Here is a 72,089-nt window from a genome sequence, read left to right on the forward strand (position 1 = left end):
AGGACGCCTCTGAGTCCACCAAGCTTTTATGGGCACTGACATTATTTGGAGAAAAAAGAGTTAAATTGGATGGTCTTTTTGATGGCCGCATGACACCTCGTTAACCGTCGGCTACAGACAAGGGGTTATCCTTACATCATCCACCACATAGATCACAATGTCTGAAAGGGGAACTTATTTTTTTACTTGTGTGAATGTATATATAACCCACATAGCTTCTAGTATTTTGTGAAGCACTTAACTTTCTTATTTCTAATTATATAAAAATCAGTAAAATACATTTTCACGTAACGACAAATGTATTGAAAACAAATTATTCATAATGATAGGAGTCAGTGTAAAACATATTGTTTATCAGATAAATTTGGATAATATAAGTGTGAGACAGCATGGTACTACACCTCAGGTCAAAAACATAAGCAAAGATGAAAAAACAAAACAACGTCAGAGTCAATACGCTAAGAGATAAGCTGTGTTCTAGTATTCTGACAGAGTATAGCTTTGAGTTCTACCAAAACATCGTAGATCTTATCCAGAGGTAACACCAGAAGCTTTTCAAGTTTAACTTTATCTACATAACAATGTTAAATTGATGCAGTGGCGGACTTTGCATGGCTCGTGGTCTTGGGCAAATGTTAAATGCGGGGCTCTGAGACTATATAGACCGTCCCACATCAAGCTAACGTGCTCGTCCGCCTCTAACGCTGTGGGCCTTATTTTGTTAGTTCTTTCCGTATGGACTGCTCTACTGGTCTTCCTTTACTTACATAATGTATTGTAATTGTTCTGCATGAAAGATTTCGAATTTTTAAGGTTAATAAACGTAACTAATAATTCAGAAACATTGTGAATTAGAAATCAACAAACTAGTTAAATAATAATTTTGTGCTAAGCATAATTAAGTCGGAAAGTAACTATTCATTACGGATTAGAACAAGAGCACTTGCAATAACTAAATAGTTGCTTACACCTTTACATAGGATACAGTCAAAGAATTTCCTGGCTTGTCGCTTTGCACTAATAATACTAGCATGTATTTTTTCTTCCGATGCGTGGTCTGAATGCCGAAGCCGAATTGAGGTTCTTTGAGAACAAGGTGTGTGATATGAGCTATAGTTGTGTCTTCAAGTTTGTAGATCCAACTTTTCTAGGAAAGGGTTGTCTCCCAGGTTTTCAAAATAAATAATGAATATAATACTCCTAAGTTTTTGTTGTGATTTTGATTTAACTTGAGATTTCCCACGACAACCCAATGCATATATACAGTAGCCTATTGAAAAAAAAAACGACATCGCCAAAGTTTCCGCATGCTGAATGGCCTAAATTTCAGTATAGTACACTAACTAGTTCAGTCCATACAGAAACTTGGCTACATCCTGAAATTTATAATGCAGAAATTTTCAATAGTAATTATGAAATTTTTAGAAAAGATAGGGCTGATAATCATGGAGGAGTTCTTTTAGCAATAAAAAACACTCTTATAGCAGAAGAAATTACCTTACCTAACTTAAAAAATGTAGAATCAACATTTTGTAAAATTAATACCACCTCAACATCCCTAATAATAGGCAGCATTTACAGACCACCAAATTCTAGTTTAGAATACATGCAGGAACTATGTAATCAGATTACTACACTTAAAGAGACAAAAAAAATGTAGTTTTTTGGATTATGGGTGATTTCAACCTACCTGATATAAATTGGAAAACACTAACCATAGATAAACACCAAAACCTTAAGGACATAAATGAGCTTTTCATAGAAACTTTACACAACCTAAGTTTAGATCAAATCATAAAAAAGCCAACTAGATTAAACAACACATTAGATCTCTTCTTAACCAACAGACCTGGATTAGTAGTTGATTATGAAATTATCTCTGGTCTATCAGACCATGAGATCATAAAAATACACAGTCAGATAAAAGCAGTAGCCAATACAAAACCTAAAAGAAAAATCTCACTCTGGAATAAATGTAACCTGACACAACTACACCAAGCTGCACTAAACTTTCAACAAACATTCTTATTAGAAAAAGACATTAACCAACCAGTCGATGACCTCTGGAATTTCATTAAAAACCATCTTAAAAGCATTATAGAAAATCATATACCAACTAAATACGCATCAAACAAAATAAATAAATGCTGGTTTAATAATAGACTAAAGAAGCTTTGTAAACAGAAGGTAAACCTATATAAAAAATTTAAAGAAACTAATGCAGAAAGAGTTTACAAAAAGTATATAAAAATTAAACACTTAACCCAAAAAGTAAGCAGACAGCTGCAGAGTGAATACATAAACAATGTAATATCTAAAGATAACAACAAAAACCTATGGTCATACATTAAGTCTAAGAAAATGGAAACAACAGGCATAGCGCCATTAAAAGATGAACATAACATAATACATAAGGATAATGAAACTAAAGCAAACATCCTAAACAAATACTTTGCATCAACATTCTCAGCCCCAGGAGACAAAGACATATTACTGAATTTGAACCAAGTAAACAACATAGAAGATATAGTAGTACAAGAAAATGGAATTCAAAAACTATTAGCCAACACCAAACCAAAAAAAGCTTCTGGACCTGATGGTATTCCAGCTAGATTACTCAAAGAACTAAGCAATGAGCTATCCCCAGTGTTCAAAATACTCTTTCAGGCCTCACTTAACCAGGGCAGAGTACCAAAGGACTGGAAAGAAGCTAATGTCACACCCCTATTTAAAAAAGGAGAAAAATCTGACCCAGGAAACTACAGACCAGTATCACTTACCAGCATCACATGTAAAATCCAAGAACACATAATATGTAGCAACATCATAAACCACTTAGACAAACATAATGTCCTCACACCATACCAACATGGCTTTAGGAAATATAGATCATGTGAAACACAACTAATAGGACTAATGGATGATTTTTCAAAAGGTATAGATAATAGTAAACAAATAGATGCTATCTTACTAGATTTTTCTAAGGCTTTTGACAAAGTTCACCACCATAGTTTGCTTAAAAAATTGAAATATTTCGGCATTAATGGTCCACTGCATCAGTGGATTAAAGATTTTCTGATAGGGAGAGAACAAACTGTAATAATAAATGGCTCTAAATCAACACCAATAACAGTAAACTCAGGTGTACCTCAAGAACAAGTCTTGGGTCCACTACTATTTTTAATTTACAAAAATGATTTACCAAATTGCATTAGTTCAGGAACAAAAGTCAGATTATTTGCAGACGATTGCATAATATATAGAACAATAAAAACAACACAAGACACAGATATTTTACAAAGAGAATTAGATGAATTACAGAAATGGGAATCAAATTGGAGCATGTCTTTCCACCCAGAAAAATGTCAGTTGTTCAGAGTAAAAAAAAACTAAAACAAATTAATTCCACTTATCTTATTCATGGCAAACCAGTAACACAGACTAAAAACGCAAAATACCTAGGTGTTATAATAATTGAAAAACTATCATGGAATCCACATATTGATGAAACTACAAAAAAATCAAACAAAGCATTAGGATTTATTAAAAGAAATTTCTATAAATCAAATAAGAACATAAAACTAAAATGTTATTTAACCTTGGTTAGACCAATAATAGAATATGCATCCTCCGTTTGGGACCCCTCAACTCAAGAAAACATTAAGAAACAGACACAAAATAGAGCAGTGAGATTCATAACAAACGAATATTCACATTTGACTAGAGTAACACCTTTAGTAAAATCACTAAATTTAGAAAGCCTTCAGGACAGAAGGCTCAAAAGTAAAGTAGCAATCATACATAAAAGACTGAACCATAATCTTCAAATACAAAAACAAAATTTAATAAAATACTCTGAAAGACACAAAGATAAAGGCACATTCCTCGTCCCATATGCTAGGACAAATTTGTACAAATACTCCTTCTTCCCTAGTGCTATTAGAGCATGGAATGGGTTGCCTGAGCTAGCCAGGAAAACCAGTGACTTGGCAGAATTTAAGTCATTGGTTAATATGCATGACTAAATGCATGACGCGTAGGACGTAATCATCTTCTTTTTTGAAGTAACGTCTGTATTATATAAGATAAGATAAGATACCAATCGTTACAGGATGCTTCATCACTGACCTGTGGCGTCGCAGCCTGTGTATATCAAAAGCTGTTTTGCCCCAACACAGATCGTGACGTCAGAAACAGTTGGCATGTAAAGGTTATTAAGAGAATGGGAAAATGCTATTAAGGAAATTAAAGTTGAAGTGGATGTCTTGCGATACTGTTCGAACCCAACAACAGTCTACGTATTTGAAATTAAACACCCGCTAGAGCCGATACTGGCCTCAAGGATTAAGATTTCTCTTTACTTGCAGGTGTGTTTGAATCAAAACTAGATAAACAACCAATACTGAATATACTATATCATAATTAATACGTCAAGCAAATTAATTTGCATGCAAAAATTAAATACAACTTTAAAAATTTTTACACTTTACCTGAAGTGAACATGTTAAGGTTAGAGACTCAATCAGTTCTCTGATAACTTTTGAACTTGCCAAAAAATGTAGTTTTGTTCCTGAATAAGAATTATTTGAAATTTATCATTAAAATAAAAGATTGTACGTTATTTCAACATACAAATAAACCTTAATTTAACCATAAAATAAATAAATTAGTAATACAGTTCTTTCTTTAAAAAAACATTCGTAAATAAAAACAATATCCCTAAAGCTAAGCCTAGGTTAAAATATTAACTTAATGATCTACTAACTCTCTTGAAGCTAGTTTTGTAATGAAATAAAAATGTAGAGACACTATATGATGAAAAGTTCAGATATAAATTACAGACATTTAATTTAAAAAAATGGGGACCCCCCCCCCCCTTTCAGGAGTTACGCTGCAAGAAAAAACACTAATTAAGAAAAACGTCTCAGTATTAAATTCAAACTACTTACGTAACTACATACGTAGACTACCAAATAAACTAACATTTATTTTGTATCTATTGTCAATCAATTATCTGTTATATGGTCATCAAAGTCAATGCCAAATAAAATTGTCAGAGCCGAGACTTATGAAGCTGTGTATGGAATCGCCAATCAATCTTTAAAAAAACTAGCAAGAGGCCGAGGAGACTGACCTGCTTTTACTGCGGTCCTAAGTTCCATGATAAACGCAAAGGAAAGATAATGATGATAATGATATAATTCAAACTATCTGTAGGACTAGAGTAACATTAAATAAATATCTTGTTTTCCCAGCAAAGTTCTCTACTAAGTACGGCTGTTGACCGGAAAAAAGTGGTGAAATTTTTAAACTAGAACAGTCACAGCAATCTTATAACGAAAGTCAAAGGGACAGATAATTATGATGATGATAAGTTTTCCAATTCCCGAGTTAACAAAGCTAACTTTATAAGTATTTAAAATAAGTAAAAATGTGTATTTACTTACTATTAAGGGACGCTGTCAGCTCTTTATTCTCTAAGCCACATTGATCGTTTTTCTCGACAACCTTCAAACGTCGTATCTCTTCTATTAAAGCGGTCGTATTTGTTCTATATTCTACCTCTTTCTTAGCCACTATAGATGAGTTGGCTGCATTTGTTTTATCTCCCTCAACCTTACATCTGTAAACTTTGGCATCAAACTGAGTTGGATTGTGTAAAGTTAAACTAATAGACAGATTTCCAAAACTTATTTGTGCATGATGTAGTTGGACTAGCTGTGAGAGATTTAAAGTTTTAGCTTCTAAAGTTATAAGATCCAAAAACTCTTTCAGAGTTTCCTTATAACGAGAAAGTGTTAGAGATCTTATAACATTCAGATGTTGAACTTCGTTGTTGGTTATAGAACAGTTGATCACAAGTTGTGCAGTTATCTCCGCAGATATGACGTTTGGTTGGACATCAATGATAAGTTCTGAAAAAAGTTAAATTGTATTCATCAAAGTCGCAGCTGGGGCTTAGTAGCCACCAGGGAATACTGCATTCCGCATTAATCTTTAGACTCGAAGACAAGTTTTATTATTTATCAAAACTATACTTGGATTAAATACAAAAATACCAATACAAGAAAGAATGACAATAATTCGATCTCTATTGCCAAACATAAAGTGCTGCTCTAGTTCTAAAACAAAGACAAAAACATAATTAGAAAAAAGATCATGCACTTATTAATATGAAAACTTATAGATACCACAACCATACCAGGAAACTATTTTTTGAAAACTAATTTATGAAGAAAATGTTTTTATTTCAATGGAGAAAAACAACTGTTTTGTTGTAACCCTATTGGCTATGTGATAGTGTTCACTGTTTATGATCAGCTGACACATGTTACACAGGCCAGTAATACAGTTTAGCGTTTTTTGTCGATTGTCAAGGGACAGTACTGGTATAAACTTTGCACATAAATATTACCAGTGTTATGGTCATTTGATCAGAAGTCTTCGTGGACCAGAGAGAGTGTATAAGACAGGGTATATCGGTTCAGAACAGAAAGGAGACCAAGACTGTTAGTAAGTCATGAAGACCGCGAGCACGCTATTCTGCCTTAACGTGGCACTCGGGTGAAACCATCATTTGAGATGCTTCGGGAATAGCAATGCTTTACATAGGCGATGACAGAACGGTGGTTCACGGAGGTTTTTTTTCTTTACTATTCGACGCTCAAATTTTTTTTGGCTAAGCTCTTAGAAGATCAAACGGTCATGAAGACGGTCCTGGTGGAGTCCACAAGTAAAACGTACTGTGTTGCCAATTGTGTTTTATTGACATGTTTTTATTTACTCATTATTAAAGGACCATATTATTTTGTTCATTTGTTGTCAAGTTCTTCTGTTGCATATGTTGTGTGATGAGCAGATGTTTACAGAAATCCTGATAAAGATCGAGATAATTTTGAGCAGTATACATGTTTCAACATGTAAGCATTATTCTTTAAAATATTTACCTAAATCTTCTATTTAAAAAAATATAAAAAATATTGATACCTTTACATCTAGTTCAAACCTCTCAAATTAATTTCCTGAGATCTCTTGCTGATTGCACATTTTACCATTACAGTTAACCACAATAATTTAAGACTAAGACTAAGACTAAAACTGCTTTATTGATTCATACTTAAATTTGTTGTTATCACAATGACTCTTTTCTCATAGACAGACATCACAACAGAAACATACACATAAACAAAACACACAACATTTTTCTACGGCTGGCGTTGAAATAGTCTGACCGAGTAAGGTACGATTAATTTATATGTACCGCTGTGTTCTTGTCTTGATTGACAGTAGTCTATTAAGTCGCAACGACTTGAAGTAGTTATGGTGGAGCGGGTGGCTGTTGTCTTCCAAGTTGTTTCCCATTTTTTTTTCTTTATTTTTTTTTTAAATTCATATTTTTTAAACATTACTACCATTGATGACAAGATTGTCCTATAGATACACTTAAGAGTTAATTATCTTCTATTTTAAAACAATATCTGTAATGTATCATTTGGATCTTTAATGTAAATTGTAAGAAATAATTTAAAAAGTTACATAAATGTAACGAAACAAATCTTCTGACCTGAGGTGGAAAATAAAATAGAAGAAACAAATATAATAAAATGTTGAAGCAGAGTCATTTTGACTATGTGAATAGCAATGAAGACAAAAGTTGTTTATATAGACGAGATATTGACTCGTGGCACAAACTATAGGGCACTTTCTTATCATTTCAAGTTACAACATCTCTAAGTCTACATAACATCCTGGTATTTAAAAGGACAAGTGTTAGATCAGTGACGACTGTCACTTGATCAATTATCAAGAAATGGAATAGTCTGTAACGTAATGAGTTGACATAAAGAGATAGACAGAGAGATGATGAACTCGGCTGTGTGCGCTCAAAAGATTAAAAAAAAACTAATTACTGAGCTCTTTAGTGGTTGAAACACAAACAACTCGCTAAATAATGCAACGAAACAAAAACATGTTTTCTTTAGTTTTTTTTTTCTTCATTTATTTACTTTCCTCCATATTACAGTAGAAGACTCTAATCCAATATAGTTCCCATTGTCATACCTTTTTATTTATAAGAAAAATAATGAAAAGGAAACCTGCATCTATGGCCTAAGGTTTATGAGTGTCTCATGTGGCCATCGCCAAGACCACGCGCCTTTAATTCCCCCAACTAATGTCAGGAACTAGAGATGGGTGGACTCAGATGCCGAAATAAAAAAAATATTCTTCAGCAGGATCGAGTCCAAAACCCCGGTTCAGACGTTAAGCGCTTTACCACTCAGCCACCGCATCTACTTCACGTTAACTTAGTAATACAAGGAATGACTTATAAAAAAGGGCTCAATCCTCTACCCAATAGATCACACGGTCTAAAAGGGGAACTTCACATTATTTCCTAATAGAGAACAATTCTTTTTAGGAAAGATTTAAAACAGCGGTTCTCAACGTTTTTGTGCCGCGACCCCCTCATACCCCCACTTGGCAGCTACTTGCAAACGTAATTTTGTTTTCGTTCATGGGCTTAGTTAAATGAAAATTTACTAATATTATAAAATCTTTATCGTAATGTCTATATGTATGATTTACGAACCTTTAGTTTATTTTTATTAACTTTTCTATTGCGTGTTCACCATATTCATGTGCATTCTCGTGTGACTATTTAAAAAGTCTGGAGGAACATGGAAATTGATATTAAATAATATAAACGACATTGCTACAAATGTGTATATACGCCAACGTTATTGGGAAGGTTAGATTCATGTGGGAGTCTTTATAAGAGCACAATGCATATCATCTTCAGCATCAAGTCTACTTCTCTATTTAGACTTGATAACTAATAGGCTGGAAAACAACCAAATGACCTAAAACTACTGTTAGAAATTGATAGCAATAATCAATCAGAGTAATGTCCATTTTATTTTGTTATCATAAATAAAAAAATGATACCAACTATGGTACAAGTAAGCTTGTCACAAACGATACAAAAATATTTCCTATGATAAATACACTAAAAACCTAAAATTCAGATGGTCCTAGGCGACCCTTGGCAAATGGTGATTTGACCCCCAAAAGGGATCGTGACCTCTAGCTTAAGAACCCCTGATTTAAAACAAATAAACACAATATGAATATAAAAAAATGAAGTTTTTAAAAGAATAATGTAATGAACATATCTTGTCACAGATTTCATTGATCTGATTGAGTGTTCCACAACCAGCATATTTACATTTTAAGATGATTCAACATGAGATAAAGATTAAATTGTTGTTCACATTGGATATTTTTACACGTATTGTTAGAAAAAAAAATACAACTTAGTTTTTATAATACAGAGACTATATAAGGCAGGCTGAGAGGCCTGGAGTAAAATTTCTAAATTCGGTCTTTTTCGTTTGTTTGTTTGTAAACCTTATTGATAGATATAGAAGACGTTAATGTCATCATCCACATAGATCGCAAGGTCTGAAAGGGGAAATTTACTTTAAAAAAATACTTTATTAAATGCTAAAGTAAAAAGTAAAGTATCTTCTTCAGACCGTGCAATGTAGATGTAAACATGATGATGTAAAGGTTATGTGTTTTTCTAGCCCTAGCTCTATAAGGGTGTCATGTGGCCAGTACAGAGACATACCTCATTTACATTTACCCAACTACTGTCAGATTAGATTCAGCTGCGACTTGAGATCCCGAAATTAAAAAGACCAGTCTTTAACAGTACTTTATCACTTAGCCCACACGCCTCTATTGATATGCTTAGTAATGATTTTTTTTCAAATAATTAGTAGAAAAGCTACTAATGTGAATAGCTTTAAATGTATTAGTCTTTCTTGAATTAGTGATTGTGATTGTGGGTGTCTACTTTTTTTCAATAAGAGTTATTCCCTTTAATACATTAATTATCTCCCTGTTAACTGTATACAATTGCCACTTTCTCTTGAGTCGTTGAGCTTACCAATAGAAGCCATTCAAGAGTACCCTGTACCTAAGTCTTTAAAAGAAATCAGAAGGTTTTTGGGTATAACAGTATATTATCGAAAGCTTTGCAAAAATTATTTAGTTATAGCTGCCCCATTAACTGACCTCCTAAAAGGGAAAAAAGAAATTTCAATGGAACACTTCTGCTCAAAGAGCTTTTGAAGAACTGAAATGTGATCTTAGTAAAGCCCCAGTTTTAAAAGCAATTTACCAGTCTAAACCTCTCATTTTGCATGTTGATGCATGTTACTCTGGGGTGGGTGCGTTCTTGACCCAAACCGATGAAACTGGTATTAAACACCCAATATTATTCTTTTCCAAAAATTTAAGTCGCATCAGATGCATAACAGCGTGGTAGAAAAAGAAGCACTGGGTCTTCATTTCAGCTACTATATTTATAGTAATTGGTATCCTGTACTTAGCTGAATGTCTTTCACCTCCGATGCATAAGGTGGATCTTTAAAATAAGGTGGCAAGATAAGATAACCAATGCGGAAGTGCTACAAAGAACAGGATGCTAGGACATCCGCTCTGTTATCAGTAGCAGACGCCATGGCTGGCTTGGCCACGTTCGTAGAATGCCAGTATGTCGACTTCCACAAGACATCCTGTATGGCGATCTAATAGAAGGAAGGAGAGCCGCTGGTCGCCCACTTTTACGTTATACAGATGTATGCAAACGCGACATGAAGCTCTTCAAAATCTACACTAGCATCTGGGAAAAAGTAGCACTGGATAGATCCACATGGAGAGAGAGCATAAAGGAAGGGTCTCGGATTGCAGATGCCATACACAACAGAAGCAGAAAGAAGGATGATAATGCAACGGCACCTGGTGATCACATAAGCCCAACCTGCTATTGCAGCTTTGTAAGGATTCGCGGCTAAAATGCAAAGGGAGAAGATCGTCTCTCGAAAAGTAAAATGTTACAGAATATCCTGTAAAAAAACATATCATAACCCCCTAACTTTCATTACCCAGATGAGAATCAAAGGATCTTGAGATAGAGCTTGACTCTCCAACCTTTTTTTTCAAATGTTGTACATGTAAAAAGGAAAGATAATGTCGTTGCTGACGCTCTGTGAAGAGTAAAAGAATAGAAGTAAACTAATCAAATAATTTCCCCACTAGAGCATTTTTAGGTGGGATGTGTGACAAGAGGGACAGTAAGGGCAGCTACTTTTTTCTTATAGAGTTAGTTCCCTTTAATACATTATTTATGTTAACTGTATACAATTGCCACTTTCTCTTGAGTCTTTAGCTGACCATTGTACATTTTGAAGATCGAAATCATTATAATGTTTATATAATAGTCTTGTTGTTGTGCTCGGACTGTGTTACTGAAGAGGAGTGTGCCATTTTATGGCTATTTAGACTTTATAAGTAGCTAAGTAGACTTTATCTATTTGTTGTTAATAAGTTGGTTTATGTAAATATTATATGTCTACTTAGTTTCTTATCCATTCCTGTATATTTTTTTTGTCTAATAAAGACCAGATTTGGGTCGTATAGTATGTAAAAGACAAGCATTTGTCTTTATTTGAGACAAAAGTGTGTCTCATGGATGACGGTTATTTGATTGTTAAGACCTGTATTATATTATTGTAAGCCATCGATTTGTTTTTGAGATGAGAAACTATTGTGACTCTGTGATGGCTGTTCTTTGATTATGTTGAACTGAACCTGCCCTACTATTTTGATGTTTTTTTTTCATTATTTGACTTTCTTTTGTTGGCCTTTAGGTCCGTTTTCTTTGAATGATCTTTTTCTTTTGTTCCTAAACAAACTCTTTATTAGTTGTAACTGAAATCTCATTGTTATGACTTGTACGTATCAGTAAGTTATAGATCTGGAGATTCTAATTAATATCCTAGGTAGTGTAATTTGGGACCACTGAATACCACTGGACTAATTTCGAGTACAGCAGAAGTCACTGGTCTTATGGCCTAATCGTAATGCAAGGTCACAGTGATCGTCATTAGAGTTGTGAGTAGTTCTCTTTACAACTCTTGGCAGATTGAAGCTCTTCTACACTTAAGAAAGTGGAAGAAGAAGAAGAAGAGAGAGAGAGAGAGAGAGAGAGAGAAGAAAGAGAGGAAGATAGTGAAAGATATATATAGAGAGAGAGAAAGAAAGAGAAAGGAAGAGAGAGAGAAATAGAGAGAGAGAGAGAGAGAAGAAAAAGAGAAAGAGAGAAGGAAAGAGAGAGAGACAGAAAGAGAGAGAAAAAAAGAGAGAGAGAGAGGAAGAGAGAGAGAGAAATAGAAAGAGAGAGAGAGAAAGAGGATGCACTATGGTTTAATCATTTGTGGACCAGTCTGAACAAAGAGAGAGGAAAAGAGAGAGACAAAAAGAAAGCGAGAGAGAGGAACAGAGAGAGAGAAAAGAAGTGAGAGAAACAGGAAGAGAGAGAGAAAGAGGAAGTGAGAGAGGGGAAGAGAAAGAGAGAGGAAGAAAGAGAGAGATGAACAGAGAGAGAGGAAGAGAGAGAGAAAGAAAAAGTGAGAGAGAAATGGAGAGTGGAAGAGAGAGAAAGAGGAAGTGAGAGAGATAAAGAGAGAAAAAGGAAGAGAGAGAGAGAGGAAGAGAGAGAGAAAGAGGAAGAGAGAGAAAAGGGGAAGAGAGAGGAAATGAAAGAGAGAGGAGAGATAGGCAGAAAGAGAGAGAAGAAGAGAGAGAAAGAGATAGAGATAGAGAGGAACAGAGAGAGATAGAGAGAGAGGGAGAGAAAGAGAGAAAAAGAGAGAGAGAGGAAGAGAGAGAGGAACAGAGATAGAGAGGAAAAGAGAGAGAGGAAGATATAGATAAAGGAAGAGAGAAAGAGAGAAGAAGAGAGAGAGGGAAATAAAGAGAGAAAGAGAGAGGAAGAGAGAGGGAGGAAGAAAGAGAGAGGAAAAGAGAGAAACAAATATAAAGAGAGGAAGAGAGATATAGAGGTAAAGAGAGATAGAGGAAGATATAGAGATAGGGAGAGAGAAAGAGAGAGGAAGAGAGAGAGGGAAAGAGAGAGAGAAAGAGAGAGCGAGGAATAGAGAGAGGAAGAAAGAAGAAGTGAGAGTGAGGAAAAGAGAGAGACATAAAGAGAGAGAGAGAGGAAGAGAGAGAGGGAAATAAAGAGAGAGAAAGAGAGAGGAAGAGAGAGGGAGGAAGAAAGAGAGAGGAAAAGAGAGAGACATATATTAAGAGAGAGGAAGATAGATACAGAGGTAAAGAGAGAGAGGAAGATATAGAGATAGGGAGAGAAAAAGAGAGAGGAAGAGAGAGAGGGAAAGAGAGAGAGAGAAAGAGAGAGAAAAAGAGAGAGCGAGGAATAAAGAGAGAAAGAAAGAGGAAGTGAGAGAGAGGAAAAGAGAGAGGAAAAGAGAGAGGGAAAGAGAGAGGAAGAGAGAGAGGAAAAGAGAGAGAGAGGAAGAGAGAGAGAGAGCGGGGAATAGAAAGAGACAGAAAGAGGATGGGCTATGGTTCAATCTCATTTGTGGACCAGTCTGTGGAGAAGGAAGGTTTTCCGTGCTGCCTTTAGGTGCTCAGTAAACACAACGCTGCTCGAGTCGGGTGTCCAACCTCGAGCCCCCGTCAAGCCAAGCCAAGCTAAGTTCAAACATACTTAGTATCTCGACTACGTTTCCTACATCCATTTAAGTAAGTCTATCACCTCTGCACCTTAATTGTAATAAGCATCGCAGTTACTGATAATTGATAATATTATATAATTGTTATCTCTATAATATATGTATTGCAGGGGTGGGCAAATTACGGGCCGCGGGCCACATGCGGCCCGCCGGAGTGTTTTATGCGGCCCGCCGACACCTACAGAAATCAGGTGTGCCCACAGTACATACATATTAAAATGCAAATATATTTAAAATAATATCTATATAAATTATTGAAACTGTTTCATTATAAAAAGTGTTAAGTAAACTAAGATTAAGCTAATTGGCTATACATCAATACACTCAGTCAAAGACACAATCTCATGCTAGTATTTATTAAATGCTATGAATAAATGTGTTAAATATTGAATATGGTTGAAAAAAGATGGCAAGTGTAACAACTGATGGAGTTCGTGCTTTGAATATAAAAATAGTTGTTGTTTTATTATTATTTTGTATATATCCCAACCATAAACTTTAAACAGCAAAGTTTGCACAAAGCTGCATATAATTGCATATTTCTAATTGGGGAAATCTACATAGTAATAGTACTGGTTTCCAGATCTGGCAGTTCTCCAAATAGGTTTTGTTATATGGAAGGGTTTCGGGGTCCGTGTGTTGTTCGGGTCCGTTGTTTTAGTATGCACAATGGAAGGACATGGTCATCATAATCTGGTGATGCTTAACAATGACAGGCTTAGCTCGTCCCGACATTTAACTTTCGGAACATATATTGTCTCATTCAGTGAATAAACATTTTTCAAAAACCTAAACAGGCATAATCACTGCTCGAAGTTGACTGACTGTTATTTGACAGCAGTCACAAGGGCAACAACTAGTAAGCTAGTTCCACAGTTCCGGAACATTATGCACGAGTGTAAAAAGTAAAATACGGCACAATATGTACAACTGCATATTTGCGGGGATATTGTTTTTATAAAAAGACAACTTCAATTTTTTTTAAATCGTATATGCGGCCCGCCATTCCCAATTTTTAAAAAATGCGGCCCTCGATGCAAAAAGGTTGCCCACCCCTGATGTATTGTATTAAATTAGGGTCAGGGTTAATAATAATAATGCTTGACTTGTAGTGAGAAGGTTAGTGAGGAAGGCATTATTTCTCGTAGTATTTTTTATACCATCATATTATGGTTCATTATATATATTTTATTATATACATATATACCATTTTTTTATTTAACTGTTAAGAATTTACTGCCAGAAAAATGTATTAATATTCTAGCATACTATTACTAATACTATCACTTGACCTTTCTCAATCTCTTTCTGTATTGATGTCAAAGTAGTTGAGAGATTTGTTAATTGTGTCTCTAGATCCGTTTTTAACTTGCTCATACTTTGTTGACTGGTGTTCGAATCTTTATTTATGTTCATTTTGTTTTGTCTGTTAGTATTGACGTCTTCTGTAATGTTTTGTATATTTTGTTTGTTTGATTTCAATCAAATGCATTAATTTATGTATTTACAAACAAATGTCGGACACCCACTTGGGGGAAGGTGGGGGCCCGGGGTTATCTTAAAATTCTCCCCCCTCCCCCCTTAGGTACGCCACTGGCTTGCAGCTATTGCTAGTTTGTACTTCATAGTTTTTTATAAATTTAAAAACATGTGTTTTTGCCTACTCTAGCGGATCACTTCCGGGGGCCGATTTTGAGTTTGTATTTAGGCTTAAAGCTGTGTTTGTAAATTTGTTTTTTTTTCTTTTTATTATAGAGGATGAAAATTAATCGCTTTTTAGTAATTTGAATATAAAACCAAACTTTAGTACAATATACCAGTATTCCCCCCCCCCTTTGTTATCGCTAGTACACCAACGGCCTTCTTTCTACGTCTGGCTATGTGGGCGTCTTTTGTTTTTATTTTGTCATTATTGAATGAGGTAGTAGAAGAATAGAGAAGAAAGAAAATGTGTTGATATTTGTTGTTGTGTTTTTAGTATAAGAACTTTAAACTTCCATTTTAACTCCTAAATAATTTAAACTAAAGACATGTACGCCCACTTTTGGTCATTACTCAGCTTTATTTTGACCACCTAGCACGTTCTCCTTATGTCACCATCCTGTCTCCTACTTTGTAATCATTTCACTGGATGGGACTATAACAGTGGTCTTCAACGGGGTGCTATCACCCCCTTGGGGGCGTTTTTGAGATTTTGGGGGGCGCTGGGAGCCGAAGGGGCGGTAGGGGGGCGCTAGACACAAAAGGGGTTGTAAGGGGGCGCTGGGCATAAAGGGAGAAAGAAGAAACTCAAGATGCATTAAAACAAAGAAATAAAAAAAAACTTCAACATTAAACTCTGGCAAACTACATATAGACAAGCTGTTTGTAAAATGTTTTACATGTTTTGGATGTTCCTTCAGAGTTGAAGATAGTTTACTTTCTAATCCAAAACCTCCCGTAGGACGACGGGGGATAAGAGCTGGCAGGCTTTGAACCCGGGACCATCGATAAATGCAAACGACAGTCCAGCGCGCAAACCGCAAAACCAGACAACTATCCTAGTTCAAGTTAGCTTGTTTCTAATTTAAGAACAGAAACAACATTAGAAATTGAGTTTGAGAATCACATTTTCTATTTTTAAATTCTTACTCTTTTGATAGAGTATCTAGTGTCCTTAGATCTTGCGCGCATAAGTGTTTAGGAATTGATAAACAAACTAGTTAATACGCCTTTTAGGTTATAGTTTATTTTATTCAAATATGTTAATCTATTGATATTTAAATGTTAATTGAAAAAAAAAGCCTGCCTGGGTGGACCACTTCGGGGGTCGATTTTTCTATTTATGTTTCCACACAAACTGTCTTTGTAACCTTGTTCTTTTATCAATATATTAAATCTATTTTAAAGAGTTTTACTATCTCAAATAACTTCTTTGTTGAGAAATGAATTGCTGCTTAAGGACATCGATCTTTATAGCACTTACGGGGACACCTCTGTAACTCCTCCTCTAAGCTCGTCAAAAAAGATCTCATTTAGCATGTAGTCGTCTCCCATGCGTGATAAGTGTTATTGGCAGCATACTAATTAAGAAATAAATGACATTTTGTTCAATTTTCCTTCTCACACTTCTTTATAAGTGTTTTTCTTAGAGGGGGGCGCTGGCGGATTTTTTAAAGAAACAATACAAAAAGAAGGCGGTAGGCCAAAAAAGGTTGAAGACCACTGGACTGTAACGTGTCAGTGTTTACGACTGCGTTCATCTTTGTTTTGTCTCACTCCTTCTCTCATTATCTCAACTCATTACGTTACAGACTATTACATTTCTAGATAATTGTTCAAGTCACACTGGTCAAGGATTTCTCTCTGGTCACGCTTGTCCTATTAGATACCAGGACGTTATGTTGACTTAGAGATGTTGTTGTAACTTGAACTGATAAGAAAGTTTCCTACAGTCTGAGACATGAGCTTATCACTTGTCTTTTAACTATATAAACCAGTGTTCTCTCCCTTGTTGTCACTAGTACCAAAATGGCCTTCTTTCTACGTCTGGCTCTGTGGGTGTCTTTAGCTTTCTGGTCAGCTTCAGGTCAGTTTATTTTGTTCTTCACTTTGTATAAGAGGCATCAAGGCTTAGTAGTAAACGGCTTTGTTTTTGAACCAAGTGGGATCAGGTTAAAATCTCGGTGAAGTTTGTGATTTTTCATTTTATATTCTCTAAGATGCCGCATAACTCTAATAGGTAACTGTCTTTAGTTGCTTAGGGCTAGGTTGGTTGTTCATACGGCTGGCTTCAAGGCCACGATATGTGAAATCGTCGGCCACAGGAACAGACCATAGGAATAGATGATTTTTTTTATCAAATGATTTAGCAGCCTTTAATATCACACAACTTTTAAAAAATGTGTAACTTTTTATTTCTATAAATTACATTCTTGAAAATTAAACCTTTATAAATGTATATGTCAGATTCAAACATTAATTTTACTTTAAACCAGAAAATAAAAGCTTACAAATAAAAAAATATAATGCATCAAGATATTTTTTAAATACAAAAGAAATAATTTTCCCCCTTACAAAATCATAAAAAAATATCCTGTTTATATTTTGTCGTTGGTAGCTATATGGATTTTTTTTAGTTCTAAAGATATTGTTGTAACCCTATTGGCGACGCGATAAAGTTAACTGTGTGTGATCAGCTGACATATGTGGCACAGGTCAGTAATACAGTTTAACGTGCTATATCAAAGGGCAAGGGACAGTACTGGCATGAACTTTGCACGTGAATTGGGCCCCTGCAGTTCAAGACTGGACAGCGAGTAGACCGGGACTGTTAGTCTGCCATGAAGTCGGTCCTGTTGGAGTCCTCAAATGTTAAGTACGAGTCCAAGAAGAGATAGAGACTCTAGAGTTTAGCCGGTGTTAGCATTAGTAGTTGTTAATGTGTTGCCAACTTTCTAGTATTTGATGTTATCTATTTTTTGACCATTATTAAAGTACCAGAGCACTTGTTGTGGAGTTCTTGATGTGTTTATGTGTTGTGTGTTTAGCAGTGTTTACAGAAGGCCTGATAGGGGAGAACGTAACACTGGTGTCACGTAACAATATATAGGACATATCATTGCTATTTTAATTTACACATTTTATACCTCAAGCATTTCAAGCAAGTCGTACTATTAAACAAAAGGAAAATAGTTTACAAAAACGATTTATGCACTCACTTGTTGATATATATTAGATTTCTCTTTTTGTCAAATAAAATATAGCAATACGTTATATCTCAAAGCCAAAAAGAGAGTAAGTTTGTTGTTTTTTTAAACTTTAATAACAAAATGTGTTTCTACTCTTCATACGAAGGTATTGTTTTTTTAGTATCACGTTTATAAATCTCAGCTGCAAAGAAAGAAAACATCCTCAGTCTTTCACTATATGTCTGATTGTCCTCGGAGGAACTGTTATAAATTGTTAATCTGTTTCAAAATAATTCTGTGTGAAATGAGGTTTTCTTGTCGCATGAGTCTCAAGAAAATAAAAAGCAAACCAAACTTGAATCTCCATCAAGCAATCGGATGCAGAAAGATATTTTTATTTATTTGATAATGACGGGCCAGTGAAATACTTTACTTATTATTATGGCACGATTAGAGATTTGACACAAACATTTGTCTGATAGAAGGGAAACTTTTGTCTCAGAGACGATGACATGACTATTCAAACCAAGACTGGGATTGTTTACAACACAAAAAGTACCGAAAACAAAACAAAGACTTTTGCCAGCTTCAGAGTAAGGTCGGCTTTGGTTTCTGAAGTAGATATTTAGATACTATGACATTCGACAGTTCCCTTCACTTCATATTAAACTTTTTGTTCCACACCGTTTATCAGCGTCGACAACGTTTAAATTGTTGGCTTTTTGCTTGTGTTAATTGGTTTGTTTGAGGTTACCTCCTTTTAGTAAGCCTACACAAAACATCGCGCAGAGGTTCCTAAAATTATTTCGATTTAGATTTTAAGGGACTAGGTACCTTCATTGAAGTAGGTGTTAACTAATATTTTTGCAGCCTTTCTTCAATCTTGAGGCCTTCCATGACGCTGATAATTGAAGTTATATATAATACTCTCCATTATGTTTTTTCCACTTTATGGCTTTCATTGTTTTCTTTGGAACGCAAGATTAATACTGCTAAAGAAAATGTTTCATAGATATTTACATGTGACTCTTTATGACGACATTATAAGGAAATGCGTTTTTTAAGAACATAATGCTAATAGGGATTGTCTTCAATTCCTAAGATTAGTGAGGAAAGCAATATTTTCATTGACTGCGCAGCCCCAGCTGTGACCAACATATTTTGCCACACTCAGAACAAGCATAACCATTCTCCGCAGGTTGTCGATTTGGATTTTCTTTTCTTCGTCTGGTGTTGTGTTCTCTTAATTATATTGTCATTGGTTATAAGTAAAAAAAAAAAGCAGTCATTTCTCAGACCTGTCTCGATATTTTAAAACAAATGTTGTATTGGTCTTCTTACTTAATACATTGGTCGAGTGGCAGTAGAGATATCGTAAGATATAAAATAGCGTAGGAAAAAAAACAATTACTTAACTTTTAGAAATGTTCTAAGATGAACTTTGTCTCTAGTAGATGCCTATGCTTAAAACTATCTTACTGATTAACAAATATTCATCTTAGCTGACGCTATTAGTTTTGTGTTGTGAAACAATTAATAAATCGTGTTTTACAGTAATCTAGTTAGCTGCAATATGTCGTGTGATACTAATACCATTTAACTACAGGGAACAGTTGAATAGCTGCCAGGTCTGCACACGGTTTTAGATATTTTTTTTTATCAAATTGTGATTTTTGAAGAGAAAAAATCTATTAAGTATGCATGGAAGTGTAATATAATTTGAAATATTAATTAATAAATTGTGTTTCATATTGTTCTAGTTAGCTGTAAGATGTAATGAGATAGTAATAACATTTAACTACAGTGAATCATTAGGATGGCTGCCTGGTCGAGCGGTCTCAGCGCTGGATTGACGTTCGGTCTCATCGTTCGTTATTGGTTCAAACCCATCCCCCGTCGTCCTGCTGGTGGATTGAAATAGAAAGTTAAATTTTCTACAACTCTGATGGGACATCCAAAATATTTTACAAATAAACATTTCATAAACAAGTCTTTTTTTTTTTTAAGGGAAAAGTTTTACTTTATAAGTTTTTGAATGAAAGATTGGCCCTTTACAAAACAATTAGATTAATTAATCAATCAACATCAGTTAGGAGAGGTTCACATTTAGCTTTATCTTCACCTATCCATTAGTCTGTTTGTCCGTTGGGGCACCACCTTAGAACCTTGTGATGTGGCCATATAGCTTGATAATACGTTTATTGACAGTGGTTAGCCACGTCTTGGTGGGGTCGAATAGGTTTAATGTTTCTAATCCTTTTATTTGTGATGCTTTCGTTGATAGTGACACCAAGGATTTAACTATATATTTATTACTATCAGTTCATTGAATAATGTGAATATTAACAAAGTAATAACAATAACATTAATAAATCTCCGTATTATGTGTTTACAAGTCGTTAGTCAAACTAACAATACAACAGTATTGGCGAAACTTTCGACACGAGCACGTCTCTTCATTCTGTATCGATGGAAATAGGATTGTAGTAGTTGATAGTTTGTTGTACATGGTTTCTGATACTCTTTCTATAAATTTTTAAACCTGCCTTTTTACCTGCCCGAGTGGACCATTTTGTCGGTCGATTTTGAGTTTTGTTTCAACACAAACAATCTTTGTAACCATGTTTATGACAGATATTTGTTATTATCAAGTTTTGCAGAATTTAAATTGAAATAATTCAAAGTTGAAATTAATAGTGTAATTAGACGAAATACAATTGTGTAAAACTACGAAAGTAAAAAAAATCGAAACAAGAAAATGAAACCTTAGATATCGGTAAATGAAAAAAACACAGAAATAATGTATTACTTTAGATTTATAAGAGGGGCGCGGTAGCTGTGTTGTTGGCTTTCGGACCTTAGGTTGTGTGTTTAATTATTACTGAAGACTGGCGTTTTAAATTTTAGAATTTTCAGGGTGCCACTGAGTCCACGCTGCTCTAATGGGTACCTTACTTTCGTTAGTCGCTGGCCAAACGGCAGATGACCATCAAATCATCTGCACTATAGATCGCAACGTCTAATAGGGAACTTTATATTTATATGTATATCATGAGCGTAGCCAGGGGGGTGTTTAAATTTAAAAGTAAGTCAAGTTTGTAAAAGAAACTGCATTTGAATTATGCGATGTTTAATTATTCTTTTATTATTTAAACTATTTAAGCTAGTGAGTTTTCTGTTTGATAAATAAAATTTTACTATTTTTCAGAACTTGTGATTGATGTCCAGCCCAGCGTAATATCACCAGAAATAACAAGACAACTTGTGATCAACTGTTCAATAACCAACAACTAAGTTCAACTTATTGATGTTATCAAATCTCTAACTCTTTCTCGTTATAATGAAACTATCAGAGAGTTTGAAGATCTTTTTGTATTAAACACTTCGACACTGATTCTTAAGCAACAAACAAATCTAAAAGCTTCACAAATCAGTTACGGAAATACGCATATAACCTTAACTTTACATAATCCATCTCAGTTTGACGCTAAAGTCTATAGATGTAATGTCACTGGAGACAATGCAGAAGGGACGAATATTTCTTTGTTTGCTAAGAAGGCAGTAGAATATGAGACAAACTCGACCGCTTTAATTGAAGAGATACGACGTTACAAGAAAAATGAGAACTTTCAATGTTCTTTTAAGAAAGATGAGAACTCTGGAGTCAATCGAAGTAGGTTGGCATAAATATTATTTAATTTTATATGTATAGTTACTCTTAAAAATATTTGGTATCTTACAGTGGCGTAACTAAGGGGGGGGGGGGATGGGGGGGACAATATTAAAATCCCCCCGGGCCCCCACCTAGGGGGGGGGCCCCAAATGGGTGTCCGAAATTTATTGTAAATACATAAATTACATTTGATTGACAAATAGTGTCAACGGGTGTCTTTTTTTTCCAACATTTATGGATTAAATTTATCACAAAGACTAAACCTAAATCTAGGTCTATCAGTACGTTGACTTTGTTGACATTTTAAAAATTTTTTTACCCACACAGATCAAAGTTTTTTTTAAAGTTAGTTTTACATTTTAAACTTTGTTGCCACGAATAAAACTGCATGATATACAGCGAATTCCAGGTATCTTGTTACCTTTACTAATAATAGATCTAAATGTCGAGTATTTTATGGCTACACTAATTAACCTTGAAGCAAAATTTACAGAATCGAATATAACAGATCCAAAAGTTATTCTTAATAATGCTAGAATAGTCCATTATTCGAGTTTGGCGTCTATAATTTCAGAATTAAACTTCACACTCGAGTTATTACCCCTCTATTCATCTTTCCTCAATCCAATGGAAACTCTCTTTTTATTTCCATCTAATCCTTTTGCTTTCGTACAAAACCTAAACAACAAACAATGACGTAATATCATATAATATTAGCACATCATTCCTTTTGAAGTTATTATCACACCCTTCCTTTTAAAGTTCTTAAGAGTGATATCTACTAGCAGGGCCGGCCCTAGCATTTGCGGGGCCCTATGCGAAACGGATCGCGCGGGGCCTAGTCTGGGTAGGGATGAGCATAATGTCAAAATAATTTTTTTTTTAATTAGAAAATAGGCCTACTTTCGTCTTTGCAATAAATTTTTATCAAATGAAAGCTCGCAATGCCACTTTTTATTTATAGGTACCCCGAAATTTCAATTTCGTCTATTCTTCAGGAGATTTGAATACATTCAAAAAAAAGTTCAGGACTTTATCGTATATTTTGCCTTTCATGAGATTTCCTGGAGGCCCTGGAAAATCAGGAAGTCACGAGAACCCTGTTATTTTATATACATTATAATGGTTTAATTTAATAATGTACACTTAGAATTAGCGCGGGTCCTATGAAAACGCGGGGCCCATTGCCACCGCATAGGCTGCAGTGGCCTAAGGCCGGCCCTGTCTACTAGGAACTTTAACAATTCGTCCACTTCTGGTTGTTTTGACTGGCACAACAAGTTCTCTAGACGTTGGTCTATAACTGTCTGTTTCGTTTGTTCCAACAGTTTGCAGTTCATTGTCTTCATCGGTATCATAGTACCCAGAGATGTCTTCATCGAAACTCTTATTCAAAAAGCGTTGATTTCTTCTGTATGTTTTACCATCGTTTGTCTTTATGATGTAAGATCTGGGTGCTGAATTTTTTTTTTATGACAACTGCTTTCTGCCATGTTTGACCTAGACGAACTCTCCGACAGAATAATCTTTAGGTAGTCTTGCTTTTGCATTGTATTTCACTTTGCTTTTCATCTGTCGTTCGTTGAGTAATGTCTCTGCATTTTCAGCTACCGATGGTTTCAACAGTTCGGGATCAGTTGGAATGATTCCCTGAGTCTTCTACTCGTCAGCAGTTGTGATGGTGAATAGGGCAGTCCAGTTATCGGAGTATTTCTATACTCGAGCATAACGAGATATGGATCTTTCCCACTTTTGTATTCTCTGAATCCTTTTTCTTGCGCACAAAACATAAACAACCAACAATGACGTAATACCATATAATATTAGCACAGAATCTTCTTCATGCAGTGGAAAATTAAGAATTTTTTGCCTATCTTGAATTCTGGTCAAAGCTCTTGCGCCCAATTAATATAGTTCAGAAGAAACTACAAAAGTCTGGACTGCATATACGGGAAGCTGCTAAAGAAATTAGTACCCTTTCATGCTTTCCGCAAAATGATAAGAAACTGAAAAAAAAACCAATCCATCGAAAAAGCAAAAGAAGATAGTGAATACTATGGATTCCCTGTAATCAAAACAACCAGAAGAAAGAAAAGACTTGATGGGAAGTTGAGTTCTAATGTAGGACTGTCAATAGAACTGCAATTCAAACGTGTTGCGACAGAAGTGCTGGACAGTTTTCATATTGAGGTGAAGGGCAGATTTCAAAGGTTGGAAACAAAATGGATACCTTTGGGTTTCTTCTTGAACCAAGACACCTGTTAGATGAAGACCCGCTTATGACAAACTGTGCTACTTTCCTGTTTGTATGATGAAATAAATGGCAAATCGCTTTTTTTAATGATGTCATTGATGCACGAGCACTTTTCATCAACAAACCAGTAATACAATCACCATTAGACATATTGCGGAAACAGGCTTCATATGGTAATTACGTGTGCTCAAACTTTGCAATCTCCTCCGAATACTGCGAACTCAGGCCACTTCCATTAAGTCATGTGAGAGATCATTCTCAAAGATCAAGTTCATCAAAAGCTATCTCAGGAGCACAATGACACAAGAAAGGCTTATCATGGCTTTAATGTCAGTGAAGTCACAAATACTAGAAAGTATCGATGTAGTTGATGTTATAGATGTCTTTGCTGCACAGAATGCACGACGTGAAGCGATATCAATTTAGATTTGTCACTTGTGCATTATTTAACTAATAAATAAAGGTATTATTCATTAAAAGAGTCTTGATTACTTTTTGTTAAGTTTACTGATATACTGAACCAATTGGATTTGGGGCGTATATATTTTTGCGTACATTATCCCATGTCATATGTCGAATGTCAAAATGTAAGGGGCCCCCAAAGAGGTCAATCCCCCCGGGCCCCCAAATCCCTAGTTACGCCCCTGGTATCTTATATTGTTAGATAATCATGTTATTATTCTCAGTAGAGAGATATGTCTATTAGTGAAGCTAAATTGTTGTTATTGAACTTTGTATATGCATATGGAAATGTTGAGATTAAAACATTAAGAAGGACTTAGAAAGTAAACTATTAAATACTTTATTTCCAGGATCAAGACTTCATTTTTACGGAAGTTCTGAAATTATTACAGAACTAATTGAGCCTTTGACAATAGCATGTTTATATAAGGTAATTTGTCAATACCATTTTGTTCTATATTGAGTGTTAAAAAGTAAAGCCATTTCTGAAATTATGAATATTCTATATTAAAACCAGCCTCCGGGAATGTTCACTACAGTCAATTATTATTATTTTACAAGACAGATTCAAAAGAATTTTTTTTTTCATTAAAAAGAAAGTAAAATTTATATTCTAAAAAAAGTAAGAAGAAATATCTGACATTGCATTGCTCCACAGATTCAAGTGATTACGCGTACCTCTAAGCGCCGTTTATTTCAGAGTGTTCATCTTTGTTTTATCACTTATTCTTCCCCTTTTTTTCCTCTATTACATTTAGCTTTGTGCTGTTATAACATGCTAAATGCAATAATCATAAATTATCAATCACGACAGGGTGCGTCAAAAAATGTATACACACTTTAATCTATCTTAGACCTCACGCCGCTGGATTTCGTCTTATGGGGCACAGTTCAAAATGAGGTGTACAAATGTAAAGCACGTCAATTGGACACACTGTGGAATGAGATTCAGGCGGTGTGTGCAGAAATCTCAGTTGACACTTTGGTACGATGTACGGAATCAGTGTTGACTCATTCTCAGCAATGTATTGATGCTGAAGGCCACTAGTTTGAAAATTCTCACATTAATCACATTTATTTTTCCAATTAGACATTATGCTTTCATGTCATTTATCATTGAAGAATGGGAAATAAATTGTCTATGACAGTTCAAAGTGTGTATACATTTTTTGGACACATCCTGTCATTTTCAGTCAAATGCATAGTTTTTTTTTGTTTAGGTATTTAAAAGCAAAAGCACTTTTAGGAATGATTTGTATTTTTCCACAGACTTTAAATCAAGGTGAAAAGGAAACGTCTGCACTTCAATCGTTATATATACTTCATGGTAGTTTTACATTTTCAACAGTTTATGTAATTTCCTGAAGACTTAACTTATTTAATACAAATTAGTACAAGGTTATAAAGACAGTTTGTGTGAAAGAATAGAGAGAGAAGATTGACAAATCGTGTATGGTGCCCCAGCAGTCCAGCAGACCAAAGGATAGGTGAAAGTGAATGTAAAGTTCGATGTGAACCTAACCTAACTGATATCTTATGATGAATTTCTAATTGATCTAATTGTTTTGTAAAGGGTCAATGTCTTATTCAAATCCTCAAGGAAAGACATTTCCGTAAAAAAAAATAAAAAAATATTTAAGTGGGTATACAGTGAGTGACGAGCTCTGCAGTTCACGTGATAATATGAAAAACTACTTATTAATTGTTGTTTTCAATTATGTGCAACTTATACGCACACTAAATTGATTTTTTCTCTTTAAAAAAGATTTTTTTTTTAATATGACAGAACTTACATAACTTAGCAATATAAATGTAATAAGAAAAATGACAAAAATCTAAAACGATTTGCATAGTTATCTCCCCTTCTAAAGAGCCACGCGTGTTTGTTACTATTAAAATTGAATAGTTGTAAAAGTGGCCTATTTTTATAAAAAAAAAAACGCCTGCATAAGTTCGATTTTTCGCTTTCATAAAAGAAAAAAGTAACCGTTTCATTAGAACTTTGAATGGTCTCAAATATTATGATGTCAGATTTTCACTATCTTTTCTAGCTCACGAGATCTAAATGGGGCTCACGGACAGACGGACAGACAGACAGACATTCACAAAAAACTAATAGCGTCTTTTCCTCTTTCGGGGGCCGCTAGAAAATGTTTTTACTAACACCTTTTTTTAACTAGATAGGTAATAGAAATAAGGATTTACGTGTTTTATGTAAAATTGTAGATGCATAGATAAATAGATAGATAGCCAGACATATAGATAGATAGATAGATAGATAGATAGAGCGATAAATAGATAGATAGAAAGATAGATAGATAGATAGATAGATAGATAGATAGATAGATAGATAGATAAATAGATAAATAGATAGATAGATAGATAGATAGATAGAGAGAGAGAGAGAGAGAGATAGATAGAGAGAGAGAGATATGTCAGACAGACTCTATTTGTGTGTTTACCTTAATGATATAGATTCAAATTCATTTCCATTTTTCAGAGACTAATGGTGTCATTGCATATATAAATAAAGAACAACCTGCGATTACAACCATTCAAAAAAGTAATTTAAAAAATGTTAAAGGTGAAATCTTTGACAACGAATCAAAAGATTCCTATCTTCAAGTCACATGGAACAATTTGAAACATTCAGAATCCGGAAAATATTTTTGTGAAGCTCATATTAACCGTTCAGATGGAAGATTTGATAAGCTCAATGACATTGTAACAATAATAGTACGAGGTTCAACACTAGATGATTTGGTAAAAGTTACACACACATTACTAAGACAGGCAGAAGTAGACAAAGAAAGTCTAAGAGACAATACACAGAAATTAAAGACCATTAAAGAAGATTTGGATATTAACATACACAATATTATAAACGTTAAAAATGATTTGAATGATAAACAAGAAAATATTATAAGAATTAACGAAAATTTGGATACTAAGCAACAAGATATTACGTATCTTAAAGAGGATATGAATTCTACCAAACAAGATATTATAAGTCTTAAAGAGGATATGAATTCTACCAAACAAGATATTATAAGTCTTAAAGAGGATATGAATTCTACCAAACAATATATTGTTAGCATTAAGAAAGATTTGGATACTACGCAAGCAAATATGAAGAGCCTCAATGAGGACTTTTACACTAACATACAAAATATTACAAGCATCAAAAAAGATATGAACACTTACAAAGAAAATATTTTAAGAATTGAAACAGATTTGGATAGTAATAGGCAAAACATTGTAAGTATTAGGAAAGAAGCGGACACTAATAAACAAGACATTATAAGGATTAAAGAAGATCTGGACACTAAACAACAAAATATGTTAAGCATTAAAGATAATGTTGATACAAATAGACATAACATGAGCATCTTTCAAGAGAATCTGACCATGATGGTAGCTAATTTATCAACAGACCTAAAAGAAGTACAAAGCCAGATTCACAAAGGTAAGACAATTATTCTTTAAATAAAAACATTGATAGTCTTAGAAAGTCTTTATAAGTCATATATTTTAAAATAATTAGTACAACCATAACTATTCTTTTTTTTATATTGCTTTGCTGTATTTCTTTATTTATGTAAAATAGATACTAGAAAGATGGGAGAGTTAGAATAGGAAAGCGAGTGACGGAAGATTTCGGCCAAAATATTAAGTGAGTGTTTAATGTGCAGGGTGCAATAATAAACACAGATCTTGCTGACAAGCATCAAAAAGACATTGAAATATTTCGAAACGTCGATGAATGTATGTAGGACTATGTCCCAAGGTGTAGCGTGAAAAGTTTGAGGGGGAATACCGGTCATCGAATTCACCGGTATAATATATATCTGGTTGGAAGGGTTAGTATTGTAAAGCGTGACAATTCGATGCAAGAGATAATACAATTCTAAATGTGTAAAGTGGGGCGTGGGAGCAACGAAAGTAATATCGAATCAAAAAGACAGGTCAGAAATAAATGTCTATTGGAATATAGCAGTATTTCTGGTATTAAAAGCCAACAAAATGCTTATTCTAAGGTATCTACAGTCCATTGCATATTCTTATGGGTAATTCATTTTGTCGGAGAACATGTCCCGCAAACCTCATATATATATATATTGTTATGACACTGCCATGCACACTGCCACCCAGGCTAGTGCAGAGTGCGCACTTCTAGAAACTAGACTAGAAAAGGATTTTGATTTTAATAGACAAACGATTTCCGCCCAAGTAGAGAGCCAATATGGAGATGTTGTACTCAAGGCAGATACCCCATTGCGTTTGTCATGTCTCCGTGTAACGTCTATTTCTCGTTGAGTAGCCTCACCATGGGCGTAGCCAGTATTTTTTTTCGGGGGGGGGGGGGGGGGTTTGGGGGGGTGAATTTTTTTCTCCCCCCCCCCCGACTCCCCCCCCCGAAAAGAAAAAATATATGTATTTATATGTGTGTGTGTGTACATAATCTTTATTACATTCTGACCCTCCATTCTTTCGGAAGACGTTTATTGTGCCCTAGAATAGGTTCTTCCATGAGTTAGTGAAAAAATTGTAGATTCCCCGACATTACTAGCAAAGGGGTCTGGCGCTTCCCCAGCGCGGGGCGAAGCCCCGCCGCCAAGCACTATTTCTGATATTGAAAACCAACAAAATGCATATTCTGAGGTATCTACAGTGCATTTTCCAACTATTAAAAATTCCTATTTCAAAAACCTAATGTGCTATTCTTACTGACTTAGACCCTTCCTCGTCGTTCGGCGCATTTGCCATCAAGCTGTTTCCATAAAATTGTGGACTCCCGCCATTACTAGCAAGGGGGTCTGGGGGAGCGCCAGGAGCTCCCCAGCGCGGTGCGAAGCCCCGCCGCCAAGCAGTATTTCTGGTATTGAAAGCCAACAAAATGCTTATTCTAAGGTATCTACAGTCCATTGCATATTCTTATGGGTAATTCATTTTGTCGGAGAACATGTCCCGCAAACCTCATGCGTCGTTCTCTCACAATCTTACTAAGGAGTCGACTCCCAGTTCGGCATAGGATTTCCTTGATTTAGATCCGATTTCTATAACTGACTCCTAAAATCGGTCTTAGCCATCTTTGTTGAGCCACATTTAGTGTTTTTCAATTTCGGCAGATGACTATTCACTGCAGTTTATTAATGGAGCCCTGCCACTGGTAAAAATGTGTAACCTCTCTTGAATACGCTCTTGGAATTAAGGGACTGTAGTTTGCTTTATATTTTATATCGAAAAGAGAAGTTTTATCGTCAAAATCTTCTGTTGGGGGTTTTCCACCTCAAAATGCTCTGTAGGGGGATCTTAGACTCAAAACCATCTGGAGGGGTTTTAAACTTAAAAAAAAGCCATCTGTAGAAGAAAATCAAAACCCCCTATTGGCTTGGCTACGCTCAAATAATTTTAGTGTGTAATTTGCTTTTTTTTTATATTGAAGATGTATTTTTAGCACCAAACCCTCTGGATAGGGGTTTAAACTCAAAACCCCTTTCGGTAACGCTCATAGCATTTTGAGTGCGTAATTTGCTTTTTTTCTTACACTGAAGATGGCGGGGGGTTTAAACTCAAAACCCCTTTGACTACGCTCATAGATTTTAGAGTGAGTAATTTTCTTTTATTTATATTGAAGAGGTAATTTTTAGCTTCAAACTCCACTGGAGGGGAGTTTAAACTCAAATCCCCATAGACTACACTCATAACATTTTTAGTGTATAATTTGCTTTTTTTATTATTATTAAAGAGGTATTTTTTATTTTTAAACTCAAAACTGAGTCAAAACCCATTTAGCTACGCTCATAACATTTTGAGTGCGTAATTAGCTTTTTTTATATTAAAGAGGCGGTTTATCGTAAATTTTAGACGGGGTTTTAAAATCAAAATCTTCTTTAACTGTGCTCTTGGAATTAGGGGATTTTCGTTTGCATTTTTTATGTTTTGTTTTATAGAAGAGGCGGAGTTAACTGCAAAAACCCCAGGTAGGAGGTTTAAAACTCAAAACCCCTGGTAGGGGGTTTTAAACTCAAAACACCTAGTAGGGGTTTTTAAACTCGAACCGCTCTGGTAGGGGTTTTAAACTTGAACCCCCCTGGTAGGGGTTTTTAAACTCGAACCCCCCTGGTAGGGGTTTTTAAACTCAAAACCCTTTTGGTTGTGCTAGGGCAAGTGATGGTTTTGTATTAAAATCTCACCTAAAATAAACAAAATCAAAGCAAAAAATCAGTCACTAAATTCCGACTCCCCCCCCCCCCAAGGGGGGGGATTTCATTTCGGGGGGGGGGGGTTTGAACCCCAAGAACCCCCCCCCCCCTGGCTACGCCCATGAGCCTCACTTTATTACAATATATATTGTTATGGCACGATTAGATAGTACTTAGTCAAAACGAAATATCAGTCGACGTAAACAGACTACGTCCAACTTCCAGGACAACGTAGAGATCACCATCACAAACTCCATTTGAGTGAAGGCTTGAGAGGCTAAAATCTTCTCTTGCCCTGGACAGAAACCCTGCGGTCTTGCATTGTGCATACATGCATACTTAGAGATAGGTCGTATTGTTATTAATTAGACTTGTTCGACATTCAGTATCAGCGTCTAGTAACTTCTATTTATTGTTCGGCCTTTCGCCGGAGTTATTGGACTACTTTGAGTGTTACCTCCACATTTCCAAATCAGTTAGGTTGGAGACGGCGAAGTTAAGAGGTTCAAAGCATGCAAAGTATTTCTTGGATCTCCGTTGTATATGGAATACTGTGAAGGTGTAGCCGTGCCGAGGTTTTCTAACGATGTTTCACAAGGAATTTAGAGGGCGTCAGAACCGCTACTGACAAACAGGTTAGAATTGGGAAAAGTATGAATAGCAACAAGAGACTGAACAAACATGGGAAACACATAATTTATTTTAATTGCCATAAACACGGGCATGTGGGTAGAGATTTATAGAGTAGGGCAAAACAGTTTGAACAGAAGATTTCGAGTTTGGAGAGGAGGCGCAGGACAATATCCGATAGTGATGAAATAGGAGATGACTTCTGTCGTTGTAGTCACAAGTCAAACATAGGTAGAAGTATGAGTTCCATAGAGGTGTAAAAAGAAATGTAAACTTCATTTTGAAAGAACAAAAGCATGGGTCGTGCAGATAGCCAGTCAACCATAACGCTTTACGAAGGCATCATTGACATACGTTATAAATAAACGTTGGTTTAATGACTGTGTTCGTTATTAGTTGGTCTAGTACGCCTGTCAGAACAGGGAATATACTGTCTCGAGTTAGGTTGAGACAGTGGAAGCTACATGTACATGTAACTGTGGATGTAGTTAATTTTATAGTTTTTTTGTTTGGGGCTATTGTTAGTTGGCTTAGTTGTTTATTTATTAAATTATTTATCATATATGTAACTGTATGACTAGGAAGAGCTGCATAAGGTAATGATGTATTTAAACCACGGAAAGATAGTTCCAGTAAGTAATATTTCTCATATTTTTATGTGATCATGATCCTTCATCAGTGAAGAGTTTGGTCACTTTGGAACAAGTGGAAAGAGAAAAATCAAATACACTTACTGATGCCCCAAAATCGATAGTTTCTTAGTGGGAAAACGATTAGTGATAAATTTATTGTGCTAGGTGAAAGTCTGCCCTGACGAGTGATAGAAAACGGTGTAACCTCTGGGACATAAATCGACAAATTATAACTAGACATACCCTATTGCAGTGATGCCCAAAATACGGCCAGCGGACCAGAACCGGCACTCGACGTGTTTTTTTTCCTGCCCGCCGAAACGTCGGCACAAAATCCATTGTCCAAAAAAAAAAGTTTCAAAAATATCTTTCCCTACATAGAGTAAATTGATTAGTACCGATAGTAAGCCAACATATTTGTTTTATAAAGGAAGAGTAGCTCTCTTTAAGAAACATAACATTAAACAGCTTTAGGAAATCAAACACGTAAGAAAATAAGGTGGCTGTCACGATCATCAATGGTGTTGATGTCACACTCTAAGATGATGCTACTGTCACGATCAGACTTGAACTATATTGCACCATCAATGATCGTGATTGCCGAGGATCTTGAAATGATCTTTCGATAAGATGATCGTATAGAAGTAGACAGATCTATGTTGATGATAAGATCATACAGAAAGTTGCCAATTGATAAAAAGATCATCTAGGTCTAGGAGTTACAACTTGACAAATATGATCTAAGTACGATCTAAATTCAATGAAAAAACTTCTCTTCGTTTAAAAACAATTACTTTAATTAATAACTTGAAAACACTATACACAAATAGTTACAATGGTTAAAATGTACTTGAATAACTGATCTATTCAATAATATATCTGAGTCTTGATACGAATAAAATATATATTCTTAACTACATACAAGTTAGATCTTATCCCTACAAATCTTTACAACCGACTGAGGCTATTTTGTATCTCCGCCGGGTTTCAGCTCGTAATCAGGTGATCAACAACTTACACCTCCCAGACCAACCAATCATTGCAGTCTAATGTTTCCCTGCTATTTCGAGCTAAGTCGGCGAACAACTCAAAACTGTTACCATATATGGTAGTGTACGTGACAGTGGCATTCAGGGTTTGAGACGCCATTGTTAGATTACACCTAGAGTGGAGGATGGATGAAATATATTTACCTAAAATGAGAAGAAAATGACTCGGCGGTATGTCTATTTTCTGTTGCCGCTGACGAGTCTACCGACATATCTGATACCGCTCAAAATCTTGGTATTTATTTGCGATAAAAACAACAGTTTTAAAATCAGAAAAGAAGTAGCTATTTGGAGCATTGATGGGATCGCCAGTGGGAAAACTATGATAAAAAAGTTTCAACCATCACAGAGATTTTTTTCCCTTGGATAAATTAGTGGGGGTGACTACTGATGGTGCCAAAACTATGGTTGACAGCAATAGTTTTTAGAGGTCAATCGAACCGAGCCTCTGTGGTCTCGTTATATTATTCCCCAACAAAACCTACGGACCATGTGATCTTTGAAACATTATTACTTTTGACAATTAAATAAAATCACATCTTGAAAATTCCTAGCGATTAAGCGGCTCTGAAAGGGATCGGACGAGGACGGCTTTTTTTTACAATGGTTACATTTTTTTTTAGTTTATTCGAGAATAAGTTTAAATTCAAAGTTTTTTATTTGCTACATATACCTCGTTTGGGAGTCGCGGTGGCTGCGTGGCGAAGTGCTAGGCTTCCAATATGGTGGTCACGAGCCTTAATCCTAGTAAAGAGTGGGGTTTTATTTTCGGGATTTTTTGACGCCTCTAGGTCCACCCAATTCTAATGGGTGTCTGGCATTTGTTGGGGAAAAGTTGGATTGGTTGGTCTTTGTGCTGGCCACATAATACCCTTTTTAAACGTGGGCCACAGAAACAGATGGTCTTTGCACCATCTGCCCTATAGATTGCAAGGTCAATATGGGGTACTATATACCTCGTTTATAAAAAATTGTAATGGAAGCTGTTTATATTGGACGTTATCACTATAGCGACTATGAAACAGCTGGGACTTACTGTGTGCAGTGTGCATAGCATAGTAGACTATATCTATTCATATCATTATATGGACTCATTATGTTTTGCCGATTGTGATAGGATGTAATTATACAGGTCCCACCTAAATGTTGCACCGTTCGCAAAAAAATAAATTTATTACATATAATAACACATGTAACACTACAGAAAACTTTGTCGTAGTCAAGATGAGCTGCTCGCGATTTTCTCTTGGTAAGCAAATTATTTGAGTCAAAGCTTAATTTTTCATTTTATATTCTATGCATTGAGCAGACCTATTTTAAAATCAAGAACACGTCATTAAGTTGTAAGTTCACTGCAACTGATTAAGATCTGTACATTTAATTAGTTGCGAAATAGAATTAGGACAATTATATGTAAAAATAAACCATTTAAGCCTATTTTTGAAGTGAACTAAATTTCACCTTTCAGACCTGAGATCTATAGGGCTTACGAAGTAAAGGTCTTCTGTTTCTGTAGCCCACGTTTAACACGGGTGTTATGTACAATCACAATGACCAACCGCCATTACTTTCTTCGGCTAATGTCAGCTGGGTGGACTCGGAGGCGCACAATGATCCCAAAATTAAAAATTCCAATTTTCAACAAGAATTGAGCCTCAACCTGTAGTTCAGAAGCCAAGCCTCTGGTAGACATATGTGCAGAAGACCAAGCCTACCCAGGACTTGTATGTGGCCAGCATTTTAAAGGGAGAATCGGACTTCATACCTAACCCAGTTCATAAAAACTGGGAAAAATATGCTTATCTTTGGCCACAAAAGAGGAGCTTGATAAACGGTTTAGAAGATCGCAGATATCAGATTATATATATATATATATATATATATATATATATATATATATATATATATATATATATATATATATTATTGTAAATTCAACGCAAGAAATCAACTCAACAGAGGAAGAACAACAGTGATAGTGATTAAATAAATAAAAGAAATAACACACACAAAACAACAGGATGTCAGATTTTCTTACATCTAGTTTTCCTTTTCAAAATACGCCTGCATTTTCCAACACGTCTCTCTTTTCTCCTCCTATTTTCATTGCTCGTGTGGAACAGTGTGCTTGTGCGCACCATGTATATCAGCGCGGGGACAGAGTTACATATATAGTTTCAATAAATGAAAATAAAAAGGACAGAAGATTTTGTTAACTGTAAAAGCTGTAATTTGAATTTATGATAAAATTTGATGTACAAACCTTATTGTCTGCCCTTCGTTCTCGAAGAGACTACTGATTATGACATACAAAAGAGAGCGACACCCACCTCAATACATACTCACCATTTTCTTACGTAACTTCAAGTTGAGAAATGTCGTTTATATTGAGAATCGAGACAGACACATTTAATTTATTAACAGCAATATAACCCATTGACATATAATGTTAACAGAATGTCATTCCATATCAGTCGATCTTTGTGCCAAATCTTTTTTATTACCGCCCATTAATAAAAATAATAATCTCATCTTATAATTCAACAAGATTACAAAGAGAGTTTGTGTTACACAAACTCAGAGGCGGCCCCCGTCGAAGTCGGATCCCTGTCGGATCTGCATATTCGCAAATAATATTCAAGAGGTTATTTAATTTTGATGGTCAAAAGTAATAATGTTTCAAAAATTCATTTGCCGTAAATTTAAATTTAGATTAAATAAAAAAATATTAGATTAGTTTTAGTATATTAAAACATTGCAATATTGATCAAAACGTTTGGAAATAAAAATCTACACTTTTTTTAAACACTTTAAGTTTAGAAATTTAAATTCTACATCTTAATCTAGTCTATTTTAGTCGAAACTAGATCTAGAAATTCTAGATCTAGAATCTAAAATAATTTTAATTAGAATATAAATCCAAATCTAGATACACTGTAATAAAAATCTAGATCTAGTTTAAAAAATCTAGATCTAGTTTAAAAAATCTAGATTAGATCTAAATCAAGATATCATTCCTTTTTTAAACGCGAGTCACATAACGAGGCTTAATAAACATTATTATACCTAGTTCTTTTTTCATTTCATTTGAAGAATTAATTCCATATAACGTCAGAGGAAAAAAAACACCACGTCACACGCCTAGCAAGACTAAAAGTCGCCTTCATCAATACGAGCCGTTTATCGAGTGTTCATAGACTTTGGTGCACCGAGTGCGTTCTTTAAGCATTTCATTTAAAGAATTCATTCCATATGACGTCAAAGGTAAAAAAAAACAAAACACTACGTCACACGGCCTAGCTAGACTAAAATTCACCTTCATTAATACGAGCCATTTATCGAGTGTTCATAGCCATTGGTACACCGAGTGCGTTCTTTTAGCATTTCATTTAAAGAATTCATTCCATATGACGTCAAAGGAAAAAAAAACACTACGTCACACGGCTTAGTTAGACTAAAATATGTTTTCATTAATATGAGCGATTTTTTGAGGGTTAATAGACATTGGTGCACCGAGTGCGTTCTTTTAACATTAGCCTACATTTAAAGTGTCCATTCATATGACGTCAAAGAAAAAAAATTCCATTTCCTCACAATAGGCTAGTACCGGTACCATAAAAAAAATGTCTTTATTTACACGAGATATTTATTTAAAAAGGATCAAAGCCGCATTGTTTTTGCGTTTTAACTGTCAGTCGGTCTATCCGTCATCTTGATATAAAAAAAACCAACAACTAAAAGTTATTAAAAATTGATTAACCTTTATTTTACGTTTCAAAACATTGCAATAATTTTAATGTATGAATACAATTGAAAAGTTTATATAATAGATTGTTCCGGATGTTTGTATAAATAGTAAAAGAAAAAGAGAATTTCAGATAAATGTAATACCGTTAGTTAAATTTTTTGGATGGTCTCGTATAAAAATTAGATGTACTACAGCCAAGTGGAGAGATAGTCATACATTACTTTGGTGTTTGGATTCTGTTTTCCTTAAAAATCGGAACATAATATTAACAATAATTAGATTTTTTAATGTTTTAGGTAGAAAGTTAAATGTACTGTAAGAGAGAAGTGAGTTAAAATATTTTTCATAAAAATCCGTAAAAACATTATTTCGTAAATGAGAAGATTATTTGTTTATTAATTAGAAGAGGGAGTTCAAACAATTATTTGGCGTTAGTAGATTTTTTAATAAATTCGGAAATTTCTTTCCGACGATTTGTAAGAAACAAAATCCGGAACATTCTTTATCGATTACAAAACTTCTATGTTATGTTTCAGCAAGAAAATTAAATGTCTAAAAAGTAATTTTCAGTTATCAATTCTAGTAAATTACTTTTTTTAAAGTCCTGAACAACCTATTGTCGATATTTTTTAAATTTGTTTAAAGATGAAAATACGGAACAATTTGATATTGATAACCAAATTATAGTGACGCATTGTCAAATAATATAAGTGTAATATTAGTAAATTATGCGATTTCAAACATTCATTAGGCATAATTCATGTTTTATAAAACAATATCCGCAACATTTTTACACTTAATGAAATATGTCAGTATAGAGATTTTGATTTAGCATTAATATGCTATTTACATAAAAAACGGAACAACATATTATTGATAATGTGTTTTTGCAACGTTTAAGCATAGAAATTGAATGTAATATAAGTTAGAAGAGCAAACAAACATTTGTTGGTGTTGATTAGTTTTGCACAAAAAAATCCGGAACAATCAATTTTAGATACTTAAAACTATTGAGATGTTACGGGAGAAACATTAAAGGGTAAATCACATTTTCAATACCTTTTAGAGTTCTAGTTTTTTTAATCTAATCGTGACGGACAGACCGACCAACAGACAAAACGCACAAAAATAAGCTTCTTTTATTCGGATGGGGGCACTAAACAAAAAATAAATAAAATCTGATTTTTAAAAAAAGTTAAAGGAATTGGTTTAGCACCTGGTCATGTTGCGACGTTACGCTACTGCACGAAAATCGCTGCATAAAAGTCCATTAAAAAAAATGTGCGTGATATTTACATCCAAAGTGCTTTATTAGCCTTTATAAACAAACAGAAATGTTTTATTTTAATTTTAGCAGCTAGTTGACCAGAAAAAAACATCTTTAACTATTATTTATGTTTGTTGTAAACATTTCCTGTACATTTTAAAAATATATTTGACTTAGTGATACTGAAATTACACAAAAATTGCCCATCTTGGTTAGCATATTGTAACATTCCCTCCCTTACATTTACGTAATTGTTTTAGAATTGGTGTATTTTTATGAAAAAATCGCTTGCATAATTAATTTTATAAATTAAACGGTTTGCTTTTAGAAAACCAAAAGTAGCCGTTGCACCTAAACTTTTCAAGCCGCATTTAATGATGAAATAATATTTTTCATATCTCTTCTAGTTTTTGAGATCTGAGTGTGACAGACGGACAGACAGACAGACGGACAGACGGACATTTTGCACAAACCTAATAGCGGCTTTTTCCCTTTACGGGGGCCGCTAAAAACAAAAAAAATAGGCTGGAAAAAAAAAAAGAAAATATGGGAACTTAGGCTTGGAGATTAAGCGTTTATGGAAATTATCTAAAACAACAATATACCCCATTGTTATATTAACCAAGGGGATAATAACAAATAACCTCACAGACACCTTCATGGCCCTTGACATTCCTATGAACATTCTCGTTGCCTGTCAGAGGGCGGTACTGCTGCAGACCTGCCCAAGATCTAAAGTAAGAGATGAAAGGCTAAATTTTCGTATTGTTTTGTGTACCGCAAGTGGAAGAATTAGTGATACGTGAGTCAGTTTAAGAATCATGGCCTTTGTAAATATAATATAGATTTCTCCATAAGAATAAAAAACATCAGCAATCATTGTAAATAAACATATTTATACTAAACTAGATAAAACTGAGTCCTTAAAAGCAACATTACTCAATGACTAAAAAACAACATTAGGGAGAGGGGATGAAATGACAGGGGATAAAGAGACCAAAGATAAAATAACTGGCGATGAAGTGACCAGAGATAAAATGACCGGCGATGAAGTGACAATATATAAAAATAACTGGCGATGAAGTGACCAGAGATAAAATAACCGCCGATGAAGTGACCAGAGATAAAATGACCGGCGGTGAAGTGACAGGAGATAAAATAACCACCGATGAAGTGATCAGAGATAAAATGACCGGCGATGAAGTGACCAGAGATAAAATGACCGGCGATGAAGTGACCAGAGATAAAATGACCGGAGATGAAGTGACCAGATATAAAATGACCGGCGATGAAGTGACCAGAGATTAAATGACCGGAGATGAATTTACCAGGGATGATGTGAACGGTGATATGGCGAGTGTGTGTGTGTGTGTGTTTCCAAGAAGATTATGAAGGAAGCATTGCTAATTATTTTAAAAAAATAATGCAATCTATGTTAACAATCTATGTTAAGAAAGAGAGATAACTCCAGTATGCAAAATGTAAGGACATGTTATTATATCGAGTTAGATTTTTTAAAAAGTTATCATCTAAAGTTTATAACAAAAACTATGTTTAGTTTTATTCACAAAAGAGGTTTAAGTTATTTCAAGTTCTATAATGTAAAATAACATACTCCTACACAGCGGTTTAGTAGACTACTGACTTCCGAATCAGAAACCCCATTTGTAACGAACCATGCTGAGATTACTCCCTTAGAGCACTGTGAAGGAAAGCAAGGAGTGAGTTTCAAGGTTGCTTTGCAATTAAAACTTCCAACCAAAGGCCCCTTTTAAAGATAGTTACGCAAGTGGCAGCACCGCGCTGTCTATCGCTAAGGTCATCAGTTTATTAGGTTAGTACCGGCTTGATTTTTTAATTTTTTTTTTTTATAATTGTATAATAGTGGACCAAATTATTAATTTTATGAGATTACTTTAAATTAAACTAATCGTTTCGGGTTTCCTTATATGTGCATCAGATTATTTATTTTATTTTTAAATTAAATTAAATTTAATGGGTTTCCTTATAAATGCAGATATTTATCTCAAATCCTCGCGTTTTCAAAGACTATAGCTAAATGTTTCTGAAGAGTATATCCTTGCCCCCATCGTCCATAATCCATAACCCGAACTTCATAAAGAATGTGGTCTATTATTTCATCGTCCTCAATGCAGTGGCGACACCGTGTGTCTTAGTGCTCTCGAAACCGCCTGAAGTAAACACCTATTGGACAGCGACCGTCTTGGCACTGGACTAGGACAACCTGTTTTGAGTTGTCTATCAACATTTTGAAACTATTGTTAAACGACCGTCAACCTGATGATAATTTATTCAAAAGTTGAAAGTTCATATACTTTACAATATTCTCTATAATCGGACATTTGGTTGACTTATTTTATTGTTCGCAGATTTACAAAAATAATAAATAAATAATAATAATAATAAGGTACTAAAAACAGGGTCATAAAGACAGTTTGTGTGAAAACACGAAACTCAAAATGGGCCCCCAAAGTGGTCCAACCAGGCAGGTAAAAAGGCAGGTTTTAATATTTTCAGTAAGAATATCACAATGAAATACTATGAAAGGCAAATGACAGAGAAGAATGGAGAAAGAAGGTTGACTGATCTTATGTGGTGCGCCAACGGTGCAGCAGACAAAGGGATACGTGAAAGTGAAGATAAAGTTGTATGCGAACTTGGCCTAACTGATGTCATATAATGATTACTTAATTAATCTAACTGTTTTTGAAAGGGTCAAGCTCTTATTTAAATCCCAATAAAAAAAAACATTAAATATTTCAGTAAAAAAAAAAATAATCCTTTAGTTAGGTGTTGTGTGTATGCATGCCGTCGTGCAGCAGTTCGGGCGATAATATTAAAAACTACTTGTTAATTGTGGTTTTAAAGTTTGTTTCACTTATATGCATACGAAATGGATTTTTTCTCTTTACAAATGTAGTAGTAAGACAGAAAGTATTAAAACGTAGCAATACGTTTGTAAAAAAAAAAAAACTAACAAAAATCTAAAACCTTTTGGCATAAATGTGTTAAAAATAGGATAAATGATAGTTTCCCTTAACTAATAATCTACCTCGTTTGTTACTACTAATAGTGAATAGTTGTAAATATGGTATATTTTTATGAAAAAAAACTGCTTCCAATTTTTTAGCTTTCAGAAAATAAAAAGTAGTTGTTCAATCAGAACTTTGAAAGGTCTAAAATATCATGATGTTGGATTTTAACTATCTTTTCTAGTTTTTCGAGATCTAAATGGGACAGACAGATAGACCACTCATAACTAATAGCGTCTATTCCCCTTTTTTTAGGGGGGGGGACCGCTAAAAAAAGGAGAGAAAACACATGTTTAGGTGATTATAGAATGGTGTTGATATTTAAAACATTTTAATTTTCAATTACAGAATTTGGTGATCAACCTTTACACGAAAATGAATTAAAAAGAGAAATCTCTGAGACTCCAACTTATGCATTACGTGACATTTCTCCTAAAACATCTTTAGAGTTGTTTAAGAAAGTATATTTTATAGAGTCGACCAAATTTTCTGGAAGCACATATCTCTTGTCAAAAGATTCACTTTTCTTTTATCCAAGTTTTGGCCAGGCCATGTGTGGACTGGTTGGAGGCTATCTTGTGGAAGTTAACACCATTCAAGAGCTTAAATTTATCAAACATTTTCTGTTCGAAAAGGCTTCTCGCTTTGTGCTTGTAATGGCAGGGGGCACAGATGAAGATCATGAAGGATTGTGGATCAACGGACACAGCTTAACCAAAGTAGACCTTCTCTGGGACAGAGGACAACCAGATGATTATCAAGGTGTTCAAGACTGTCAAGCTTTTAACAAAAATTATAATTGGAATTTAGATGATGTTGGATGTGTTAGTTTTAACAGTAGACAAGTTGGATTCTTATGCGAAGTAAGGGAATAAATAATGGACTACATATTATTATTAAATTGTATGACTCTTAAAAATAAACAAAGCACGCATTGGAAAGATTTTAAAGTCAATTAAAAAAAAGCCATAAATAAACGTAAAAAAGTTTTTTTTTATGTGTGTGTTTTATATGCTATGTGTTTACTCATAGATTTTATGTACTACCTAGCTCTGTGTTTACAATGAAAATTGTATGCAGTTTGCCTTAAATTACTTTAAACAATATTACACAGAGAGTTTTGTGTTATCACACAAACTCAAAAGCGTCTTCGTAGAATTTCCAAGAGGACCAAGAATATTCAAGCCATTGTCTTATTTTGATTGTTTTAAAGTATTGAAAAGAATTAAATGGCTCAAATGTTTACTTCAACACAAACAGGATAAAACGCCATCAATAATAGCATTCTTGCAACTCTTCTGGAATAACAATTTGAAAAAGTGCTCCCTTGTAAAAAGAGCTGCGTTAACTGATCACATTAAAAACAGCGCGGAAAACTCCCAGATACGTAACTCTCTCCAAGCGCACTGACATACAATGTGACCTAGAAATAGGATAGGTCATAAGACCAGTGACCTGTACTGTACTGGCAAGTTAGTCCAGTGGTACTTTGTGGTCCCAATTATATTATCTAGGCTAATAACTATAGCCTCTAGATGTATAATACTACCGAGACAAGAGGGACAATAAGATAAGCTTTACAAATGAATTACAAAAGTATCTGATCGTGATTCAAATTAATAGTGATTTTAAGTACGAAAACACAATTCACTTTATAATTAGTGATTTCTATTATATATTTGTACGACACCTAATATTCTAATTTCCTACAGTGTTTTATTCCACCAAAGCTTATTTTGTTAGAAACACAAAGCAATGAATGTAAAAAGTATGTACTGAAGTATGTTTTTTTTTTAATTCTAAGTTGCTATCATGGTTACAGAAGTTATGAAAAGTTAAAGAGAAACAAATTCATGTTTTTAGACATTTTTTAATAGTCCAGTTTCATACATATAAAATGTCGTAACTCATCTCCTAGTTGACACATATAAACATGTTTGTTATTTACATATAGATCTAAAGTTCGCCAATCGATGTTTGGTTATAACCACTTTTGTCTACCGGGAGAATAAGGGCTTTGCGAGTGGGGTTTTGTACCTTATAATGTGGTGAGAACTATGTGAGCCTGGAATGATCCAGCTGGATCTAGTGTCATTGACCTTGCTTTTTTTTTTCTCTGACGCTTTTCTGCCAGCGCTGTTCTCTTTTCCTCGGCAATTAGTGTGGCAGTTTTCACAGCGCTACGTCATAATGCTGCTCTGTCATGCGCTTCTGTCGCCCAGGTGGCTGGGTCTATGCAGATAAGGCCTGCCAATAGCAACTGGAATTACATCTGGAATGTATGGATGCTTTGCTGGCCCACTCTTAAAAGGACTTCTTGCTTTTTCATATCATATAGATATAACAATTAAAGAATTGCTATAGAATTGTTATATAACCTAACATTACCTTCTAATCCTCTACATTATTTTATATTTCTTTCTTAAAATATGAGCAACATTGTAGCTATCTTTAGGCTTAGTTTAGCAACCTTTTATTTGTAATATTGTTTTATAAAGCCGTATACAAAACAAATAAGTTGGTTTATTATCATGTTCCAAAAAAAGATAAAATTAAAGATCTGTTCAATTTTCCAGCTATGATTCTTAATTCAGAGTCAACTTGTAGTTTCTTGGGTTCTCTCATTTCATAAACCTACACATTTTAAATGGCATGACACCAATTTAGCAGAGAAAAAAGTCAGGACCCTAACGTGGCTAAAGATAAATTTTTCAACCTATTCTACAACTTGTGCAGATGTTTCGACGGGACGGATAAAACAACATCTCGGGCCGGATGTGGCCCGCGGGCCGTATTTTGGGCATCACTGGTTTAGACTGTTACAGAGTTAAATTTCGTTTCGACAGATCTGCATTGCAATTTATTCTAAGACATATTATTCAAAATAGAAATGTGATATGGACATTTGCCTATAGTCTAAAGTTATAGCTATATACCAGATTTATATGGAGTTTGATATTAATGCATATGGTGATGATCAATCTATTCTACTATGCTGAAAAAAGAATATCAAAGAGTAATAAGATAAGATAAGATAATTTTTATTGATCCAATCTAATGGAAATTCAGTTTGACTACAATTGACAATTATTGATTGTATTTATTGGTTAAATTAAAAAATAATAAGCGTTAGATTTATTTGCCGTTAATTTTATGGTAGAGAGTCAAATCAGACATTTATTTCGAGTCGATATCAAAATGTTTTCATACATTTCACAATATTTTCATACAACTCTTTCCCAAAAAGGGACATAGTCACGATGCCATGAAAGTCAACTTGTTATTTTTTGTCACAGAGCTCCTATTTCAATCTTCTTATATTTTAATTACAGGATACACCAAACTTTAATTTAGAGCCCTAATTGAAATACACACACATCGCTATGTCACTTTTTCATATATATACTGTGTTAGATAGCTAGTTTAGTTCGTTGGGTTGCGCACTTTAATGTACTGACAGTGAACGGATATTTTAGAATGACGACATAGACTTTGGGGTTAGAGGTTAAGTTTAACGTGTAGAGATCAGTTACCGCTACCGATAACATCGTTCTATAGTGACAGACTAGATTGTCACCCATTCTGAATCAAACATTTGTTTGAAGTTCACCTTGAGTCAACTTGGTCATTGAGTCTGTATTCCTGTTTAGTACCTTTTCAATCTTGTAACGTGATGTTCATATCCCGAACTCGCAGTCGTAATACACTTAACAAGGTACGCACGCACTTAGTCTAATTAATCATCTTTAGAAATACTTCAACTACATCTGACTTTCACATGCATCCGTTACAATACTTAGAAGTTCAAACGGAGATAACTGTGTTATTACATTAGTCTACAAAATGTATTGAGATTTAACTCCTCCTGACATTTATTTTAAATTATTTTAGACAATCGTCGTTGTAATAATCCTGAATTATTAATTTGAAATATCCGTACGTCTTTAAATTAATCATTGAATAAAAGACTAACTGTTAGTCGATAATATCAGATAAGAAATACCTTTTGTTTAGCACAGCGTTAGGCTGTTTAATATGTAGTGTGTAGTGTGAAGTATTTATTGTAAACACGAGCTTTCGCCTTATAACCACCCCTTTTAACCCCCCTCACCCATAGAGAGAGTGAAATTTGTAAACATTTTTAAGCGATCTTGGATAAGTGTCTTTTCCCCTCAAGCAAAATATAGTTATTTTATCAAAGAAGAACGAAAACTTTCTAAAAATCAGCTAAAAACTTTTTAAAAAAATACTTTAAGGCAAAAAAAAAAAAAAAACAACTTCTAGAGTAATTATATACACTCATAACTTATAAATCTTAGATTTGAAAAGAATTTTTTTTTTTTTTTAATCTCGGCTCCAACTCGAGAAAGAATAAAAAATAGACTAATGTTTTAATCCTTAAAGTGCTGAACTGTTTTACAGAGTGCATACACAATTCTGATGTTTAGATACCGAATCATATAACTGGCGGTGTGAGTTAATGAGCTACACTTTATAATATTCAAATGGTATGTTTTTAGATCTAGACATAGGACAAGATGTATAAAATTTTCCTGAACATTAATTTATTAAACTCTAGTTTGTTGCTTTCGAACGTATACACACACACACAAAAATATATTGCGTCTAAGATTTATATTCTCTAGACCTAGAGTCAAATTAACTTTGTTTGGGTCAAGGGTTCGAATCTCGGTGAAGACTGGCATTTTGAATTTTGGGACTCTAGGGTGCCCCTGAGTCCACCAAACTCTAAAGGGCACCTTCTTTTTGTTGGAGAAAGTAAAGGCGGTTGGTCGTTGTACTGGCCACATGACACTGTTAACAGTTGGCCGCAGAAACAGATGACCTTAACATCATCTACCCCATAGATTGCAAGGACTTAATTAAAGGGAGACTTTATTTTTCAAAGGAGGCGTAATTGCAAAGCGGTAAAGCGCCTGAACCGGGGGTCCTAGGTTCGAATCCTGGTAAAGACTGGGATTTTCAATTTCGGGATTTTAGAGCGCCCCTGAGTCCACCCAACTCTAATGGTACCTGACATTAGTCGGGGAAAAGTAAAAGCGGTTGGTCGCTGTGCTAGCCACATGACACCCTTGTTAACTTGGACCACATAAACCGATGACTTTTACATGATCTGCCCTATAGACCATAAGGGGAACTTTTTTTTAATATGACATTATTCTATTCTTCTCTTATTCTTCAATCGGAAAAAAACACTATTTTATTAATATGTTTTCTTTTATGGTTACGAGAAAAAAAAATTATTAATAAATTTTCTTTTAGCCACATATCAGTTATATGTTTATGATATTGATTGATACATTTGTAGGTGGTCGTTTTTTTTTTTTCAAATATATTTTAAATCTTTTTTTTTGACAAAATAATTCTGTATCTCAACATTTTTTTTTACATCTGGAAAAAAATGTCTTTAGTTTTATGGCGTGTATGTGTGTTAGAAACGAGGCACATGTAGCATTTGTTTTAGCTGATGTACAATGATAAAATAACGACTATAGACAGACAGACAGACAGACAGATAGATAGATAGATAGATAGATAGATAGATAGATAGATAGATAGATAGATAGATAGATAGACAGATAGATAGATAGATAGATAGATAGATAGATAGATAGATAGATAGATAGATAGATAGATAGATAGATAAATAGATAGATAGATAAAATAACGAGCGGGTCTGTCAATTTTGTTCTCAAATAAGCCGTACAGGTGAAAGTTGAAAAGGAATCAAGACAGAGACTCGAAACAGTAAAGACGTCTTTTAGATGTCAAACAATTTTTTTGTTTATTATAATTTCATTTGTGTTAGAACTTTATCAGATTTCATATAAAATAGATGTATAAATAAAAGTGAAATTAAGTTTTTGTTGAAAAAAATAAAATTGTTAAAGTTTATTAAATGTTGTATATTTCAGATATAACAAGACTACATCAGATAAGTTCTATTGCTGATTGAAGCAATTACCTAATGACTAACAAAATTAGTCTTATATCATTTAGTAACAGATATAAAGTAGAGAATCAATTGAGTATTTCATTTGTATTTAATATGAGATAAATAAACGAAAGTATTTTAGTTTAATAACTGTGTACAATTTAGAACATACTAAAGAAATAAGAATTCTCATGTTGAGTAATAAAAGACAACAAAAAAACTTCAGTGTCAAACAAAATCATTACAACTAAAATTAAGTCAATTACACTGTCTTTAAATATAATATAATATAATTGCAAAATGTAACATTTTTATTTAAGCTCTCCTGACAAAAATGTTACAACATTTACATTATGATATATAGGCCTATATTTTACATTTTGGAAGAAAAAAAATGATTAAAAAAAAACAGAAAACAGTGAAGCACTTGGTCTAGTTATTTGGAAAAAAATAAAGTTTTTATTTTAGCTTCTCTCTTACACTCAAGGTATTGCTTTTTACAACCATCAAAGTGTGAATTTTATTCTCTTTCTCTTATTTTCATCTCACTAAAGGTAACACTGTCATACCATTGCGTTAGACCGTACCAGTTCATTCCCTTCCCAAATGATGTATTTCCCCATTGACCATTTAGATTAGAAACATGACAATCCTTGTACCACCAAGCACCTAAATATCTTTGTGCACAGTGATCAATATTGTCAATGTCATTCTCCCTATCTAGAGTACTAAAGAACATGTTGTTTTGACGTCTTAAACTATCACCAGCGTTTCCTGAATAGTTTCCTATCTGTAGTTTATAGTTCTCAGTCTCATTCAATACTTTAAAGTCTTCGTACTGTGCAAAGTACGACTTGTTGTTATATTCTAAATCTATTCTTAAATCATATTTTCCTGTAGAAGTTAAATTAAAAATATTTTCATTTCCCAGATAAAATTCCCCAATGTTGTAATCTCCAAAGCCGTCACGATACTCCTTCCAGCCTCTATAGAAATCTACTTTTCCGTTGATTCTTCTCTGAAAGATGATCCATCCACCACCATCTGTCTTGGTGTCACACATGACCTTTAACCCGGAAGATAACGTCACAATGGCACGGGCTTTAGTACTGGTGACATTACGACATGTTGTGGGTGGCACAAAGTATAACTGAAGTATTTTTTTTACTGTTTGATAAGAAATTGAAAAAGGTAAGATCTTTATGAATACTAAAATAATCGAATAAAAACAAGAATACTCAAAAGAATACATAATTAAAAAAATATATTTACAAGCACAATACATTAGCTAGGCCCGTAGGTTAAGTCCCAGGCTATATATGGCAAATTTTTAAATGTATCTCTTCCCATTATTTTCTTGCTTATAGCTTTGAGCTGAGACTCAAACATTGACAATCTCAATACTTTATAGCTTTCGTGCTCCTAAGAGTATGTCTTGTTGTAATATTCTAAATCTATTTTTAGATCATGTTGTCTCTAATTTACGTTTAGACACGATGTAAGTGAATAAGAACTTTTTCTGTTTTTTAACTTCTTGAAAGATATATGTATATATATATTTATATATATGAAAGTGTGTGCGTATGTATGTATATAAACATTGCTTTTTTGTGACGGTTAAAATCGGCACCGCGTACCGGCACCTTTTTCAAATGTGAGGTGAAAAAATTGTTACCTTTCTTGTATTGTATCGTTTATTATTAATTTATTAGTAGTTAAAAGTTAGGCAATCCATCACTGAGTACTCGCACCTATTTTAATATATATATATATCCTTTATCTTCGGAATCAAAGAGACATTGCCATTATCTTATATATTAAAATTGGCTACTACGAGATTTTCTTTACAATTTCAAGGTGTATGCATATTGTTGTAACTTTAGGTTAGGCATTAACGAAAAGGCAGGCAACTCAACACAGTTTAACATGAAATAATAGTTATGTTTATTCACTAGGGTAAACACATAAAATCCTTCAGCTTCCTCAGAGTCTTACTACTAAGTATACCAGTCCTTTGCTACTTAACTCGAATGTGGACCAATGACAGCCTTCCCCGCTTTGCTCCGGGCCCCTACTACAACCTCCAGGCAGCACAAAAGTTGGCTTCTTCTTAGTTTCCCAAACATTCAGACTCTTCGCAATCCCTGATGCACTGTTATTCTTTCTCTTCTAGTGTCTTCCTGTTTACGTCCAACAGTGCGCTAGTGCGCACCTCAAGCACTGGTGCAAGGCAGGGTTACAACAATATAAATGAGAAAACAAATCTTTTTTTGTCATATTGAGAAAACTCGAGGTGGACTTTAATTTTTGTTTTAAAGCTTTTCATTATTCTTATATTTTATTTAAATGTATTTAAAATGTACTAGTATGTGAATTCAAATTTATGTACTACTGCCATCCCCCGTCGTCCTGCGGGAGGCTTTAACTAGAACGTAAATTATCAACTCTGAAGGAACATCCGAAACAAAACATTTTAGAAACAATAATTTACACATGATCTAAATCTAAGATTAAGACATTGATGACACGCAATCCCCCCCCTTTTTTTCCCCATATTTTTTATTTTATTTTATTATCTTTATTTGAATTAAATCTAAAATTTCTCATGAATTAATCACGTATATGTTCGTGCAAATTTTCCATTAATCTCCAGTGAACTAGCGTAACAATTCTGATACACCATCGTACTATAGATTAAAATTTAATCCAATCCAAACTATATCGCAGTATTGATATTTGTTTATATTTATTTTTTTTTTTGCTAGCAAACTTAAAAAATAATTTATTAAACAATTTTTTTTGTATAATAACATATGCAGATGTAGATAAAATCATGTTCATTATAGCTATGTAAAAGTTTTCATAATATATATGAGAGAAATAATATATTTACATTTAAGCGGCAATTAGTAGTTCAAAAAGGTAGATAACAGATAGTGATTTGATAAGTTGCCATGCCACTGAAGTAATCGTTTAGGTCTAATATTTCTCCACGTATAGAATTGTACATGAGTAACGAATGAAATAAACTGATGTTGTTAAACTCTACGTTATCAACCGTTTCAAATTTGGTTTTATTTGATTTTTAACTTTAAATAAATTAATTAATTAAAGCTTGTGTATAGCGCTACTTTCATGATTATAACATGCTCAGAGCTATGATCCAATACAATCTCCACACTACCAAGGGGAAATGGGTATCTGGGAGATTTATCTTCGTTCTTCCTTGAGGCGCTGGAGTCGGGTGTCGAATCTCGAGCCTCCTTCATAGGTAGCCAAGAGAAGCCAAGATTAAGAGTACTTAGTCTTTTGTCCACGCTTCCCAATAAAAACAAACGGTACAAAGAATATCAAAGTGAAACTATATAAGTGAATTCTCTACCTTCATCCATTTGGTTCTTCAGCTCGGTTAGATTGGTAGAAATATTTGCCACCTCCATTTTGAGATTCTCTTGCAAATTAATTTGTAATTGTTTGTTTGTATTTAAATCTTCTTTAAGCTTAATAATATTCCCATCTATATCTTCTCTCAAGATTTTAATATTTCCTGCATTAGTATCCAGGTCTTTTTTAAGCATTGTAATAGTGTTATTTGTATCTACTATTATGCTCATAATATTTTGAGGTGTAGTATCCATGTCTTCTTTTATGCTTGTAATATTTGTATTCATAGTGAATCTCATGTTTTTGATATTTTGTGCATTTGTATTGACGATTTCTGTAAGGCTTGTAAAATTTCTTTCCAGACCTACTCTCATTATCTTCATAGCTTGTGTTCTGATATCCTTGTCTTCATCAACTTGTGTTATTAATTTCTGTATTACATTCACCAAGTCATTAAATGTTGGACTTTGAACTGTAATAGTCAGCATTTCATTGAACTTCTCAGATCTTCCTTCTAAATATTGAACATGAGCTTCACAAACATATTTTCCTGAGTCGGACAATTTTAGTTCGGTCCATGTGACTTGAAGATAGGAATCTTTTAGTTTATTTTGATAGATTTCACCTTTAACATTTTTAGACTTGACTTCTTTCATCGAGGTTACGACAGGTTGACCTTTGTTTATATATGCAATGACACCTTTGGTCTCTGAAATACACACAAAAATAAAATAAAATTCATGTTTTTAGTCAAACAAGGGTGACAATCCCAGAAATAAATATGATACAGACAAACATAAGTGTAAAACAAATTTAAATAGGTTTACCTATAAGGATAACAGTTTCTTAAGCCTGTTATCTTGACTGATTTTGTAGACTTCTAGTATTAAATAAGAAAGTCTTCAATTAAGAAGATTTAAGTGATGTTCATGTTTCCATTAAAATAATATCCTAACAATGATCTTCATATTTAGCCTCACACAATGCAGTGGTAGACTGTAGTATACATTCCATCATCACCAAATGTTTTCAACAGCAAATTATATAACGACGTACCGTATGTCTGTTTAGGCCGCGTTAAGAAGATAACATTCTATACATTAATTAGACAATATATTTTACTTTAAATATTAAAAAAAACAAGCAATAAAAAATACTTTAAAAACAAACTTATCAAAGGGAAAGAACCGCAAATAACTCCCTTTATCTTTATATTAAACAAAATTAATTAATTAATAATGACTAAAATTATTTTTTTAAATTCATTTATGTGTTTTCATCGACTATGAACAATTAAGCAAATTTTAATTTGATCCAAGAAACGGAAGTGGAAGGACAACATGTCGAAACGTAAAAAGGGAATGAAGTCTCAATAAACACATTATATCTCTTATTATGTAGCATTTATCACCCTTATTTTGATATCAAATAAAATAATTAATCTTCAACAAATAAATAACTTATAGTTTTTTTGTTTTCTTTTGTGAATCATGAGTTGACAGGTTCAATGAATAATAGTGCAAAGTTAAAAATAAAGATAATTGTAACTGGCATAAAGACTTAGACTAAATAGACTAATGATCGCTAATTAAAAAAGCATCGCATATCACTCGAATACAGCTATCATCTCTTGAAGAGCTTTTTCGTGAAAGATGCCTTTCCAAAACACTCACGATTCTTAAAGAAAACCTGCACCAACCACTGTTACATAAGATCTGAACGAAGTTGTCGTCTCCTTTCCATTAGGACTAAAACAGATCAGCTGTCGTCATCGAGAAGTACATAGAAGTCAAATTCATAAAGCGCTGGTTGTGAATGTGTATGTGTTTCGTGTGTGAATGTTGTTCGAATTTTTCATCTATATTTTTATTGTACAGTAGTTACGCTGATGTTGTCAATTGTAGTCAAACGTAATTTCTATTTGATTGGATCAATAAAATTATCTTATCTTATCTATAGATTTTACTTGATCCAAGAAATGGAAATGGGGGGAAAAAACATGTTCTAACGTTTTACAAACATACATACATACATACATACATACATACATACATACATACATACATACATACATACATACATACATACAGACAGACAGACAGACAGACAGACACATAATTAACTGAGTTGATATAAGCTTTGAATATCGGTTAATCATTAACTTTACAAAAAAAAATTGATCAACTGTAAGGAGCTGGTGGGTGTAAAATGTGAGAAAGTGTTCGTCTGTTTATGTTTTGTGTTTTAGTTTTAGCATGTTTTTAAGATGGGGGGTGGGTAACAAGTGTAGCCAGTGGTAAGTTAGTCAATTAGAAAGCTGACATGCAGTCATTTTGGTGTTGGTCATTGTCTTTGTTATTCCTTTAGAGAAAAAAGAATATATTCCTTTCTATGTGTATCTTATGACATATTTAGTAATGTTGGGTTTCTGACTACACATTGCTATTATATGCAATTGAATCTAGTCTTAGCGCTCTTGAATATATTTTGGGCATATTTGTCCGTCTTGATTATATTATGATGTTTAGTTATTGTATATGTATAGCCCATGTATATTATAAATACATTTAAGTGTTTATTTCCTTTGTTCAGTGTGACCTATAAAAGTAAGTAAGTAATATCGTAGAGTTAACATATGTGACATCTTCTCCATGTGGAATATACATAATCATACCTTGAACCAAGGGTGTTAATCATACACAACCCACCTGCAACATTATACATTGAAATGACCAGCACTTATTGCTCTATACTCTATACATTTACTATCACACCTATAAAATATATACATGTTAGTGATCTAGAATTGGAGAATCGTATTACTAAGAACATAAAAAGAAGCTATTTACATCAACATCAGTTTTAATTTGCATAATTACGTAGTCGAAATTAAAGTCACTATACACTAGCACGACATATTTTTAAAGAGTATACGTTACCGTGTAGAATGAAAAAAGATTGTAGTGTTGATGTTTCTTGATTATCATCATTTAAAAACTGTAGAAGGAAAGTTTTATCTAATTCTAAATACTGATAAAATATTTTTAGTAAAGAAATTTATCTTTGAAAAACAAAAGCACAGACAAAATACAAAGCAAATAATCTATTTAAAAAAACGATATCATATTAATCGATAATATAAAACTATTATTGTAGTTCTTCATTCTACAAAAGAAAAATTAATTTCCTCTTTTTAGGAATTAGGATCGTGCTTTATTAAAAAATATAGAAACTAGAACATAATCATAATAAACATATTTGCATTTTTTCTAGAGAAGGAGAAAAAACTTGACACAAATACTCCAAGAATAAACGCAAAGAAGTGTTAATACATAAATCACTAAAGCATAATATACTAATATACAAACACTACCTTCTTCTTTTTCTTTCTCTCAATCTTTCTCTTTTGTTTTCTTACTCTCTACTTCTCTACATTTTTCTCTCTAACTCTCTCTATTTCACTTTCTCTCTCTTTCTCTCGATCTTTCTCTCTTTTTTTTTACTCTCAATTTCACTTTCTCTCTCTTTCTCTCGATCTTTCTCTTTTTTTTACTCTCCATCTTTCTCTCTAACTCTCACTATCTTTCTTTTTCATTCTCTATCTCTCTCTGTCTTTCTCTCTCTCTTTTTTCTCTCTCTCTCTTTCTCTTTTATTCTCTCTTTTTCTCCTTTTTTCTCTCTCCAACTTTCCCTCTAATTCTCTCTATCTTTCTATTTCACTTTCTCTCTCTCTCGCTCTTTCTCTCTCTTTTTTTCTCTCTCTTTCTTTCTCTCTCTTTATTTATTTTTCTATCTCCCTCTTTCTATTTCCCTCTCTTTCCATCTTTCTTTCTCTCTTTTCTTTGGATTAACAAAGTAAAAAAAGATGATTTTTGATACATTATCTTTCCCTGTGACTAACAAAGTAAAAATAAAAGATGATTTGTGATACATTACATCTTCAGATGTACTAGTAATTAAACAAATTTAACATAAATCGATTTAAACTTTTCACAGTTGATATAAAAGTTTACTAAAAATGAAATTTAGGTTGTAGGTTCTTTAATTAATAGGACAATATAGTAATAAATAGATAAGCCATATGGAGGATGGCTCTTTAAGATTCGCGTAATCACAAGACTCAGTGTAGTGAAGCTGAGCCAAATAACACTACTGAATCAGAGCGCTATTATTTTAATGATTTTCTTTTCTGGACACATGCTTCATTCGAAACATACTTTTGATTTTCATTAAGGTAATATTAACTCACTATGTCTGTCTCTTAGTCTGTCTGTTTAAAAGTTTGTATATATTAATATCAGACCCCCATTCTTGGATTAAGTTGAAACTGTGCACACATATTCATTGCCATAGAAAATATAAAGATCTTATAAAAAGTTTACATTAAGTCAATAATTTACTGGTTATTAATAATTTTCTTTGATACCATCATCAGAAATTAATCATTCAGTATTTACAGACATGCTAAATATGTTAGATTTGTCCTCCTGGAAATTAGAGAATTGATATCGTAAATTCTCCCATTCCCTCCCTGGGATCACATTGAGACTTAAAACAATGATTGATTATACCTAAGAAAACATGATTCAATTAAAAATTTAACAATAAGTCATTTATTTATTGGTAATTAAATATATTGTTTGATATCCAAAAAGGGAAGAAAATCTTTATTATCAAGAAATAAAATTGTAAATATGCAAAGTTCTCCCCCCTAAGAATAAGAATATTATAATTATTTTGAAAGTTTTTTTCTTTGTTTTTTTATACTGGTGATAAATCTCGCAATATCGTTGAGTAAAAAAAGACTATTTGATTGTTCCAAAACATTCAAGCAGGCTATTTTCAATGAAAATATATTCAGGGCAGTACATACAGTAAACGTATATTAAAAACAAACATTTGTACACTTTTAATTAAGACATTACCTTAAATGAACAGTTTAATGTCAAAGGTTCAATTAGTTCTCGAATAATTTCAGAACTTCCATCAAATTGAAGTCTCGATTCTGGAAAAGAGGTACAAATAAACTATGTAGTTCTACTATTCAAGAAGAATGAAATATTTTAATTAGAAGAGTACAATGTAGATATTCACAAAGATTACAACCAAAAATTTGTCGGGAAGTATATTTTTTTTGTCCGCGTCAATTTATTATTAGGTATATGGCATACTCATTCTACATGATAACAAATTTATAATAAGTTATATTTTTGATCATTACATAAATTAATTTACCAAAAAGGAATATTTTTTCCGAAACTGGGTTCGAATTTCAGTGTAGATTATTTTCGTGATTTTTTGGGAGCTTCTGAGTCCACCAAACTCTAATGAGTGCTCAACATTAGTTTTGAGAAAAAAAAAAGGCGGTTGGTCGTTGTTCTGACCTTTGGTCGAAAAAAACAGATGACCTTAACATCATCTGCACTATAGATCGCAAGTTCTGAAATGGGAACCTTAATTTACTTTTTAATAGGAACCCCTTCCTGACGTTGTTTTCAACAGATTGCATGATAGTAGTTACCGAGAGAATTATATGACTTTATAAAAATAATAGTTAAGCTGAAAATCTGAGTCTTCGCCAACAGTTAGATCCCTTAACCCAGCGCTTCGTAGTAAGTCACTTTACAATTTAACGAATTCACGTGGAACAATTGTTTTTCTTCTTTTTTTTTTAATTTTTATTTTATAAATAAATGAAAGCTTACTTTGGCTTCTTAAAGAACTTTGACAGTTGTTCTTGTCTTGTTTCAAACGTCGTATCTCTTCAATGAAAGCGGTCGAGCTTGTCTCATATTCTACTGCCATCTTAGCAAACAAAGAAATATTCGTCCCTTCTGCATTGTCTCCAGTGGCATTACATCTATAGACTTTAGCATCAAAATGAGATGGATTATTTAGAGTTAAAGTTATATACAGATTTCCAAAACTGATTTGTGAAAATTTAAATTGCTGAAGTTGTTTGAGATCTAGTGTTGAAGAATTTAAAACAAAAAGATCGTCAAATTCTTTGATAGTTTCATTATAACGAGAAAGAGTTAGACATTTGATAACTTCAATCTGTTGAACTTGATTATTGGTTATAGAACAGTTGATCACAAGTTGGGGTGTTATCTCTGGTAAAATGACGTTTGGCTGGACATCAATAACAAGTTCTGAAAAATATTAAAGTTACTCTATCTATAAAAATATTTATATACATGTATTGTTTAAATTTTCAAAATAATAAAAAGTAACCTGTATAGCAAAATATTTAGTTGTTCGAAAAACCTTGCTATATTCATACTTTTCAAAATACTTTCTTTACAATTAGAAAAGCAATAAATGTTTCAATTGTATAAACTTCACAAATGGGCATCCATTGGCATCAAAAACGATAAACACAAGTTTAATTCCTTGTGTTATATCTTTTGCCGATGTCTAAGATTATTTTTTTAAAATGCTTAACTCATTAATAACGATGAAGCGAAAAAAGGATTTTTCTTTAATGTCAATTACTCAGATCTGGATTAAGTGTTTGCAGTCAATTACCGATTTCCATGTATCACGATTTGTTTTCTCCATTTCCAGTAATTATTTTCGCGATATCTGGTTGTCGGTGCGTAGATTATGGTATTAGCACCAATGTTTATTAAGTGCACAATTTTTGAACGCACTTTCTTTTTGTTGCCTTGCTTGTAAGCTGATGGAGTGTTTTTGTTATTATGCTGGTGAAACGTTGTCTTTGAGATTTTTCTGTGTTACCCTGTTTAGGGTGAGTATCTAAGGCATGACTGCATTTCGCAGTTGTTTTCGAGGCCATAGTATACTAGACTGGTTCTTTTAGTTTGTCTTTATTTATGTCTCTACAGGGAGTTAGTATGGGAGTGGAGTTCTACACTAAATACTAGATTCAGCAGTGTGTTTTGTTGTGATTGCGAGCATTTGTGTGTCACGTTGTCGGACAGCAAGGTGTAGAATTACTGTTTAATTAATATATCCAGAATATTAGAATGTTTCAAATGCCATGTCTTTACTCCATAAGTTGTCATCATAACTTATATTCATATCATTAAACAATTACATTGTCAAACAGTGAATCACTTATTTATTTGTAAGCACGAAGGTGCCTGTTGAATGTCAGGGGCCCGGGTAAACGATCTAAGGCCTTAACACAGCCCTGACACTGGTTTACCAGGTTTGTAGCCCTGAAGTCTAAATAAAAAAAGTCAATGTGATGCAGAAGTTGACAGTTGTTGTGATCTTGCAAAGCCTGCCCACAGAATGCCTAATCTGGTACAACAGTAACAAACTCAGATAGTCGCAACACTATTGTAGCAATGTAGCTACTTTTGTCCCAGTCACTGCTCGTGCTCAGTCATGCTATTCAAACTTTTCATCTAAGTCTGCAACAAGAACAAGGTAAATAAGGAAAAAAAAAAGATGCATCTATGGAAGGTCAAAATTATTTCTTTGTAATGTAATGATAGGAGAAATATCTATTTGAAAAATATAATATCATACTATTCATGAATTAAACATAAAGCTTTGACAACGCATATCAGATTATTCTAGGAGATTTCCATTTTATAACAGAAGGAACAGTTGCTGATGTTTACAAACGAAAATAGTATTTTCGGGGCATAGTGCATAGTGCAGAAATGTAAAAAGGGGTCGCCGAGCCAAAAAGGTTGAGAACCGCTGATGTAGAAAAACAGGATCGTACAAATACTTTCTTTTTTCTCTGAAATACCAACAACAAAAGTTTCGTATATTTCAAAAGAGCGTTTGAAAATATTCAGCAAGAATCAATGTAGAAAAAAAGGGAGGGAATAAGGTATCCCTTTAAAAATTCACTTAGATAGTAGAACATCTCTACAGCCAATATAAAAGTTGTATTACAAAACATCAAGGAATAACAACGTTTCATAATATCGACATGAAAGTCACTGAAAAATAATGGAGGCTTGGTGTGTCTGAGCATCATCCAATTCTACGTCATGTCATAAGAACGTTTACGGGACAAATGACCCAGTATCCTTGTAAATGAGTGCCACGTTACTGAATCTCCAACAGTTTAACGTGTAGAAAGTTTATATAGCTCGTTAGATAAGGAAAAGAATCGAGCTGGTACACTTGCCATGTTTCCATCATTAAATTTTAATTATCTTTAAATGAACTAAACATAACCTTAAGTAATATTTACTTACAAAGAGAGCTTATTATAATTAGATTTTTAGATAACCACGAATAATTTATGAGTTGCAATAAAAAATTGTATCATTGTAGTTTGTTTTTTTTTTCCTCATTTTTAAGAAAACATTTTCCTTTGTAATCAAAATGTGTTATTTGTATTTATATAAATAACTGAATATTTGTTGTAGGAAAAAAAATAAAGGTACATTGTTAACGATTTCAAAATAACACGAGATGCATTGACAAAAATATTTCTACAAATGTTAAGAGATAAATGAACTGACCTGAAGTTGACCAGAAAGCTAAAGACGCCCACAGAGCCAGACGTAGAAAGAAGGCCATTGTGGTACTAGTGACAACAAGGGAGAGAATACTGGTTTATATAGTTAAAAAGACAAGTGATAAGCTCATGTCTCAGACTGTAGGAAACTTTCTTATCAGTTCAAGTTTCAACAACATCTCTTAAGTCAACATAACGTCCTGGTAGTTAATAGAACAAGCGTGACCAGAGAGAAATCCTTGACCAGTGTGACTGGAACACTTATCAAGAAATGTGATAGTCTGTAACGTAATGAAATGAGATAGAAGAAAGAAGATACGGCGACACCAGAGGGATGTCTGAGACTGTCACCACTGAAAGCTATATGCACCATCAATTTAAACTAACTACTAAGAAGGTCACAACATGTTAAATAAAAAAAAAAAGAAATTTAAAGATTGTAATTAAGCATAAGTTTTTTTATATCTTTATCTTTTTATGCATTAGTAAAAAAAAAAGTAAAGTTTGCCCTTTCAGACAATGAGATCTACGGGGCAGATGATGTTAAGGTCACCTGTTTATATATTACACTTTCATTAACAATTACTACCAATGGCAGTTAATTCCGAAGAGAAAGTTAGGATAATAGAAACAGAGTTTCAAAGTAGTACTTGATTTCACAAAGATGTCTTTCTAAGAGAACAAAAAAACTATTTTTTATTTATTTTTCTCTTCACAAAGACATGTGTGATTATCCTTTTCTACAACCTAGCATACTTATGTAATACAAATACTTTTAGTTATAGTGCACATTTTATTACTTGAAAGTTGAAAGTACCTTTTCATTATAGTGTTTATACTAGAATATTTTGTGGTACAATTTTATACTAACACAAAAGAATACATTTCATTACCTGTGTAAATACATGCATTTATTACTTTGTATTTCTTCTAAATCCTTATTATTTAACTTCGCTGGCTGACCAGATATAAAACAATAATTTCTGTGCTGGTGGAGCCCAATACCGAAATTTGGTTTCTCAAACTTATGACTATGACGACCTCCCCCCACCCTTGACAAAATATTACAAATGCACCGTCTCCTCCCCTTATTAATCTTGCTTAGTGTCAATTTTGTTTTAATTTAAAAAAAAATAATTGCAATACAATTCTCTTGTATCTTTTATTTAATAATTGCAATATTGAAGGGAGCCTAATTAAAGTGGGATTGGATTTATCTTGTACAATTATTGTAGGCCTACCATATATATATATTTATATATATATATATATATTTAGAGAGAGAGATAGTGTCACGGATGAATGTCTGTAAATGTGTATAATCTTTTTCATAGAATATATGTCAGTTAGAAAATATGCGCGAATGTGTGTAGTTTTTTATAGGTTAAGACGCCATGATATGTGATATGTGCCCTGAAATATAACAAAGTACGTATATCCTGTTTAAGTCGTTACTGTTGATAGATAGATAGATAGATAATAGATAGATAATAGATAGATAGATAGATAGATAGATAGATAGATAGATTAGATAGATAGATAGATAGATAGATAGATAGATAGATAGATAGATAGATAGATAGATAGATAGATAGATAGATAGATAGATAGATAGATAGATAGATAGATAGATAGACAGATACTTAGTTAACTCAACAAAATCTCCAATCAACTCTCTGATTCATAATTACCAGGCTAGAAGATGTTTATACGACTACACATCTTTCTTAAATGACTCATGATCAACTCTTCTCTAAAATGTTTACTTTATTAACTAACCATTCTCCAGTACTTCCGGTTATTTATGACTAGTTATCACAATTCATACTTTCTCGCTCTATTTTCTCCAAATTCCCATTTAATTTTATCTTACCAAAAAATAACAGGGTTACCTTTTTGTTTGTAACATAAACTTTTAAGGAAACAAAAATAATGTAAAATTGAAAATTGTATATAATGTTTCATATGTATGCCATCTATGTATGATGCAGTACAGTGAATTTTTTTTTTAATAAAATAATTAACTTATGGCTTTTATATAGCGCTACCTTCATGCTTATAGCATGCTCAGAGCGCTTTGGTCTAATCTCATTTGTGGACCCTTGGTGGAGGGGGTATCTAGGAAAAGGTTTTTATGTGCTGCCTTTAGGCGCTCAATAAACACAACTCTGCCCGAGTCGGGTGTCGAACCTTGAGCCTCCTTCATAGGTAGCCAAGCACACTTAGCCCCTCGACCACGCTTCCCACTTAAATTAAACTAAAGTAAAACGTATATAGGTTGTTAAAACATAGGAAAGCTTATATTAGCTGTTAATTTTAATACAAACATTTGTTTCACCATTTTCAAATAAATATTTGGAAATCTAAATTGCTTATCTTAGAATATATTCATGCGTATCACATTGGATTTTATACTTTGTATTAGACTAATGAAAATATTCAGCGTTGAGTTGCTTCATTTGTTGGATAAATTTGTAGGCAACTCTGACTCCGTGTATGTCAGATGATTGTGGATGTAATGTGTACCTCGCCAAAATACAATCGTGGTGATACCTATTATGAACATCTACGGAACGTTGAAAAAGTTCCACTGTCACTGGCTTTTGTATTTCAAGCTTTTTTTTTTTTTTTCGGATTATGCTTTAATTTTTTAAAAACATGTTATCGTATCCACGTCCAGACCATAATATGTAACATTGTTGAGCAGTCAAAGTGATCGAGAAACTGTCTGTAGATCATGCTCATTTACGTTGTTCATTGTAATAGACCAGCAGAAGTTCATCAATTAAAATCGTCGCAAACACAGGAGTATAACTGAGTAGTCAGAATGAGATCAGTTTTTAGTGTTTATCACAAAGAACCTAAATGTTAGATTTCTGTAGGCACGTATATCCGAAATTGTTCCTAGTGCATAGTTTGTAGTTGTACAACAACGGTGCAAATATGAAAGGGAAAAATTAAAGTGTCCAGCTCAGTCTTATTGGAATTTTTTTTCAAGAAACAAAAAGAGGGGGGAGCGGCATTTTAAAATTCCGCACGCAGGAGGCCTTAACCCTCACGGCGCCCTGTATATATATATATATATATATATATATATTGAGTAAAGAGGGATTCTTCAGTTTCGCATCTATATATAGACTTTAAAGCATAATTTGGAATTTGGGTTATTAATCAAATTTCTGGATTTACAAAGACGCTTTGTAATTGTCCCTTCTTGTTAAATGACGTTTGATTGTGTATATTAAAGCAATTAAAGATGTCTTTGAATTGTTGCACTACTTGATGTCGCGTAAGTCTACATTAACAGATAGTAGAATTGACTAAGTAAGACCTTGATCAGCAGACGATATTTATTAAACCATACAATACGATAACAGTTCAATGTCAATTTCAGCCATCAATGAGATCACATATATAAGTGTTTCACTTAAATACACAATATCATCAAATCACAACATTTTCCAAGCAGAATTTCATCCAACACACAGCTGGCAATACTTTCAACTTAAAGATACAAGACACGTCTTTTTTTTTTTTCCATGGTGTCGACTACCTCTGACCATGGGGTCAAACCTCACAAACGAGATTTCTTGCCCACGATTCAACCGTGGACGCTTGTTTCCCAGGTGAAACGTCACGAGCATGAATATTCCATGTACATAGTCCTTCCTTACTAATACATGTCACAATAGCTACTAAAAAGGGCAGCAAAGTTTACGATTACTAAGAAAACTGTCCTCGTTTAATGTTAGCGAAAAGGCCTTTGCTATGTTTTATCACGCTCACATCTGCAATATTTTAAGTTTCAATATCACTGCCTGGAATGGCAATCTGAGCATTAAAAATACAAATAAACAAAAAAACAACCCCATTTGGGCAGTTGTTTGAGACAAACATCTATAAAAAAGCTAACAAGATCCTCGAAATAAAGAATCACCCTTTGTGTCAGGATTTTGTGATTTTACCATCACAAAAGAGATACAAGACACCGATAGCAAAGACAAACAGACACAAACACTCTTTTGTTCCCCTGGCAATCAAATCATTAAATAAGAACAATCTGCTATAAACTTTGTCACATGTAAATTATGAGTGAGTCTGGTGTGAATGTACACTTTGGTTTCTTATAGTTATAATGTTTTTTTTGTTTGGTGTAATGCACAAATTATTATTATGTTAGAAATGAACGAGTAGTCCTTCTCTGGCGCTACCAGGGTCGAGTTTCGCTAAAGAGAAACAAAATTCATCGTAGTCCCTTTAACAGTTTCCACTGAGGAATTTTCTGGTGATGTGGCAGGTCTGCAGCAGTGCCGCCCTCTGACAGGCAACGAAGATGTTCCTAGGAATGTTAAGGGCCTTGAAGGTGTATGTGAGGTCAGTTGTTATTATCCCCTCGGTTGATATAACAATGGGGTATATTGTTATTTTGGACAATTTCCATAGACGCTTAATCTCCAAGCCTAGGTTCCCATATTTTCTTTGTTTTTCTATCTCAGTTTTTCTTAAATTATGAGACAGTGGTACGGCGATATCGATAATGGTAGCGTTTTTTTCTTTTTTATCGATGAACAGCAGATCCGGGCGATTGAAATCTACCGTTTTGTCGGTCAGAATAGGCCTATCCCAGTACAGCAGATGTTCAGTAGACTCGAGAACCTCTTGCGGAGAGTATTTATAATAAGGGGGAGTGTCCTTACCGATCAATTTGTACGTCAAAGCCAGGTGTTGGTGTATTAACTTTGCAACTTGGTTATGGCGAACCAGGTAGGCCGATTCTGATAGGGCTGGACATCCTGCCATAATGTGTTCAATCGACTCGCCCACATTTCCACATTTTCGGCATTTGTCGACAACATTGAGTTTCAGGATATGCTTCTCGTAATTTTTTGTCCTGATTACTCTGTCCTGTATTGCTGTAACAAAGCCTTCTGTTTCAGGGTAGAGATGACCTGCTTTGAGCCATGTTAAGGAAGCAGCCTTGTCGATGTTGTCCCCATGTAATGAAGCCGGAAATTTTCCGTGGAGTGTTTTTTTCTCCCATTGGCGAATCTCATGCCCTACGTCGTCCAAACCGACATTGACATCAGCATTGTGTAGGTTCAGAGGGGTTGCATCGGTGTCGTATTTCCGTAGGAAGGAAACTAATTTGTTGCTGAAGGCGAGCAGTTTTGATCGTATTTTTAAAACTTGCATCTTACACAATTTGAAGATGTTCTGCAATCCACGACCCCCATCCTTCCTGGGCAGGTATAACCTTATGGTGGAGGACTTGGGGTGTAGGCATCGAAACTTGGTTAGTAATTTTCTAGTGAGTCTGTCAATGTCATGTAGGTCGGTGTCAGTCCATTTGAGGAGCACTGGGACGGCCCAGCTATTTATTGCAGTGATGAGATTACTGCCAGACAGTTTGGTGTTGAGGATTTTATTAACTCTTTGCCTATATTTGCCAAGAAAGTCCTCTTTTAATTTCTTATGGTTTATCTTGGCATTCTGGTTTATTCCAAGATATTTATAAATAGAGGCGGAGTTCAATTCCTCGATGCCTTCAAATTCAATGTTGGTGTTCGTTGCCTTGCCCTTTTTAATGCTTATGATGGCACACTTATCCAGGACAAAAGACATACAGATATCGTCACTAAAGCATTTTATCGTTTTGATTAAGGTGTGTAATTTTTGCTCGGTTTCTGCATATAGCTTTAGATCATCCATGTATAATAAGTGGGACACACATTTTGTACATTTAGTGTCAACCCTAAAACCGTTTGTAGAGTCTTGGAGTAATGTAGATAGAGGATTAATCGCTAGGCAGAACCAGAGTGGAGATAGTGAGTCACCCTGGTATATACCTCTTCTTATGTGCACAGAACCTAGTTTATCACGATTAAGGTGCAGGTTTATCTTCCAATTATTCATACAGACTTTCAATAGTTGTTTTATTCTTGGGTTGATTCTATGAATATCCAGGGTTTTTAATAGCCAATCATGCGGAACTGAATCGAAAGCTTTTTTGTAGTCTATGTAACACATGTGTAAATTTCTCTTTCTTCTATTAGCTTGATGCAATATAATACCATCTATAGTTAGCTGTACTTTACAGCCCATCGACTCTTCAATGCAACCTTGTTGTTCCTCTGCTAGTAGCTTATGGGCAGAACAAAATTTATACATTTTACTTTTTAAAAGTGAAGTTAATAGTTTATACACCACTGACAGACAAGTGATAGGGCGATAGTTTAATGGTTGGTTCAGATCCCCTTTTTTGGGGAGGAGAGATGTTCTCCCTTCAGTGAGTTCTAACAGCATTGAAGACGGTTCTGATATTAGTTCGTTAAAACTTGATGTTAGTGGTGCATTTACGGCTGTAAGTTTTTTCAGCCAAAAGTTGTGTATATTGTTAAATAATGAACTGACACGCTTCAAACGTAATTCTATAGTAACACTGGTATTGACAAATCGTTAAGAAGTTGACTATACTAATAATTGAATAAGTACAGGTAGGAAAAGTTCCAAAGAGATTTGCTTGCATTATGTTAATTTTATTCATGTCTAAAATATTAAAAAGTTTTGGAATCACGTTAAGTATCATTTTGATTCATGGAAAATTGTATGTGTGTAAAATAAAAAAAAAACAACAATTAATTAATGTATTCACAGAAATACATTTCATTGTTCGTACAGAATGTATCATCTAACGCTCTGAAGTATTTCTTGATAACAGTGCAGTCTTGGTTGTTGTACAGATCGTCTGGTTGTCCAGCTAAATACACAGTCTTCTCTTCTGGTGTCAACACTGAACCGTCTGACCAGACGTACGTTCCCTCTGACTGTATATCGTCTATTCCTACCCAGGCTCTATCCATGTTCATGTCCTGCATTATCGTTGCAAGAGATTCCTTTGTGGCGTTTGATTTGACCATCACCAGTCGACCTTGTATGGTGCTGCAGGACACATTGGCTAAACTGAAGTCTGTAGCTGAGAAGAAGATTTTCAGACAAAGTCCGAACGTTCGCATGATGGTCGAGTTGTAGCCAAGAGCCACGTCGCAGTACTTGGTGCTTTGCGAGTACAAGTGTTGACCGGAAGCAGGTTTGATCCCAGAAGAGCTTAAATCAGCTCCCCTGAGACAACATTTCTTCACGCTGTCGTAGAGAAAATGTTGACACGTCATGTTGTTTAAAAGACAATGTAATGAGCACTCCGACTTGGAACGGCAGGTAGTGTCATTATAGTAAGAAGAAATTCCTAGCTCCTTTAAACTTACTTGGTAGAATGTCCGGGTCTCCATACAACACACTAATGTCTCTTGATCCCAGGAGTTCATTGTAATGAAAAACAATATCCATCCGGCTAAAAAGCTCAGATCCATTGTTAAATTTCGTGTCACTCCTGTGTGACTCATTCTTCTTTGACTCATTCTGGTTGAGTGAAAGGGCTTCTGCGTAAAAAAAAAAGATAGCAAGAAAAAATAAATTAAAAAAAAAAGCTTATATTAAGTGTATCAATTAGTTTCATCAGTAATGTAATTAAATCTGAAATAGATCTAGACCAACAACAATAAATCTGTGCGATTAGAAATAATATATCCAATCGTTTTTATTACGCTCAAGTTCATGCTTTTAGCTTTCTCAATACGCTATGATCCCTTTCACCGATAGCCGCTGTCCCTACAACAGACGAGCTTGTACAAACCATGTCAGACAAACCCTCACCAGTAGATCTCTGAACCATTCGAGCGTGATAGTCAGCTATGAAGAGTCGGAGGGTCCAGAAACATTATTTGTATTTTTTTGGAACACCCCGAGAGCAATAGGGTTGAACTGTTGAACTGCAGTTACTGGCCAACACGAGGAAATGCCCCCCCTTTCCACGGCCTGTATGGTGAGATACATGCACTATGCATAACAGCAGTGCTTCTCTCAAGGTTTTTTGCAAAAGGAGATTTAAATCTCTCAAACCCTTAATCAAATGGAATTTGATGATGATGATTCTCATTATTTTACTTCAATTTTTGTGCGATGCGTGCTTTTTTTAAATTATGTTTCAATAAAGTGGTGGCTGAGTTGTTAAAGCGCTCGGCTTCCGAACCTGGGATCCTGGTTTCGATTATAGGTTAAGACTAAGATTCTGAATTCGGGATTTTTAGGTCGCCCCTGAGTCCACCCATCTCTAATGGGTAACTGACGTTAGTTGGGGAAAGTAAAGGCGTTTGGTCGTTGTGCTTGGCCACATGACACCCTGCTCGTTAACCTTTAGACATAGAAATAGATGACCTTAACAACATCGACCCCATAGACTATAAGGCCTGAAAAGGAAACGTTACTTTTACTTTAAAGTAAAATATTAGAACAAAGTACAATATCAGACTTGAACTCCCCCCCCCCCCCCAGATACATATCAGTAGCATCTTCTAACAGCCCTCAGTTTCTTATTATGATATTTTAGATGTAATAAATATTTTAATACCCATACACATATAACTATAAACACATAACTATTAACACATAACTTTAAACGAATAGAAGATAGCACCACTTAAAAGCCCGATATAAGCTGCAGCCTGTAATTACAGAAATTATCTACAGCATGACCGATTAACATAGCCGACAATTCATATTACACAATTTATCCAAAACCACATCATTACAGAAAGCCTGAACAATAACCAGTAACGTCACAACCTGTGGGCACGTTAGGTTAAAATATTGTGACGTTGCAGGTCAGTGTCGGGGCCTTCTATAACGTATGGTCTAGATTTATCTTGCACAGTTCACCTTATACTTTTAACTCTTTGTCTCCTAACTGACGATACCAACGTTGATTCCACCAGAATGTGGTAAATAATTACGGAGAGAAAGAGTTAAATGAATTAGAGCGATGTTAAGAAGGACACCTGGCACTGCTCTCCGGTCGAGGTCAAGAATCAAATCTCAATCTTCTAGAATTATCATTTAACAGACACTACCTCAAAGCATACCAGAAGATACTCAATAAAGGAATCCAGCTTAATCTGGAAATACACTGTTCATCAAAATATTATATCACTACAGGACGAGACATCCACATAAAGTGTGTGGTTCAAAGCCTAAGAGATATAACAATAGATAGCGAAGCCTCTCCTTCTTGGTTTATTATTGAAGTCTGTATCGCAGAGATTCTCAAACCTGTAAGCGCCACCCTTTTTAGCATGCTTGGGAAATATGGAAAAATGTTGGAGGGATTATTGAAGAGTACTGTGTAGCTACTAGTAGAAATATTTATCTACAAGCATTACAAAAATGAAATTTGGAATTAAATTATGTTATAGCAAGAAAAAAAAAATTTAAAAATAAATTGAAAAAAAAAGACAAAACATCAATTAAAATTAAAAAAAAAAAAAAATTTAAATGTTTGTTAAAATGGAACTCGTATTATGGCATTAGCAGCTCATCGTAATAACAACGTTTTCCTTTGGGCCAGAAGACATTTGTAGGAATGTGTAATTATTTTCTTGGCACTTTCATGATATACAAATCTAGAACTAGATCTAGATCCATACTTCTGATTTAGAACTCTAGATTCCAGATGTCATCTATATTAGATTTACGTATAAAAAGCGTAAGCAATGCTTAGATGATATTTCAAAAAAACTTAAAGCGATTTTAATTTTAATCGGAAACTCAATTATCGGTGCACTACGGCTGACTACTTCATCAGACAAAGACAAATTTTAACTTTTGAATTATTTTTTAATTTAAAAAACATTGTTACGGTCAAACTAGATATTTCTCCGTTTGGCCAACGACCTAGTAATTCTTTTTCAGCGATATATATATATATATATCAACTGTTTTATTTGTTTGAATAACATTACAGCTGATTTTGAGATCCGTAGCTACGTTCCATCATTCAGACTACCGCTCTCCCAGTTCCGTGTAATAATATAATAGATAAAAAAATATTTTCAAAGTATTCTATCCTTTTAGTTGTTTTTTTAACACACAAAAACTTGTTTATCTATGTGTTACTTTGTATACGAAAATGGCTTTTGAGTAAGCCATACTTGTGTATGTACTAATTCTGGATCTAAATGTAGCCCCAGCTGACATGCTTATATAAATAGTCTTGTGTCAGGTCTTTTATTTTCAAACATTCTTTATTAAGTGTTATTGAACAACTAGATTCAATAAACTCTCATCATTTAATTATTGAGAGGCGGTTCAAATACAATGCCTCACTGGTTGTGTCAAATTAATTATTGATACATTTGCAAATACAAAGGTATGACGGGAAAGGATTGAGGCAGACACTATGATATTGTTACAAAGTGTGATTTGATCAATATTATTATTATACTTCACTTTTCTTTGATGGATCTAGGATTGTGTTATTGATGGCCTTCTTTGTTAATCAATGTTTTTTTCACTTTGCTGCTGTCACAGAGTTTTCGTTATTTTAAGTTACTAAATATTCGTGACAGAGGGACCTCAGTACTGATTTGTGGCGTCCCAAAATGTGGGCAGTTTGGCTCACTGCAATGTCGTAAAGACAGCTATCTATTGGTCTCCACTGCCCTCATGTTGGGATATTGCAGGTTAATTCGCTATGTGTACACGACAATGATCTCGGTTAGACTCACCTCTAAGAAAAAGATGTGAAACATACATTCTGTAGCATAATTGTCCTCGATCACATAAAACCTATTCAGACTTCACTATAAACACCTTCATGTCCAAGATGTGTAGCTTGTTATAGATTGAGTGTGCGTGTGTGTTTCTATGGTGACGTTGGAAAGAGGTTAGCACTTGGTTTTAAATGATGCAGCAAATGTGGTGTTGTCATTTTTGTTGTTAGTTAGGGGAGACAACTCCTGAAAGTGAGATTGAAAGGTTGTTTTATTGTAGTGAGTTATATTTTGTTAAAACATACTATTACTTAAGTCTAATACATTTATTTCATTCGACCACAAGTTTTTGTTGTCTATATTATGCATAAAGTTATTTTTAGTTCCGTTCACAAAGGGAAGTTATTCAAGTTATTTGAAGTTTTATTGGTTTTGATATATTACGCCTGTGTGTCCCAAACGTTTGATCTTTGTGTACCCTGTGGCGTAGCATCCATGGCGCTAAGGGGTTCAATGAACCCGGGCCCACGACCATTAGGGGCCCACAGCCTGTGGCGTAGCAATAATGGCGTAAAGGGGAACATGATTCTTGACCAGTTGTGGCCCACATGAGAACATATGGATGACACCGAAGAGAAGAAATAATTACATGTTTGTAAAAACAAAACAAAAAACCCGGTAAAATTAGAATTTAAAAAGCCCCCTCAAAAGTTTCTAAACGTTATATGAAACTTGATAATAATAAGCGTGAACCCCCTGTTTTCATCTAGATTCTAGGGGGGGGAGATTGCTTTGATGTAAGGAAGTGCTGTTATCAGGTTTATTGTTATGGTGGCTAGCCCTAATCGTGTGTTTGGGATGACAATTGTTGTCAGATCGCCTCATTCTTTTTTTTCCCTGCATGTTGGTAAACCATAGATATGTTACAGGATTAGGGGAGGGTGGGTAGGGAGTTTGATTATGAAAATATTACCAAACACTACAGATTTAAAAAAAAAGTGGGGGCGACAAGAACAATTAAGATTTATAGGGATAGTCCTGATGGTCACTAATTAAAATGCCAACACAGCTGCTAATTATTCAAATTTTCCCAAAACTCATTATGTTTCTTTTTTTTTCTGTATTAAACATTTTCAAAGAGCGTTTCTTGGATTGCATCAGATGTTGATAAAAAAATTAAAAATGATTTCAAATCACAGTAATGCTATTTTGCCAGTCTTGGGATGACGACAAGTTAACATCTGGAAATCGTACCTATATGTCCACTTGACGAGTTCCGTAACGTGATGTCCAGGAACATTGTTGATTAGCCCAGCTTTAAGTATATAGTGTTGGACATAAAAACATCAGATCAATAGGACTTCAGGCTGATCTGTCAGCTGGTTAACACGCCAACAAAATCTGTCACTATGAAATAATTTTGGATCTTCGCTCTTTGTAATGAAACTGAAGAACTGATATTGTTTTGACCACTCGCTAATGCTCCTATATCTGCGACTATGACTTTATAATTGATGAACTCCAGCAGGTATATTACAATGAACAGTGTAAATGATCATGAACTATATACAAATTCTCAACAGTAATATATGGTCTGGACGTAAATGCGTTAACCTGTTTGTCTTGTGCGTTAGTGTAAAAAAAGTATAATCTCAATAAACAAAAAAAATTCAACTCAGTTAAAATCTGGATCAGAGTCTAAAATTTTTTTATTGTACTACGTTTGATGTATTTCTGTCTCAACTGTAGTATCCTACAATGGAGACATGGGCGTAGCCAGGGGGGGGGGTTTGGGGTTCAAACCCCCCCCCCCCGTAATGGAATCCCCCCTCGGGGGGGGGAGTCGGAATTTAATGACTGATTTTTTGCTTTGCTTTGTTTATTTTAGGTGAGTTTTTAATACTAAACCATAACTTGCCCCATCACAACCAAAGGGGTTTTGAGTTTAAAACCCCCTACCAGGGGGTTTTTAGTTTAAAACCCTCTACCAGGGGGGGGTTCGAGTTTAAAAACCCCTACCAGGGGGGTTCGAGTTTAAAACCCCTACCAGAGGGGTTCGAGTTTAAAACCCCTACCAGAGGGGTTGGAGTTTAAAAACCCCTACCAGGGGTTTTGAGTTTAAACCCCCCTACCAAGGGTTTTGAGTTTTAATCCCTCTACCTGGGGTTTTTGTAGTTAACTCCCCCTCTTCTATAAAACAAAACAAAAAAAAAATGAAAACGAAAATCCCCTAATTCCAAGAGCACAGTTAACGAAGATTTTGATTTTAAAACCCCCTCCAAAATTTACGATAAACCCCCTCTTCAATATAAAAAAAGCTAATTACGCACTCAAAATGTTATGAGCGTAGCTATATGGGTTTTGACTCAGATTTGAGTTTAAACCCCACTTCAGCGGGGTTTGAAGGTAAAAAATACCCCTTTAATAATAAAAACAAAGCAAATTATA

General features: G+C 34.1%; 2 protein-coding genes and 2 pseudogenes across 2 annotated transcripts; 1 reads left to right on the plus strand and 3 right to left on the minus strand.

The window, feature by feature from the left end:
* The window catches only part of LOC106064249 (angiopoietin-2-like), a 13,267-nt pseudogene extending 5,619 nt beyond the window's left edge, over positions 1-7,648 (minus strand).
* Positions 7,649-17,114: 9,466 nt separating this feature from the next.
* Positions 17,115-42,239, plus strand: LOC106062128 (uncharacterized; annotated as a pseudogene).
* Positions 42,240-47,344: 5,105 nt separating this feature from the next.
* On the minus strand, positions 47,345-59,108 carry LOC106062803 (uncharacterized). Its single transcript, XM_056008919.1, has 6 exons — positions 59,045-59,108; positions 56,294-56,740; positions 55,514-55,593; positions 53,528-53,585; positions 50,587-51,297; positions 47,345-48,371 (listed from the first exon to the last, which is right to left on the minus strand). Exons 1-6 carry the CDS (start codon positions 59,100-59,102, stop codon positions 47,725-47,727), a joined length of 2,001 nt encoding a protein of 666 aa, XP_055864894.1. The 5' UTR covers positions 59,103-59,108; the 3' UTR covers positions 47,345-47,724.
* Positions 59,109-65,675: 6,567 nt separating this feature from the next.
* LOC129922558 (low affinity immunoglobulin epsilon Fc receptor-like) lies at positions 65,676-66,209 on the minus strand. Its single transcript, XM_056009200.1, has one exon. The coding sequence runs from the start codon at positions 66,207-66,209 to the stop codon at positions 65,676-65,678; it is 534 nt and encodes a 177-aa protein (XP_055865175.1).
* Positions 66,210-72,089: the final 5,880 nt, after the last annotated feature.

Source organism: Biomphalaria glabrata, chromosome 13 (assembly GCF_947242115.1).
Source record: "Biomphalaria glabrata chromosome 13, xgBioGlab47.1, whole genome shotgun sequence".
In the NCBI taxonomy this organism is placed as follows: Eukaryota; Metazoa; Mollusca; class Gastropoda; family Planorbidae; genus Biomphalaria; species Biomphalaria glabrata.

Excerpts from the sequence above, each read along its gene's own strand:
- LOC106062803 (XM_056008919.1), bottom strand. The coding sequence starts at position 59,102 with ATGGCCTTCTTTCTACGTCTGGCTCTGTGGGCGTCTTTAGCTTTCTGG. Across the intron at positions 56,741-59,044 it reads AGCTTTCTGGTCAACTTCAG|AACTTGTTATTGATGTCCAG; the intron begins GTCAGTTCATTT and ends AATATTTTTCAG. Across the intron at positions 48,372-50,586 it reads GAAGAACCAAATGGATGAAG|TAAAAAAAATACTTCAGTTA; the intron begins GTAGAGAATTCA and ends CTTATCAAACAG.
- LOC129922558 (XM_056009200.1), bottom strand. The coding sequence starts at position 66,209 with ATGACGTGTCAACATTTTCTCTACGACAGCGTGAAGAAATGTTGTCTC.